The 55,773-nt window shown below is 37.1% G+C and overlaps 3 protein-coding genes across 3 annotated transcripts in view; 1 reads left to right on the forward strand and 2 right to left on the reverse strand.

Moving 5' to 3' along the window:
• Positions 1 to 9,507, reverse strand: part of LOC139119221 (carbohydrate sulfotransferase 11-like) — a 233,798-nt gene extending 224,291 nt beyond the window's left edge. The window contains exon 1 of the mRNA XM_070682929.1: positions 9,431 to 9,507. The gene's annotated coding sequence lies outside the window, so the exon portion shown is untranslated. The remainder of the gene's footprint in view (positions 1 to 9,430) is intronic.
• LOC139149819 (uncharacterized) lies at positions 5,542 to 6,357 on the forward strand. Its single transcript, XM_070721814.1, has one exon. The coding sequence runs from the start codon at positions 5,542 to 5,544 to the stop codon at positions 6,355 to 6,357; it is 816 nt and encodes a 271-aa protein (XP_070577915.1).
• Positions 9,508 to 17,217: 7,710 nt separating the features above from the next.
• Positions 17,218 to 54,817, reverse strand: LOC139119173 (spondin-1-like). Its single transcript, XM_070682840.1, has 11 exons — positions 54,531 to 54,817; positions 39,276 to 39,370; positions 35,855 to 35,988; positions 26,115 to 26,188; positions 25,364 to 25,492; positions 24,709 to 24,857; positions 23,673 to 23,921; positions 22,912 to 23,116; positions 21,953 to 22,186; positions 20,506 to 20,688; positions 17,218 to 19,776 (listed from the first exon to the last, which is right to left on the reverse strand). Exons 1-11 carry the CDS (start codon positions 54,721 to 54,723, stop codon positions 19,604 to 19,606), a joined length of 1,818 nt encoding a protein of 605 aa, XP_070538941.1. The 5' UTR covers positions 54,724 to 54,817; the 3' UTR covers positions 17,218 to 19,603.
• Between the last annotated feature and the right edge of the window lie 956 nt (positions 54,818 to 55,773).

The raw sequence follows: 55,773 nt of genomic DNA on the forward strand, positions 1-55,773 counted from the left end.
ATGCTGCGTCAAATTTAATGAAACATTATACAGATGTTTATCTTCCAGTTGTGTAATGGCGAGCAAGCATATGTAACAGTTTAATGTCAATTATAATTTTTATATTTAATGAATTTTCGTAATTTCGCTGATGTGTCAAGAAATGGCTAATCAAATTTCGTGAAACTTGGTATAAATGTTGAGCTCACATTTTTAACAATGAATAAAGAAGTTCATCAGTGTCATATTAATTGATTTTTAACTTGCATATTTAAAGAACTTTCCTAATTTGAGTAATATGTCCAGAACTACTGCAACAAATTTGATGAAACTTTTTACATATGTTATTCTCACAGTTCTGTAATACAATTCAATGATAATTAGCAGTACTGTTTAAAATATTGCTAATTTGCATACATAATTAATTTTTTAGGGTGAGGTGATAATATGTCAGTGTTATAATAGGAGTAAAAATGTTTGGAAACATCCTGTCCATTAATTACTAATTGACTTATTTAATGACCTTTTGTATATAGGGTGGCAGTCAAGATTGGATTTAAGTTTTCACCACCATGGAACTCATTCTCAGCCATTAAGCCCTATCTGTATCTCAGTACTTCAATCATACACCCAATTAATGAACAGGACTCTATCCTCTCCGAGGACTTCTAATCAAAGTGCCAGTTAACAAGTGCGGACTGAATAACACTTGCCATCACAGATAGAGATGTTGTTTGGACACTGTGAACAGTATGCATTTCTGCACGATTTGAAAGATTGATACGAAAACCGACCACACGAAATTGAATATCAACCACCGAAAAAAGAACCGTTATCGTTTAAGGCATTTTAAAGGCACTGCATGGTACTATGTATGTTATTCCTTTGTTCTGAAGCATGTGCTATCTTAAAATGATAACGGGTTCATTAAACACTGGATTTTAACTTCAAACCATATCTATTTAATGGATACTGAACATTTCAATGCACACAGATTGGAGGACTAATAGGGGCGTATATTAATATATCTTCATCTAATCATGCCGTTTGAGGGATACTTGATGAATCTGTGGCGATATTTCATGAGTCTAACAGTCATTTTCAATCTTCAATCGTATGTCGTTTGTATTTCGTTGATATGTTACCATTTGCATAACCGATATTAAGGCGGCATCTTGAGACTGACTAAGCCAGAGTTTCACTTCTCTTCTCACACGTACAGTCAGCCACAAAAAAATTGTTTCGTTGTTCAAAGTGTCCGAAAGTTACACGGAGAACAAATACTCCTTAAGAGTTGAAAGTTCCACCCGTGATAACATGACACATGTTTTCAGAGAATTAGAACAATGGAATCACGTGCACATTGTTATCTAATGCCTAAAAGCTCCACGGACAGACCATATTTGGTCATCACATCATACACGATTATGCTCTGACAGGTCTCGAGTCTTGCAGTCATTTTCAGGATATGCGATCAAAAGGAGAATTACGATACAATAAGAAATGTAACAACTTTGTTCCTTTACAAATACGCGTGCGGAAAATGTAGATTATGTAATTTCTACAATCTCTCTGCTGGAATGACGTTATACCACTTTAAATTGTTAAAGTATTTTTAAGAACCACTACGAATGGTTTGAAGTTCGTAAACTTTAACAAAGGGTAACGCCCAGAATACAAACAATGACGTCATTCATTGTAAAATATATGCTAATTAATAATTGGTACTGGATTGGGCTTCCATTCTAGAATATAAAAGACTCAACATTCAAAGGTACCCACTTTAAAATTATTTTAAAGTAAGCATATCAAGCCATGGATGCTTACGAAAGGGGGTAAGTAAAATCCCTTAAACATTTTTGGTTTCCATATCCGTCAAGAATGCAACCTTAAGCCATGGTTTTGCCAAATTTTGCTATAACATCTTCAAGTTGTCAAAGTGGCTTACAGATACAATAAAGGATATCACGTATGAAATGACGTTATGTCATCTTAAGTAATCTTTATCGTTAGGAAAACCGTTACATATAAAAGCCGAAAGCTGTAGACTATAGCAAACTATAATTGCAAATGGTAACCCTACGAAGGTATACACACGTCTTTCTAGGTAAACGCTATGCTATTTGTATTGGTACTGGGCGGAGCATCGAATAAAATAGCATTGTCTCGACATGCAAACATAACTCTTCTTAAAAATTCTTTCGGCAAGCCATCATGTCATAAATGGTTGCAAAGATGTGGAAGTTTAAAACTTATTATTTTTGTTTTCTGTATCGCATGACTGGAACAACCCTAGTTACAAAAACCGCAGTTTTCGAAGTACTGTTGGTTTTACAACACAGAGTCCTCACCTTACGATGAAACTCACGTCCGCGGGTACACGTAAACGCGTAAACTGTTGACCCAATGCGAAAATTCACCCTAACCTAAGTGGTCTTTCGTCGAAGTGCAGTGAATAATTGAAATGGCCAGATAGTTCTTAGCAAACACTCGTCAGAATAACAACATCATTTTGGCCTGTTACGTCGTTACCTAGCCCACTAACTTGTTCTACTTAGTTCAACCGACGACGTCGTTCCAAGGTATTTTCATAAATTTTGGCTTTCAAACTAGCTTCAAGCCATATTTTTGAAATCATATTAATGAACATAATAAGAGTTTTGTGGCTACCCTTCCATTCACCAACTATATTCCAATGTCTAAATTATTTTGGTCACAAATATACAGTATACAACCTCACGAAAATTATGACACTGTAATATACTATGTGGAAATGAAACAAAGGACAAAGGTCATATGAAAATAATACTTCTCTTCTCTTCGTTAATGGCCAACTTCTGCATTCATCACTGAACTCTATAATAAGATTTTTTGTTCGAAGAAGCTGTAACAGGTGTGACGATCGAATATAGGATATTAAAAGGTTTCTACGAACGCCTAACAATATAACCGATGTTCTCGAGTTGAATTCAATACTACATAGAAATGACCACACTAGTAGGACTACCAGCTACTCAAGTGGAAAATGCAAACACTGACAAGGCTCTTTATAATAGCAAGGTAGTCCAAATGAAGCTAAGATAGAGTAAGGTTAAAACCTAAAATTTCGTTAAGACTACGAGAAATATCAAAAAACGGTCATCGTTAATGACTTAGTCCCCGGCTGCTTTATCAAATGCTGTTTTTTAGGACCTTTGACCCCTGTTCAATTCGTGTCTGATTTAGGTGCAATCATTGCTAGGTCGGTTGTCACTGTGCAGACATGTCGTTGTTCACTTTGAAAAAATTGTAAAGAAAAATAAATCGTTTAAATGGTCAGATTAGTACATTTATTTGTTAGTAAACACAAGTATTTCAGTCATCGAATGTTATTATCACATGCAGTATAATATTAATAATCGAAACAGCATGTGTTCAGTATGGAATTGGTATAGAAACGGTCGAAAAATAGCTGAGAACAGGAAAAAATCGTAACAAAATGGCCGCTTACCGCCTGGCATCTACAGTGGAGTTTAGATGTGGTGGTCATCAGAGATTGGATCGCATCAGGACACAAGTTGTACGCATATGGTGTATGTAATTGTAAATTGTCCCCCTACCTATGAGATTTGTTCAGAAGTGTCTTTGGTGGTTGTGGACATTACAAGAGAAAATTGTACCAAAATGACCACCTGGCAGGTAAATTAGATGGTATTTCTACGCAACTTGAAATGCATATGTTTGTCATCATTCACATTATTTTCGAACTAAGTTTGAATAAATCGATGAAAGTGCCATGTGTCTGCAAAATGACTCTAGACGTGAAAAAAACTGTAACAAATGGCAAAAGAGATGCCATATTAGATCGTTTCATAAAACAAATTGACGAGCATATGTGTACATCATGAAATGACAGATCCCCATCGCAAGACTGTGCGAGCCCGCCGTACCCGGATACGGCTTGTGATGCATTCTGCAGCCAACCCCGCACGGACATCTAGCAAGTGCGAGGACAGCAAAATACGCTGCCCGAGTGCAAATACCCCAAATACAGTGCACTTGCAGTCTCGCCATGAGGGTTCTGTTATAATTACATACAAATAATGATGCCTAGAACACCGCATTCGTTGTCTGAAGGTTGGCGGAATGATATATATCAAGCATTGATTTTGTTATCAGATTTGATGGTTTCATTTAATTCTCATTTACTAATTGCGACAAGCTACTGGCTCTATGGTTATTGTGCTGTTTACTTTTTCATTGGTTAAAGGCTTCTGTACCTGCATTAGAGTTATCATCGTCTTTAGCCGATTCACGATAGAAATTTTTCCATGCCAAAAAGTTATTTCTCGAGCTTGCAGATGGCCATTTTTGGTTTGTTTACAAAATAGTAGTTACGTACAAACAAAAATCGTCCTGGTTTTACATGCTCGTTAACATCAGGTTATGGCATAATGTTTCCTATTTTTGCACTAGAGTACAAATACCAGTAGTAAGCGCGCTACAGGTACTGTGGTGCTCAGCTTAAATTGCTGTTGACGGGCGGGCGGACGGACAGAGCCCAATTCAATAGTCCCTACACTCCGTCCGCCGGGGACTACAATACGCTTTTACCGAGGCTTTTTTGCTATGCATATTGAATTACTCTTTTGTAAATGCAAAATGTCAATGTCTGGAACCGTAAGTTGACAGTTTCCAGTATTTGTCTTTATTGAGGCAAGAGACATTCCAGAAGTGTTATTCGATAAAACACAAGGCACCATAGAATGTCTTACAAACTAGCCCTAAACTTATACCCAGTGATAACTCCTTTCAGGAGTTGTTTGTCTTGTATTTGGTCACTTATATGGGAGATTCGCCTATTTTGTTTGTGGTTTTTTTCTGCTGTTTTGTTTTGAGAGAAATTACCGATACCCCAACACTCTCCAGGCAAGAACATGCAAACAAGCTATCCATGAGGTAAATAGTATAACAAGTTGCGGATCGAATTGAAATGTATATTTTTCCGATTACAACCCCGTTTGCTTGTGCTTTGCTGATCTCTTAGGCTGATAGTCTGGTCACCAACTGCAGTTGGAGATTCCATTTGAATCGCACACATCGGCCACAACTGTTGACCAATCGGAAATACGTTTACAACCTCCACTGCATGGACAGTGGGATGACTATCAGCTAACGACGAGAGCAAAAGACTGGCAAAGATGGAAACGCTTGAAAAATAACAGGATGTGTTTATTTTATACAACAAAACAAGAAAGAAGCAACTAATGTGCTTATGTTGTCTCTAAATATCGTAAGACAGGGTAGCAAATGCCAATCGGCGTTGAGATAAGCATTATCACTTCACATGACCCTCAATTACGTCAGTTTTCGTGTCAACATGTTGACCCTTTCTTTTTTTCTCATCTTATCTAGTACGTGTAAACGAACATACATACATACATACATACATACATACACACACACATACATACATACATACATACATACATACATACATACATACATACATACATACATACGTAGTATGACTTTTTCTCTGTATGCAGCGACTATTTCAAAGTCATTTTCTGCTTTTCTTCTATGTGTTACGTCATTAACAATAGGAAAAGGAAGAGTCGGGACGCCAGCGGAATTCCCAAAGTAATTCTGTGGTCGGCTCCACGATGTGTGTCCACGGCATTTGAAAGGTCGATGAGGGAGCATGGGGGAATCAAAGCGTACCATGAATTGTACACCAGCGCTGCCTACGAGGGCGAGGAACGGTTCTATCCCCGCTACGGTGACAAACCTCCCACACCAAACAGTAAGTACAGCGATGTTAGGCAGCAGCTTGAGTCTTCCGTAGAAGGATTTCAGGGCGTTTTTGCCAAGGAACACGCCTACGCTCTGCCGAAAACCAGGAGGGAAGATGCTCTTCCGGATGGATACAGCCACACCTTCCTGATACGCATGCCCAGAAAGAGTGTCGCCTCCCTGTGGAGAGCAGCTATTAAAAACGAAGGTTCTGAATCGCCAACTATCTACGATGGGGAAATTGGTATTTGCGAATTGTTGGAGTTATTCAAATTTATTAGAGACTCAACAGGCGAAACACCTTTGGTAATTGATGCTGATGACCTGTTGAACGACCCCGCTCCTATGATGAAGAAATACTGTGATTATGTTGGGTTTGAATTCAAGGAAAGCATGCTACACTGGAAGGCTGGTTCCGTGGATGATTGGGACTTTGAAGGAGATTGGTATGATACAGTTATGAAAAGTACAGGTTTTCTGAAGCCGGATCAACTTCGAGACGTAGACCCGGATGTGTCCACTTTACCACAACACGTTCAACAGTTTATCCAGGAAGCAGAACCAGGCTACCAAGAGATGTACAAACTGCGAATGAAACCATGAGCACGTGCACATTGAACAGTGGGGCGCCCTCATGCGATTGCGTAAATGAAACCTGAACAATCGTACTCTTATCACGGTGGACAATCCCAAACACCAGTTTCACAATAATCTTATGCCGTCAGTATCGCATTGATTTAATGTAGTGGCTATTTGTATTATTTCTAGTTTGACAACGCAATAATTTCTTTGTGAATTACAATTCTACAGTCTAATCCATATTGTCTGAAAATAAAAATGTCAATTTTACATCGTAGGGCTACCGACAGAGCTTTTGAAAAAATGCCACTCGCTTCTTCTGTCAAGATGGTATAATGATGAATATCCACTGAAGGTGAAAAATAAAACTGAGTTTTCTCAAATTTCTTTGTTGAGTTTGTCATTTTGTATTTTCGAGACAAGATGTATTATCTGTTGATTTATCATAGTGGTTCCTCCTATCGTACAGCCCATCAATAATCTATCGTCCTGGGCTCAGTAAGTACACTGTGACCATGATGTTCTGGCGGAAGTACTGCAAAGCGTGCACGAGCCTTAGGACAAGAGCAGTGTGTAGAGTAGCGCGACGCAAATGCACTGATGATCACGATCTGCGAAAGGGATGGCGCTCATGGCGGTAATATTAATGAAGCCCAATAGTAGGCGAAGATATCATATGCTATTTGTTTGTCGGATTCTTTGCTTACTATCAGAGAGTTAGAAGTGCTGCGTTCACAGCAGAGTGAAAAGTCACACTTAACACGATTGGAACTTATTTGGGATAATTCGATCTTCATATTTTTCAAATTTCTCAAACTGTCAGGTTTCCTTTGGCTGAATGTAACAATATTACAAATTACTCATAAAAACGATTGTATAACTTAAAAAGAAAGCAGATGCGCTTACATTTGTAGATGAAACATACATTACTTCACTACCCAATTATCCCAAATTAGTTCCAATCGTGTTACTTGGAGACCGCTATACCTAATCGCCATCATACCCTAAGTCGACGGGTAAGTAATTATATCATAAACAGAGAAAGTGTTGTTTCTAGACATTCTTATACTAGTATACTTACTGTACCATCACGTGTCGTCAAATTCAGCTGAAGTTATACCTGGTGGGCGAGCTGGGCAACTGCTACGCGCTACCAGTCAGTGCACGACGTGTATGTCGCTCGCAGAAACGACGCGCCATACAAAAACTCTGTAGCGGGCTTTTCTCTCCTCAGCAATCTTACATCACTATCATATAACGTGAGCGAGTTTCAGTCTATCACTATTAATGAGTAATACATGAGGGGTGACCACAAAAGTGTAGAAAAGGCGTTCTGTATGACGTTTTTTTATCGCACATACAATTCCGTTCTCACAGTCATCGATGACAGACGCGTAGTGGCGATGACACGTATCCATCTGGTAGTTTTGTTTGACTAAATATAAAAACGCGCACGCGGCATCTGCTGCTACCAACAGAAATTCAGACAAATCCTGTCTTTTTAAGCCCGGCGCCTATTGCTATTGCTTGTGATCAGCTCTGCGACATGTTATCTTGCTAAAAAGTAGTGACTTTCCCATTTCTTTACAGGTGAGGTAAATTACTAAAGTCGGGTGATAAATTACAACAGATAATTTTACATTTGGTTCGGCCATTATGGAACTTTTAAAGCCATTCTGCTTGCATGGGTGATAAGTAAAGGCAAGAGGCAGCATATCAGTCCCTGCAAATGACGTTGACGGACAATTAACACGATTTGAACTAATTTAGGATAATTTGACAGTGAACTAATGTCAGTTTAGTATGCACATTTAGGCTCGTCTGCTCGTCGTCTTTTTAAACAATGCACTTGTTTTTATGAACAATTTGTAATATTACAACATTCAGCTATGGGGAACCCAACACTTTTGAGAAATTTGAAAAATATAAAGATCCAATTCTCCCAAATTAGTTCCATTCGTGTTAATTTGCACTACCAACGATCAAATCGATTCATTAATACGGCAGGAGAATAACATTGCTGAAGACTGCATTGTACATCCGAAGTAAGCCGAACACAGTAAACTTTGCGTCCCATACACTCCTCTGTGCATGCAGTGGCGTAACTGTTTGCGCCATTCTATACGTAATAGCTTGTCAAAAGGCATTCTGAATGGCAGTGCTATGAGAATCTCAATTGATGGTAACCTTCAACCATTCATTCGTTTGAATATGCTAATTAATGATCATTGCGCGCATGCAAAGGGTACTTGAAACATTGCAGATGGCGAACGCAGGGCCGGTAAGCTTGCTCAAGCTTTTCGTTATACTACAATTATGAAATATAAGCATCTGTATTTTCAAACCGACGCGCGATATGAATTTATATTGTAGCAGTTTTTTATCATAAGCAAAGAACCCACTCGCCAATTCACTGCCTGTACCGCAAGGTTCAACGTATTATGACGCACTGTTAGATTCTGTATAAACTTGCTCCAAGTCCGCGGGCACGTCAATATCAAAACGGAATGAATTGAAGAGGTAAACCCTTAGCAGGCTGTCGCGTTGATAATAGGCTGTTGCTTAGAACATGGGGTGAATACGTTGGCCAGCCTGTATCTGCTGTCGAGAAAAGCTAAGCGCTTAGGGTTAGTGTTGATCGTGTGCATCCTCAGTCATTAGTGATGGCTAATTAGATTCCCTATTAATTGTAGACTGGTGAGCGGCAGTATTATACTACAATACTGCCGCTCACCAATCTACAATTAATAGGGAATCATCCAATCTTTAGTTAATACTGTATGCTTTCTCTGAGAAATGTACATAGTACAAAAATATTTTCCTTTACATGTATATCTGAATTTAAACTGAATGCTCGCCTTGGTCCTTGTGATGTCGGAGAGGGCGTTCGTCCGACCTACTTACGTGTCGGGAAGGTAGCATATGTTCATTGATATCAATCATGGAGGTAGGGAGAGACCCCCATGTTCATACAATGATACAAAGGCAGTGTTTGGGCTGGACAAAAGCGTACATGCACTGTACGTTATATTGAAGGGGTTTGAAATTCCAGGTCTCTTGTGATGGTTGCTGAATATATAAAGTGCTCTTTACTTACCTTGTAAAGTATGATCTATCGAAAACGTCGGGTTACATCTGAATCCCTTGTCTCGTATGATTGTTTACATCCGTACTGCTGTTAGTACGCATGCGCTGGTTTAATAAAAGGGCATGCTCTCAAGGGGGCTTCCAGAGGTAATGCTATACTGTATGTGTATTTACACGGCTAGAGTAGCCGTGGTATTTATTTCATTTGCGGCCTTGCCAACCAAACTTTGAGGACTGTGACAGGACACGTATACAGCAAGCAGTGATTCTCTCTGTCTCTCTCACATTATAAATGAGAGAGAGAGAGAGAGAGAGAGAGAGAGAGAGAGAGAGAGAGAGAGAGAGAGAGGAGAGAGAGAGAGAGAGAGAGAGAGAGAGAGAGAATGAATGTGTGTATTTCCAGAAGTAAAGAGACGGAAAGAAAGTAAAGAAATAAATGTATGGAGAAGATGGAATACACAGAAAAAGAGGAAACATCGAAAGTGGATTTAAGGTAATATGAGCCTCGACTTGAACTTTTGCTCAAACTTTCCTCCGTGGATTTTTCGACCATTCTCTTACCAAAGCAAGATATAAAACTTAGGGGTCATCGTGCAAAATTTTGTTCTAGATAGACTAATAACCTAAGATTTCCCGATATTTGACATTCAAAATGGCCGCCATCCCTGTGTTAGCTCTATAATCAAAAATAAAATTTTCTATTTTCGAAAAACTAGGACGATGACAACCTTTCTTTCACCAAGAGCCTTAAAATAAGTCCCAACAAGTGGTAGATCAGAAGAGAATTACTAAAATTTGAAAGCCCGAATTTCAGTCCCCGAGACGCATTCTACCTTAAACTAGCAGGGCATGTTGATAAACTATCACCCTATCACTTTGTGTTGGTTCCCATTCACAAAATTGAGAGCTTTCTGTAGTGTGAGTTGATCCTCGCCTGAGAACATATCATATGAGAACATACTCTTTAGTGACAAGTGGTCACATGCTCTGAGTACAGAAAGAAAACACAGTCGACCTCAATTGACTACGTTGACATCATTCATTGTCATGAAATGTGAAACTCTGCAGACTATTAAATAGAAAGGGCCATTCAAAGTTTACAGAGCGCGATCTTTTTTCATTTTCAGAATGTAGGACAAATTTTCGAGAGCAAGGAAAGCTAGTGGTCTGGCCTGTGGTACACCATAGACACTGAGAAGCTTTACTGTTGGCGAAACTTTAAGTCTTTCGCTCGATTCAGTGACCTGCAGTAGGCCTCTGTCACTAAGGCTTGACGAGAATTAATGGTTAAAAATTTGCTGAATTTTGTTTGAAATGTAGCTGAACGCAAGGATTGTGCGGGTTGGGAAATCAACAGGTGGTTGGCTTTGTGATAGCGCCCTCTGACGGTTAACTGTAGCAATATCGATCGCCGGAATAGTCTCTGTCTGTCTGTCTGTCTGTCTGTCTCCCTCCCTCCCTCCCTCCCTCTCTCTCTCTCCTCTCTCTCTCTCTCTCTCTCTCTCTCTGCGGCCCCCAAACAAACAAAAGAACATGTGACAGACTCTCTCCCGGATACTGTATTGGACATTTTTAGTAGTCACTTACATACACTTTATTACGGTACATAAATAATACAATGAGCAACTACACCTCCCGCTGAAGTTAATCACATTTAAATGTCTTTAGAGCTAAAATACTTTCGCTCACGAAATAGGTACATTGAACTCTTCAGCTAATGATAAGGGAATTGTGAAGTAATTTGGAAAGAGTGGAACACAGCTCAAATACAGAATCAATAATGCAATTTTTTTTATCCTTACTATGGAAAATCGTAAAATGGGTTTGATGCTAAAATCATGAGCTAGTATAAGATGATGTGCGATTCAACCTTTGTCGATATTATAGAAACACGTCCAGTCTGGTCCAGTCTCGTTCACCGAAGACTCGTCATCAGTTCAAAGTTCAACCACTGTATACCTGAGAATACCGTTTGCTTACACGATCAAATATAATAATTTTCTGACACAGTAATGACCATGTTTCAAATGTATGTAAAAGTTAAAAGTTTGAACTTCAAAAGAATGAGAATTTTCGTGTCTTCATTCTTCGGCTTGGAACTTCAAGTCTGCTCGGGCTCCGTTTTGGTGATAAATGTTTACAATATTCATATCGCGAGTAATCATCTTTTTAGCCTAGTAGTCTCAAAGCTCATTTAACATTTGGTATCGGAGAAGACCTTTGTACGAGAAAACATAACAACATTCCACTTATTGCGCATCTTGGCTGACCATCAAATACAAATGTTGAAATAATGTTTCCAGACATATGTTAGAGCGGCATTGATGTGGTGACGTGGCGAGCCGGTATGCAATCCCTTCCTTCCGAGCGAGCGGAGTGTTTGTCCGTCGACACCGAGCTATAGATACCCGACAGAGTAGAGAGAAAATAAAACGGCGAAAAGACCACTCATCATCGACTGAAAATTGTCGTCGCTGTTGGACCTCTCCTTTCGCAAAGCTCCGATGAAAACCACGTAGGCGAAATTATAGAAACCCAATATCGGCGACAGCAGGTTGGCGAGTTGAAGCCAGCCACGTGCAAACCACGAAATCAAGCCCAAGGCGATCAGTCCAGCGCCGCAGAGCTGTGCAAGTCTCTCCGCCTGCCCTGTGTAAATCTTCGGCGGTGTACCTACATACATCATTCCGATCATGCACATATAGATTGCGTTCATCGTGAACAGGTAAAGCCCGTTCCGGCTGATCTCAATAGCCTCCTGATCCATCGCCATTTTAAATATCTTTGCTCTAATATTTATTTTTTCCAAAATATCTGATTCTGTAATTTATCATTAACTTCTGTAAGATGCTATCGGAAACAGTGTCGAAGGTATGTACGTAGAAGGTGAGAAGACCAAAGTGCTAGCTATAGAGGGCGCACACACACGCAATGAGGAAGGTGCAGAAGGATGAGGTGGCCACCATCAAAATTATGGTACCTGGCATCATTTGATCACGTACCTAAGGAAATTATTAATGAAGCAAATAGTAAATTATGGAAATTTATTTGGAGAGGTAAACGAGAAGTTATAAAAAGGGGTATTTTCATTCAAAGATATGACGACTGTGGCAAAAAAGTTGTCGACATTGAAGAAAAAATTAATGCACTCCAATTAAAGTGGCTTATGAAACTATTTGAGAAAAATCCAGATAAGGGGACCCCTAAATGGGCCAGCTTATCAAAATATTTCATAGCGAGTTATGACAATAAACTTAATAGTGATTATCACTACCTCCATCTCAATTTCAAAGTCAACAACAAACGAGCCCCAATGGTGTATGGGGATATGTTAAATACCTGGAAGTCACTTAGACTTACAAGAGTGAATCTGCCAACATCAAAACAGAATCTTCTTAGAGAAGTTCTGTGGTATAACGACAATATTAAGAATGAAGGAAGTATCCTCTTTTATGACAAATGGTCAAAGAGTGGAATTTTAAGGCTTAGGGACATCTGGAATGATGACAGAAATGACTGGCTTTAACAATGGGAAATAATTGCAAAAATTAGAGGAGGTACATATAGACATGTGCAAGAGGAAATCAAAACAGAGTATGAAACACTCCTCAATGCTATTCCAGATTCCTGGAAACAAATCATCTCTTCAAACATCCAAAATGAAGAAAACTATGATATTTTAGACTTAGAGAATTATGGTCTGACAAAAAGTGAGGTCAAATCCAAGTCACTTTATTGGAAATTAGTTGATAAGAAATGGCATGCAGTCAGAGGTCAGATTGGTCAAAAATGGGCTGAGAATCTAAGTCTTACTGACAGTTACAAAGCTACTCTATTCAGCCGTCTTAATTCAACAGAAACTGTCAGCAATTCAGTAAATGATTTAAATTGGAAGATTTTCCATCGAGGCCTAGTCACAGGAAGCTTGGCCAAAACTTTCAATTTAAGTGATGGGAAATATGAAGGATGGGATCTCACTCGGTGATGCAGATTTTCATGTGACCGTCTCGGCAGCTGGAATATTTAGGAGATTACAGATAGAAAGAGTAAAAACTGCAAATCGGTTTATCTTTCTCCCATTTCTCTGTAAACGGACACGTTCCAGCAACACAGAACGATCACACTCTCAAAAGTTTGCAAGATATTATTTAAAAAAACCTGAAAGATGGTTGATCTTGATTAATTCTGGTAAAATATGGAGCTGATGTCCGATTATTTCGTAGCTAAATGTCTTCTAAAAGAATGTATAAACACACTTAGTTTTTTATACTGGATGAAAGTCATCCAAAAATTGACCTGATAGGTGACTGTATGTTAAGAAAGGTCAACTATATGCTTGAATATAAGCTAGATCTGCGAAGCAAATCTATTAATTTGAATTTCAAGAGAAAATTCGACCAATTCAGTAAATTTGTGCGCTCCAGCGGCGGACCTATTGTACAGTTTGTGTTGCCCACTGGCAAGAACGCCCTCACACGGCCCGGCAGAGTGCTCGACTTTGCTTCCTTGATAGGGGCTTTTTCTGACTGTAACTCCTCATCTCACGTTACACAATCGTAGGAGTATAAACTGCTTTGCAACGTGTACGCGTGTAAAATTCCGTAGTTCGAACTATGAATTGAAAACAATTGTTTTATCAACTGCATCTCTGAACTTCAATCCATTGAAAGTGAACTGTTGTCAATGCATTCTATTTACAAGTTTTGTCCTTGACTTTCAAACGTCTAAAAATATTCTCAATTATTTTCTGGGTGCACCTGAGGAAATCTTGACCGACATTTCCTCATGAGGCCAAGGAAAAAAATCATGCTGTTCCGATAATCCGACCTACTCTATTTTTTTGCCTGCCGACCCTAAACTTTTTTGAGCTACGTAAACACGGAAGTAAAAAAAAGAAAGAAAAAAACAGTAAAATCACGTGTTCGTTACCTGGCATTTGATTTTTGATTGAACGAGAACGTCTTTTATGTTTTTTATTCCTTTTGTATGTATGATACGTTTTTCTGGAAATGTTTTGGCCAATGTTTGATCGCCCTGAACTCCTGAAAAGTGCATATTTAAAAATAAAAATATTTTGGAAAAAAAAAATCCCTGCCGACCTACCTACCCTATTTTTGTAAACCATGTTATCGGAACAGCACAATTTATTTATTTATTTTGCCTGAGAGCGACTGCTTTCTCTTAGGGAGCCTCCCTAGCTTTCTGAAGCAGCTTGACCCCCTAGAAATAAGGTAATTTGTAGAACTGTTCAGTATGGAACCTGTATACTTCAGTCTTGCTGTGACACAGACTGTGACTTGTATGTACTTAGGGACAAGGATACCGTTAGAAATACTTCCCTGGCCCTATCACAAAAAACTGTGAACAATTGAGAGTTGATTAAAGGTCCGTCATCTACCGGTATAAGTTTTTACATGTAAACTTTCCTTCATTTTCCAGTATGTTGAAAACTTCTCCAAAAATTGTCAAAATCTCTTGTATGGGCGTAATGTAAAACTGCGTATCTTCACATGGTGCACTGCCCTCAATTCACTTCTCAACCACAACACAGCATTGTTGCCAAGGTTACTACTTTGTATAATGTAGGCCTACTCTGTGAGATGAATAAGATAAAACATAGGGCCAAAGTCCCTGAAGCTACTATAGACATGGATACAAATTAAGTATTCCTAACTGTATGAAATTATCTCACTAAGGTCATCCTAGGGACATGTAAACAAATATTAAAGCTGTCTGACCAGCGGTTTTGAAAAGACAAAGCGACTCAACAGTTGACAGAGCTCTGCTGTGTTATGTAGAGAATAACCTTTTGTGACACATGTATTGATGAAGAAGGTGGATATCTTTGATAGCTCATTTCAGGATGGCCTGACCAAAAATGGAAAAAAATTCCGTAAAAATACAGATTTGCATATTTCATCAGACTATATTAGTCTATAATAGCAAATAAACGAGAGTTAATTACATTCTAATTAAAGTAAACAAGACTTGTTTAAATCAAGATTTACGTCATAAAAAAACAGCATATCTGTCAGGTTATAAAAAATCTTGAGCTGGTTATCTTTCAATATCAGTATTTTCATCCTATTAACCAAGCACATTTTAACTTTCAAATTAACATTGTAAGTAAGTTCTGTGAATAAGTTGAGACTGTACGTACTCAGAGAAAGCACACTGAAGAGACAAATGTTTGAAACTTAAGAAGTTCAAGGTCATCAAAAGCATTATAAGGAATCATGTTACACTTTCATTGCACTGTTTACACAGATTGCATAATTGCTGTAAATAGCACATGAGGAATCTTACAGCAGAGCTTTACCATAAAAACCCTATCATTTGACCACTCTTATAATTGACCACTCTATTTTTTTCCTCAAAAAGTAATCTTATTTTATCCTTACCAAGTCAACCATAAATGGAAATTAGAACTTTCTCTATCTCTATTTATTGACCACCCTATCATGACAAACTATTGTGAGCAAATTCTTTAAGATAACATAAATGGTGGTTCAGAATATATCAAAGTTGGGATTCAGGAAAGTTGCTTTACATGTTTTAATCCTCAATTCACTATGAACTGTCAAAAACAGTTGAACTTTCTGATAATTCCACACTAAATTTATTTTGGCTTTGATGATTTCCTAATTAATTCAATTATTTAAAATCATATTATTTTTTTCTGGGTGAATTGATAGGGTTTATACAGTACAAGAATTACATACAATGTAAGTCAAACTTTGACCAAAAATGACAAAAAAATTCCTTAAAAATACACATTTGCATATTTCATCACAATTTGAACAAATCTAAGTTGGGTTATCCCTAGGGACCTGTATACCAAATAACAAAGCTGTCTGACCAGCTGTTATGAAGAAGAAGATTTTTTACCAAAAACACCTTTTTTGGCATTAATTTGCCTATTTTCAACAATATCAAAAAATTAAAAAAAAACAGTTTCTCAAAATCATATTTTTCATCTACACAACAAATATCAAATCAGTAAGTACTGCGGTTCTCAAGATATTTGAGTGGACGGACGCCTCACAAACGGACATACATACATACATACATACATACATACATACAGACTGACGCCGGACGGATACCCATCCCAATAGCTTCTATAGACTATAGTCTATAGTAGCTAAAAATAGTTGGTTTATAGATCAAGAACAAAGAAAATATGATCAAAGAGCCAATAGCTCAACTTTTGATTTTCTAGTACTTTTATTTTTAGTTTCACCTGGGTTTATCGTTCTTCTCCCAACAGCATGCTGATATAGACAATAGTCAGCTTGCCAACTCAGTCTGTACATGTGTAGACTGCATTATTAGGTAAATTCTGGCCTAGAATTCAGATGTACATAATAACAGTGTATTTTACACATGTAGACACTTCACAATCTCAATATTAGGTGTTGTAACATGCCCTCTAGCCTTGCTCCAAGTCTATGGGCATACAAATCAAAACATATAATAAATTGAAGGACTGAACATCAACAGGCCATCATGCTAATGGTAGGCTGTTGCCCAGATAGTGGGGTGAACGCCTTGGCCAGAGAGAAGTCAGGAGACTAAAGGGTCAGTCTACATGCTTTGGGAAGTAGAACAAGAACTTGTGATTGACAAGTGAAACAAACATAGTGAAAAAAAAAATCAAAAGCTATTATTACTGACCTTGTAAAAGTTAAGGAAAAAACAATGTGTTTGGATTTGCGCATCAAATGTTACAGATGAGAAGGTTATTTGCGGAATGCAAAAGTTAAATTACTTGAAAAATACACATGACAAAGTTCATATTTTTTCACAGTTCTTTTATTCAATGTATAACATTACGTTTGGTATAAAATATTTCTGAAAATCTGTCGCTAGTTCGGGAATTCAGAGCCAGATTAAAGGATTGAATAAGATGGTGACATCTCCAATCACTTGTTTCCTAGCAACCACAGAGAGATAATTGAGTTATCTTTGATTGTATATGCCAGAGATAGCTGTGATTGCACTAAAATCCACTAGACAAATAGCATCAGTAGGGAACAAAATAACATTATGCTAATAATTCTCGGAACATACCATTTTATGATGGCAGGGGGGTTACTCAGAATGGTAACATCGAATTTGGTTTTCTACTTGAAAACATTGACATAGTTTCAGAGTTTGCACGGAATGCATACCATTTTGAACACCTCCAAATTTCAAAATTTATTTCTTCCGATTGATGCGGCATTTATTTTCAAAGCCTAGAATGGCTGAAAATTCGTTTTGGGTAATTTATGCAGATATTTTCAATGCTTGCTATCCCTTCCCAAGATTTGATGGTTGACTATTTTAAGAATTGAAACCCAGAGGTTTATCAGCCTACCAAGGCCATGTGATGTTCAAAGACTGATTACAGATTACATAATGAATTATACCCTTGATTGTCAGAAATCAACAAACTACCATACCAAGAGAAGTTGCAGCCACCATGAAAGCCTTCTACATACAATTGAATTATTGATACTCATCATCTCTTTGTTATGACACGAACTGAGGCATACTTCAGTCACTGAGTGGGTGACATTCTTGAGCTGTGAATAAAAACCTGAAACCCTTTCATGACAAAACTATGGCTTGGCTCATTTGTTTTCTGTGGTAGTTTTGGACAAGTCCATTTTGAGATGGGGATGAGAAGGTTGCACAACCATATCAACCATTGATACATCTAGTCTGTTTTTTTTTTTCAAATGATTCAGAGCTGCAATAGATCTGGGAAGTACATAACTATGAATTGTTCTGTGTCAAGTTTTTTCTCACAGGAAATCACCAGAATTCTGCGCTGTGATTGGTTGTAAGAAAATAAGCAGCATATAGGTTATGTCACATGATAAAAGCTTAAGTAAAGGCAACTTTGACCTATCACTTTGTATCAAAACGTGTGTATGTGCATTCAAACTGATAAAAATTTACATCTATTAGCATATGAATAGCAATTTAAATAATTTTAATACACCAGGCTTAATTGGTCTTATATTGACATGTAAAAAACATATATTTCCAAACACAATTAACATAATTCTTTCAAATACAACTGATTTTGTTTTAATATTCTACATTCTCTTAGAATTCATTTTAATATAATCAGGAGACTATAGTGCATAAAAATAAATGCATAATGGAAAGCTTAACCCTTGGGCGCCACAGTCAATTTTTGTCACCTTTGTAAAGTATACCCCTGTCATTTTTTTCAGATTTTTGGCCAAAATTTTGGTAAAAAACTGCAGCCAATGAAATGTGATGTCCATTTGGTCCAAAATTATCAAAAAAATTGCAGAAAAATTTCATAAATTGGTAAAATGTTGCAGTAAAATTTTGGCGGGAAAAATTACAGCACTCAGAGGGTTAAAAACTGTAAATTGACTGAAGGAAAACACAAGAGGTTTGCTTTTCCTGATAAACTGGTACATGTATTTGTCAAATACTAGTATGCAAAGATAACGTGTAATTCCTTCATCTAGAATTTCTGTAGCTACTTTTGTGGAATGCATCTTTTTTATTCTGTAGTTATTGCAAGTTAACAAGTTTCTTAAGTGTGAAAAAAATGCGAAACATCCAAAAAGCGACCAAGCTGGCATGATGTTTTCCAACACAATTGAGTATGGTGAAATTTACGTTTTGATAAGAAATATTTTAATACTCTACTACAACCATATAGGCCAGACTTGTGAAACTGGGCAATGCTGGGACCTGTGTAACTTTGGGAATTTAGGAAGCAAGAATGCTGTACCAAAATGAAAATTCAATTATTAAAATGTTCCTTTTCCGGCAAAATAGATATTCTGTGACCTAATCTTGGAATAGCTCCTTATGAACGTGATCAACTTATTCTATTTGGAATTAAAAATATTCGAATAAGAGAAGAATAACTATCATTTTTTGACAAATAAAGTGTAAAAGTGTCATGAAGAGCAACACTGTAGTAAATGTTTCTTACATACAAAGGTATACTGATAGTAAGAATTAATCTCGGTGTAAAATTGTAACTGATTAAAAAATATTCACGAGTTTTTGGTTTTAAAAATATGATTAAATTATAAGGCATGAATTGGTTGTGATATAAGGGATGTCAGATTTATCATGTTAGGGCCTCATAGGATTAACTTTTTGTCATTTTCTCTTGGAGGATTAAAATTTTGTCATTTTATTAGCATCTTGGCAGGCTGGTACAGCGATTAATCTCTTTTGTTTCTCCACACTGGGCACCACCGTGTTTCGGCATCTTCAACACTGGTCTTGTTCTCATCTTGACGGCGTCATTGCCACAAGTCTTTGAACACTCAGACCAATAACTCCACGAACCGAGTTTGCAGTCGATGGCTGGAACAGAAACACAGTCCGAGAAAAAGGTTATTTTTACCTTTGTTACATTATTCAGCAGAAATAGTCAAGACTCAAAGAAACACAATTTAATCTTTTCAAACATGTCCCTTTCAAAATTATCAATATACTATTAATACTATATGAAGCAGCCTTTCCTTGTTTGAAGATATTCAAGAATTTTGCTACAACTAAGTGATCAAATTGTCTTGCCAAGCCAGAACTTTAAGTGACTGAAACCTATTATTTAATGTAGAGAATAAATGGCTTCATAAAAACATTAGACACAAATATTTGTACACACAGTTTAGAAAAATTCAGATGGTCATCAATTTTGGTTTGAATGTTTAGTTATTTTTGTCTATATCTGTGGTCCATGTTAATTTAAATTTGATAAAAGTTGTGTTTTAATTTGAACTATGTTGACAAAAATCTCTTTCAGATTTGGCTCAAGTCGCTGATGTGATATGGCATCTGTGATATGGTCAGTCAATGAATTTGCAGGTGTCAGACACAAATAATGCAGAACAAATGTATATCATACAAGCAAAGAGTGACACAAGTTGCAGGCCATTTTTGATTATGGATATTAGTACACCATCGACATAAGAAATGTTTAATTGCAGATTTGGCTAATTTGGAGATGGGTCATCTTGCAAAATTTAATTTTTCATCCGATTCACAAACTTTGCAAACAGGGAGCAAAAAAGCTGAACGAGTGATACTTACGGCATCGTATATGTGTGTTGCATTTCTGCTTTTCTTTCCTTTTACCACAACGCTGTCCACCTCTCTTTGGTCGGACTTTGACCATCCTCTGTCGAACTTTCTTCCCATGCTTGCCACAAGTCTTAGTGCACTCTGACCAGGGCCCCCACTCACTCAGCATGCAATCAACTGGCATCTTTTTGTCTGCAAAATAATCACAGCACAGTTTAAAGGTATACAGTCACCTGTAATCTAAATATGCCCATATATGGTCAAAGGGGTGTTCCTTGGTATTCAAAATGCCCATGTGAGGGCGCTGTTTTTTAAAAAGTGGCCACCCGCTTAAAATCTGTGATTGGTTAGATTTTCTCTTTCCATGGTTAACTGTGGCAAAGTTGGAACAGGTGACAGTATACCTTTAATTTGCCATTTCGGACAAACTGCTCATTTCCTAAGTTTTACACAACAATGCTTTAGCGGCAAACATTTACAAATTCTGCAGTTTAATGAAATTTTAAAGTTTTAGAGGGAATTAATAGTGTTTTATCTAGGCTAGCTGCTGCATCACATGATTTCTGAAATTTCACAAGCCATATATCTCACCTGTCAAACACTGAAGAAAGCTGCGAGTTGCATGATGGGAAAACACTCAATCGTGCAACTTGTTGATCTTATACGCTTACCAACCACTTCAATAATTCTACTGTGTTTTGCATTGAACCGTTGGCAATACCGAAGTTAGACATACTGTTTTTAATTGAGTTGCCAACACTGTCAGATTTAACTATTACCCAGTGGAAATATCAGTCGATCACAAGAAATAAACTCAGTGAAAACAGAAACATTGTGTGGACGGAGGTCAGGCATAGTCAAAACAACAACAACACCAGATCCTCACAAACAAAGCTCACAAATGATGCGTTCTGAGCTGGATGTGTGTGGATTTGATGTGTTGTTTTGACTACGTCTGACCTCCTTCCAGACAATATTTCAACTTTCACAGAGTTGATTTCTTTGTTATTGGCTGATATTACTGTCTAGACGATCATTACACCTGACAGTGTTGGCAACTCCTCTATTTAGACTGTATGTCTGGTTCCCGAATTGCCAATGGTTCAATTCAAACCACTGTAAATCCCCGTCTCTTTGAGGCAAAGGTCACACAGCAGCATCCATGACGAATCATACAACATTGAGTTATAGACATCTTCTCCAGATACTGTGCGGATATTAGCCCTTTGAGCGCCGAAGTCAAATTTTGTGGCCTGAGTATAAAATTTAGCCTGGTCAATTTTTTTCAGATTTTTGCCAAAATTTTGATAAAAAACTGTAGCCATTGAAAAGTGATGTTCATTTGGTCCAAAATTATTACAAAAATTACAGAAAAATTCATAGAAATTGTAAAATGTTGCACTAAAATTTTGGTGGGAAAGATTACAGCACTCAAAGGGTTAAGGTATTTCTTTACCTGGCATCACTGGTGGTCTTGTCTTGACCATCATTGGCCCCTTCTCTTCCATATCTTTGGGCGGCATCGTAGGATCAATATTCATTTCTTTCTTGGGCATCATGGTGGGCCTATCCATTTCCTTAGGGGGCATGGTCTTTTCCATCCCTTCCTTGGGGGGCATAGGTCCTCCACCTCCCCCTCTTGAAGGAGGAGGGTTGTCGCCGTCACTATTGGTAAATTGCAAGTTGTAATCTGGGTTGGACATGAGAAATAAAAATCAAAATGACGAACTAAAATAATGCTACAGAAGTGTACAAATTTGAAACAATCTGATTTTTCAAAGTTTAACACTCTTATCTACAGACTTGGCATTTTTTCATCACTATTCTGTGGCACATTTGTGTGCAAAATCAGTCAGTCCGGAGTATGAATCCCAGCAGGTTGTCTGCAAACCCAATTTACTTCAAATTTCATCATTCCACACACATTAAATCAAGATTAATAGAATGACATACTTGAACTATAATTTGAATACAAAGGAAGGTCTTTAAATTCCATAGAAGTATAATGATAATTACTAGTAAGGCTGTTTGGATGGCATTGTTCTCATTAATATGCAAAAATAAATATTTGTCTGCAAATTCAGATTACAGTTTTGGGAATTATGCATCTTCACAGGTGACTGCCAGTGTTGCGATGAACATGAGAAAAGACAAATTATGGCTCAGACTACAAGCTACAACAACAACCTTACGAGCCACACTGACAAAATTTGTCTGAATTTCAAGCAGCAGTGTTTAATGTCCAATGCATGCAGCTGTTTTTATAAACAGACCTGGACATACTTGATACGCTAACCTATGGGAGTACACAAAATCTTGTCAAATTTAAAAAATGTTGTACATAAATTTCCAACAAAATCAAGAAATTGAACAGAGATTGCATTCTGAATGAATTTCTAGACCACAGGGTGTTACCTTCTTTAACTTTAATTTCCATTTCTTCTGCACTTGGATCGATAAAGCACTGGTCACCTTTGACATCTAACCTTTCAATTACGAGTTTACCGACATGTTTGATTGGCTGACCGGTGGGGTCAAAGAAAGGTGACGCATCATTGGCTGGATAGGAGTTGGTGAAAGGTCGTATCTTCTCCTGTGGAACTGTGGGGGAATTTGTAGCCTGGAAGAGGTAACATAAAACTTCATCATTTATTTACAAAATATTCATTTTGAGTGAAATCCCAGGAATTTTATCGTGCCATAGGGGAGTATAACAAGACACATATTTAAAAAGTTGTCGAAAGTGATAGTTGAGGTAGAACACACCTCGCGGACAAATAGTCGAACTCTCCAATTTTTACAGTATTCCTTTAGCCTACTACTTGTTCAGGCTCACTGAAGCTTATAGGGTAAATAAAACTTTCACTGGCTTAGTTTTGTGAAAATCGAGAATTAAATTCCCAAACGGAGATAACATAGGAATGGCAGCCATTTTGAATTTCCAATATTGTTCAATATGAGGGTAGTTTGTTTCTCTAGTACCAACATTAACACAGTGACCCCCACCCCTTCTAATTTTTTCTTGATTTGGAGAGAGAAGGGTTGAAAATTTATACTTGAGGAAAATTTGAGCAGAAGTTAAGTCTCTGAATTTCGAGGCACAAACTACCTTATGGACCTTTAGTCAACATGAATTATTACTATTACTGCTCTAGACATGTAGACATAGGCATTACCATATAAGTGATTCCGCTATCCGTCCCAGCATCCCATGGGTATGTGTTCAGCTCGGCATATTTTGCCCATCCGCAGTTTTCCGTGCACAAGTCCAGGGCACTGACGCCTGTACACCAGTCAGGACTGGGCCCCAGCATTGTCAGCGCTGACAGCAGGTGTCTGTCGGAGTCTGTGCTGAACACTGCTGACATGTTGCCCACGGCTGGCCACAGGGGACGTGTTTTGATCACCGTTCTGATGTTGCTACCCTGTAAAGTGAATACAGGAGTCAGGGTGAGGGGAAGACACATAGGATTCAATGGTAATGATGACATGATAACGATGATGACATCGAAGCCCGCATACTTAATCATTTGACTGAAAGTGAAGCATAACTATTTTTCAACTTGACATCTTTGGATTTAAAAATGATAGAATTATGCATTTGTAAAGGAAATACTTTTTTTTAAAACATTACCCATAAAAAATTCTATAAACCGCCTATAACAGTAATATCAATGCACCATTCAATTATGAAAATCTTTATATTTTTTCAACAGATTTTCATCCAATAGAATAATGTGATTGTCATCTTGTAAACCTAAAATTTACAGTAGCAACTATGTAAGAGAGGTATGTCAAACATTATCATAACCCAAACAAGGGATTATGTACCCTCAAAGTAGGAGACTATTTGCCCTCCTTAGGTTGGGCAAATGGTCACCTACATGTACCCTCAGGCACGTAGTCCAATGTTTTTGGCTGTAAATTGTGTACTTGTATTTTCAAATAGAACGTATTCATCACAGATTAAGTCACTGACATGAATTTCTGTGAAAATTATCTTTCTCTCCAAACTTTTTGAACAAGATCTATACATCTTATAAAGGCATAATTGCATTTGCATCAATTTTGGTGAATATATACTGTTGTATAAAATGTATTAAGAAACAGAATGGATTTGCTGTTGGAACATCATGTTTACTTTGATCTTGATGTGATCATTGGATATTCAGTATGAAAAACAGAATTTCCGCTTTCATGGAAACAACTAACCTCATCCTTCATTTCAGATTCGAGCACTCTAGCAGATCCCCATTCTGCAATCCTTCTCACACCTTCTGTAGCGTAGCCACCGTACTCGAATACCATGTAGTCTTTGCTGTGAGAGGCACCACTCAGAGATGACCAGTGATTTTGGTAACCTTATTTGTCAGTTGAGAAATGAAATTATTCTCATTATGTGGAATAGATAATTTTCCACTCATATACATGTAATGCAAAGTGCTACACAAAATGGGAAAGAGAATATGTATGGGAGTGTTTAACCCTTTGAGTGCTGTAATTGTTCCAACCAAAATTTTAGTGCAACATTTTCACCAATTTTTATGAATTTTTCTGTAATTTTTTGATAATTTTGGACCAAATGGACATCACATTTCATTGGGTACAGTTTGTGACCAAATTTTGACAAAAATCTGAAAAAAAATTGACTGGACTATATTTTCTAAAGGTGACAAAAATTGACTTTGGTGCTCAAAGGGTTAATTAAGTGTGTTCATTGGAATGAAAAGCAAGTTATTTAATTTTCCAATCAGTTCTGTAAAAATTTAAGAGCGTCCACAGAAACTGTACAAATTTTATGGTATTTTTTACAGGGATCATCAATGAAGGATATTTCTTTGTCTGAAATCATGGATTATGTATTTACCTGAGGGATAATCTTTCGGATGGGTGTATCTTGTCCACATTCCCATGAAGGTCACCTTGTACTTGGCACTACCACATGCACAGCAGTCCTGTATCTCCCGCTGGTAGTTCTCTGTGACGCTTCCTTCAACTGAAACAAACAGGAAATTACAGCTCAATTTATTATAACTTTTGAATGTGTTTGCCAACTCTTTCTTGTTTGTGATCAATTTCTTGTCTAACTCCCTAAAAGTTAAAATCCAAATATTTGCCCATTCTTTCTTTTTAGGTTAAGTCTAATGAAAGACTGACACTATATAACATGTAATTAAAATTGGCCTAAGAGACAGATATCCAGACATTCAGATTCTCAAATCTTACAATATTATGTTGGCCTGCCCCTTGTGTGGACTTATTTTGAAGTGTGTGGAGTAAATAAAATTTTCACAGTCTTATTTATGTGAAAATCATAAATATTATTTCTCCTCATGGAATTAATGTGGGGATGGCAGCCATTTTAAATTTTAAGTTTTTGTACATTTTTAGATAAGCTGTTTCTCTGGTTCAAAAATTTACCTGATGATCTGTGATTTTATTCTTGATTTTGAAAGAGAATGGCTTTCAAGTTTGAAGTTTGGCAAAAACCTTAAGTTTCAATGTGCATATTGTCTTTCGACTGCATCTTTTTTGAATCAAGTACCATCCTATCCCTTAAAACCATCTTTATAATACTTTTTTCTAATGAATGCTAGTCTCTTGATAGAATCACTTACCAGCTTCACAAAGAGTCTTTGTAAGATCTCCATCGTCCTGAAACCATACTAATTTTTGCTGCACAACAGTAGCCCTGTAAACATGAAAGAATCATCACCTTTATAAACAGCGCCCTCTAACAACGCCGTACTGCTACACCCATTGAAACTATGCATGAGAATCAGACAATGACCTGACACTAACAGGAATGCAAACTTATTTGTCCTGCATTTTCTATGAAAATTATAAAATATCAATAATAACGTTCTCTTAGAGCCATTATCTAATAACATGCCCATGTTTGTAGATGAAAAGTATGTGTATTGTGTCTCTGGCTGCATGGGTATAAATTGTGTGGATCAATTAACCGGCACATACAAACTAAAAATTGCATAAGTGTAAAGTACATATAAATGATGTCATACTATTAATTTACATGATCAAATCATAAAGCCCCCTTTGGATATATCAAAACAACATTGTTATCAAGTTTGCTAACTTCCAGGCACCAATCTAAGTCTGGCTGTTGATAAACCATTATGTAAGTGAACATGTGAACTAAAAATTGACCAAGTATACAATCTACGGTATGCATATTACTGGTAATACTGTAGTATGAAGTCAAGACAACGAGTAAAATCATCAATATACTAACTTTCCGCAATAAACATTTTGAAAATAACGTGATCTAGGATGTCAAATTTTGGATAAGGCTGTGCATGCATTATTTGTAACTTTTAATACATTTACTGCAATTTTTGTACGGTACATGTCCTTGAAACGCAGTTTCTTGTTTTCAGATCAAAATTCCTGGGGTTTAATTTATCAATAGAGTCCATACAATAGGAATAAATTTCGCATATTGTTGTTCATGACTGCATTCTGATCTGGGCTACAATTCAATCATCAACAACAACACGTACTGCACATTGCACACAATGTGTCATGTGTGCATGTGCTTATAATTTGCAATTCAACACATCTCAGGAATAAGGAGACACAGGGATGTGATTTCCTGGGGCAAATATAACGATACTTTTCATGTACAGCGATTGTCCCTTCAAATAAATCTACGTTAGGGTAGTATTAAATATACAGCGTGTGAAGGAAGATCTCAAGAATGCACATACTTGTAACCTTAAGTTCACTGTTCAATAAATCAAAACTTTTTTTTAATCAAGCCTCTTAGCGTTTGAATTGGCCCGCATGGAAATGACTAACATTGTTTATGGTGATAATGTCATACGTCGTGAGATCATATGTCTTGTGACACATATTTGAGATGTGACCTCTGTATACTGCATGTGGTGTATGTGTGTGTGTTGTTGACTGCATGTCTGAATTTATTAGTTTAACGTAATCCTATAGTGAAAACAAAATCTCATTCTGTCATGCACAAGTGGATAGAGTAAGGCATTTCAAATTAATTTAAACTAATAAACTCAGATGCTGGAAACCAATTAAGCAGGTAACATGATGGTAACTCAAGTCTGCAGACATTAACCCTTTGAGTGCTGTGATGTTCCCACCAAAATTTTAATGCAACATTTTTACCAACTTTTATGAATTTTTCTGTAATTTTTTGATAATTTTGGACCAAATGGCCTTCAAATTTCATTGACTACATTTTGTTATCAAAATTTTGACAAAAATCTGAAAAAAATTGACTGAAGTATATTTTCTAAAGACAACAAAAATTGACTTTGGCGTTCACAAGGGATAAACTGTGTGACCAGACTTCTTGATACAAAACATACATGTAAACCACAGCTAGGGAATTTCAATGTTGCTGTATAAAGAGAATGGTATGTTTTGGATAAGTTTTTTTATTTCATTTGGAGTATCTGTCTGTCTGATATATGCGTTCATACTTTCTCCCTTCACTTTCATCTTGTTATTGTTAATATTACATTTGACAAAATCCAATCAGCAATCCATTAATTTTAACAGACCATTTTTCGACAAAAACTCTAATCCATCAAGGGGGATTATCACCTCTGCCTCTCACTTGCTGGCTGTCAATCAATAGCAATGCAGCACATCACCTATTTTAACCCTTTCCCCACAATGGTTTGGCCCTAACACATTGTCATCAATGGTGATTGTAGACCTGTGTACAGCTTATGGGGGTGAACAAGTTAAAATAATGAACACGCTGGTATTTCAGTATCTTTTGTTCATTCTAAGGACAATAGCTATGACCTTTGATAACGTTTTCATAATGGTATTTCCATAAAACTTTAATAGGGCCTTAATCTTCTCCCTACAAAGGTATGATAAAATACAAAATATTTGACCATATTAGCCTTGCCAACATAACGCAACCTTACATAATATGCAATCTTATTATTGTGGAATTCGAGTCTAAAATATACTTATTGTCAAAAATAACATTAGCAAATATGCATGCACAGTTTACATTGACAAGGTAAACTCTGGAGGTTCTTACATGATTTTGATAGGAGCACTCAAAAACTGCATTTTACCGACAGCTCCATCAAGATACTTAAAACACATCAAAAGTTACTAATGGAGCCATAATCAGAAGATTTATTAATATTAGAGCCGCAGTACAAGGAGATTTTCAAGTAATATATTGAGTCTGTTCTAGATTAATGGCCTTTGTTCGGCACAATGATTTACGGTACTGTGGGAATTACACTCATAGCAATCAGCGTATAAAATCCAGGGACACAATGGAACAATTTTGACAGCATTTAGTGACATTATAACATCATTAACCTCAACCTTAGCAAAAAATGCTGTACATTTTTCTCTTTGAAATATTCATGATAACTGGGTTTTCTTGATTCTCTCTGGGGCAGAATTTTATCATTTTTCTTTGCCGGCGGTATATCTATTATTAAATTTCCATCTACATTTTAGTTCACATGAACAGTATACTAACTTCAGATCTGACCCTTGTATGGTAGCAGGCAGCTAAAACCTTCAGGGAAAGTGTAACTAAGTTAAATGAGTTAGAAGAAAATGTTTTGAACACAGGCAGCTAAAACCTTCAGGGAAAGTGTAACTAAGTTAAATGAGTTAGAAGAAAATGTTTTGAACACAGAGGAATTGCATATTTTTATTATGCATGTTTACATATACAGTTATAATATGGTGGTTATAACCAAAAATAATTACGTTGTAGCAAAAGTCGAGGCTTGCACTGTGGAAATCTTTCTACAATTTCTAGTCTCCCAAGAGGCAACATTTAAAACCCATTGTGCCCTTTAAAACTGAATGCCGTAACTTTCATTCAAATCTTCCATGTTTGAGAAAACTTTAAAACCATTTTCTGTGAACAAGTACAAAGTTTGGGGCTAGAGAAACAAATCGCAAAAAATTTAAGGTGGTATACGCCTGAAGGACTAAAACTCTTGCTCAAAGTTTCCCGAATGGAATTTTCAACCATTCTCTTACCAAATTGACTATAAAATTCAGGAGTCACCTGGCAAAATTTTGTACTGAAGAAAGCGGTATCTAAATCTACCCTTATTTGAAACTCCAAATGGCCGCCATCCCTGCATATGTTTACTCTATGGGAAGAAATGTCCAGTTTTCCAAAAATTAAGACAGGAAATTTTTCTTGCTCCAACTTCCTAATGAGGTACCTCAAATTGTAGATCAGAAAATAATTGTAAAAAATTTCAGAGTCTGCGTATGTGTCCCTGAGGTACATTCTACCTTAACTATATTTGAAATTCAAAATGGCTGATATAGCCAGCATTATTTTCTGTAGTATGAAAAATTTACAAATTTCATTTTTCACAACCACAATGTACCTGAAACTTCGTTTATATCAAAGGTTTTAAAATAATTCTACACGAGCAACAGTATTGTAAAAATCTGAATCTCCAGCAGTCTGTTCCCGACACACACTCTATCACGTAGGTTCTGTATACACATGAGGAACAGGGACTGAGCGATATGACTTTTACGACCACATTAAGAAAGAGCACCTGGACACATAAATCATTAGCGTATACAGCTAGGACTCAACATTTATGGATACATGGCACAGATTCTGCGGTCCACATGAGAATTTGAAGTTAAAGTAATCAACAGCTTGATGAAGTTTCAAGCATTTCTGCTTCTTTTTACAAAAATAAAATTTGTAACAGTCAGCCTATTGCTGATTGTAATCCATAGAAGTTTCGAACACTCAGCATGTGTGTGGCAGATTGTAACTTTTGACATGTGCACTGTGTTCACAGATGTAAATCTAACAAAATCGTGATATTTCATTGCATATGTGCCAACAACTCACAATAATCAAACAGCAAAGTCTCAGCTATCTTAACCTGTTCACCCCTCGATTCCCTGTAAACAGGTCTGTTCTCCCATTCACAACAATAGGTTTGGGTCAAACCATTGTGATGAGAGGGTTAAGTATCATACAACTAAATGATTGCTGTAACCTGGTACATTAATTAAATTACTAAGATCGGAGAAAAGTATTGAAAAAAAATCCTCTTTATACTTTTAATTACAGAAGTATGTGTTCCACAGAGAAAATGGAATATGAGAGAAAGGAAATTTCAGCATTTTTTCCCAACATTGCTTTACTATTTTCATTTCTCATATCCAAAAAAATATTCCATTTGAAGTCACAAATGAATACTGAATAAGCATCAAAATATCTTTCCTCAAATCTATTATTTCTAAAATGCATTTTGTTTCAATTTTGAGAAAAAGTCATATTTTCATTTGCACAATTTTTTCTGGTAAGTTCGACCTTTTGCTCATTTATTTGTGAGATGCCCAGAAGAGGAAAATGTACGCTATTCAGAAGTATCTACATTGTACATGGCCCCTGGTGCTGCTGGATCGGGGCAACAAAATCGGCGGCGTTCTAATTTGAAGCTGTTGAAGTGACCCCTGCATGGAGGACATCAGAGCTGTATTGCCTAAGCTTGTTATGAGTGCTCTCTAATGCAATTTGACTTGATAAGCACAGTATGAGGTGGTTTTGCTGTAATTTTTCCTCGAGGACTAAGTCAATATAAACTGGCAGTACGATATCACTTCTCCTGATGCATTTAAGAGATAGCTCGCATATAAATGTAGTCTCTCATTTCCAAATCTGCTTGCAGACCAATTAATTTTTTTCTGAACTGAAATTACAGTACTATATGTATGCTTTCACCCTAGATTTTCGTTCCTCCTGCAATGCGTTTGTACTGAAAAACTAGACCACCGAAGAGAAACACTTGAAGAATTAAATATTCTGGTAGCATACAACATTCCCACATGCAGAAGCTGGGCATAGAGTGTTTCATCTCAGTTTGAAATAATTTTTCTGATGACCACTAGACAAAATTACCAAAAAAAAAAAAAAAATCCTCAATATGAAACTGCAATTCTCACACTACATATTTGGCAGTAACCAGCTAGTTAAAGGAATATATCTCTAATTTTTTTGTTTTTATGGCTTATAATTCTTCTGAAAGCTGGAAAATAAATTCAATTTCACATTAATGTTAAAGAGATACAGTTGCTGAAATAAAAGTATGGGTACTTTTTTCAAATCAACTATCAACACAAATGATTTTGAATGTACATTCAGTGTTCTCCACAGCTTGGAAATACAGAGAAGCAGCCAGTATTAGACATAATAATTTGCAAAATTGTTGTGAAAAAGTGTTCTCTTGTTTTGCTATTTACATATGAATAGACTGTTCCAAAAAAACATAGGTGTGGTCAGTTCACCCCTCAAAACACACTTGTACACAACCAGGGTTGAAAATGCCTCATCCATTCTATACATGTCATATGTACATGTTTATGTTTTAACTACATGTATCACTAGGATTACTGACTAACTCTCAAGTGATAAAAGTTGCCCAAAGTGATGCTCAGAGACAGTGGCTGTGTTTGTTCGGTGAAATGCAAAGCTATCAAAAGATACCCTTTACAGTAAACAGAAGTCTATACCTATACTTGACCTAAACTGAACACTGGATAAATTGTGTCTAAAAAGTATTGGAATGTGAGGGTCTCAAGAATTGCTCTCCTTCACGCCAAATTTTCTTCAAGTTCTTTTATCTCAGCATCTTTTCTGAGAGTGCTAATTGTACTCAAGGACTGAACGGAATTTGAAAGCCCTTCCAGAGTCCTTTTTCTCAAACATACAGCACTTCACTCCCCATATATTTACTTTAGACTTGTCCTTTCAGACTTGTAAAAGAATTCTGTCTGTAGCTTTACTTTCAACATATCAAAATTTGTTGGCTGGTTGATTTTTCGACTGTGCCAAAACTCTTGGTATTAAAGTCTTGCTGCTTTTACAGTCCTCTATCTTCTTTTACTCCTATTCCTTTATAAACAGGTCCATAATCATGATTGATAACTATGAGAGTTGGGCCAAACCATGGTGGTGTAAGGGTTAAACTGGAGCCAAAGGTGAGCAAATTCATTCAGTATGTGATCTCTACACAGGTTTTCAATAAAAATCCAACGTTCTTGCAGTCTAGTTTGGTCGTCCTGTCTACATTCTTTGCCGCATCAATGCATTAATGATTCACTACAATGGTGAATCTATGGAATGGTGAATTCTCTGGTCTGCACCAGAAAACGCGACAGTTCCAGATACGTATCGGATCACTGGATTTACTCACCCCTGACATGAGAGTATGTTAGACATGGCAGATAGAAATACAGTATCTCTATATCGGCACAGCTGATAGAAAGACAGTATCTCTATATCGGCACGGCGGTGCGGTTGTTTTTCTGGATCAAGGATTTTGTTCAGACATAAAACATGTCATATTTCCTTTTCCCCCACAGCCATTCTATTTCTGAAACACCAAATTCCAAATCTACTTTTCTCTATGGACAATTTCCAGATCATAATGCTTGCCATATAACAGTACATGTATAGGGTGATTTTACTTGTGTAACATATTGCTCCCTTATGAAGATTACAAAAATTGAACACTATGAAAATCAAATCAAAATGCTGGCCTTGCCATAGAGGTTGCATATATTCTTGCAAACAAGAGGGTGCTGTCAAGTAACACTGTGACAACGGAAAGATACTTTTTCATATGATGACACAGACACTCATCATCATGGATGCACATTTAGTCCAGACTGAAACTTGTTCCTATTTTCTTCTCTTTGAAACGGTTAGGAACAACTGTCTCTGTGCTTTAGCTGATAATTGTCTTTGGGTAACATGCCCCCTGCTGGGTAAAAACTTGCATCTGATTCTGATTATCCAATTATAGATAAACTAAACCCCTGACTGTGCAAAGAGGAGGGAGGGGGGAATTATTATCTCATGCTGAGAATTTACGAGCTGTAATGGATTTGACTATTTGCATTAATGTTTTGATGGATGCCGGTCTCAAATTTGGAAACTGGATGTTTCAATAGGACATATGTATGAATGTTTCAATGTGCAGCCTGTGGAAAAGTATCTAATAAGTGCTGGAATTTAAACTTCCAAATTCATGCTGAGGGAAGGGATGCCTAGATCATGGGAAGGGGTGGTCAGAAAGAGATATGCAGTCAAAGGTTTTAGACACAAAGTCAACAGTTGAAAAATATATGCAAGAATTTTTATTCTGCATTCTGGTGCTCTTTCCCTACTGTGGCTTCCCCGAACTCCAAGCTCTACAAGTACAATGAAATGAAGGAAAAAGCTGATTACAGGACTTAATGCTGTCTCAACATTTAAGTGTATTTACTTACAAGTATGGCTCTGTATGCAAAAATGAAGAAGATATTTAATTTCATGCCGGTACTGATGCACTTTGCAAATCGCTGAAATTTTTTTTGTAAATGTAGATAGTGAGAAAAAACACTGTTATGCGTACCAGCAGTACTGTAACATCCTTCAGCCTAGATTGGTTATGGCATAAAGTAAGTTTGTTTTATTATTCCGATTCTGTCAGAATTCACACGTCTATCAGACCTTTGGAATGGTTTAATTGACTGGTTGGCAAAGTGAATTAATGCTTGTCAATACCAGATTTGATAAGCCTATACATGTACGATACATGTATGACACCATAACCACAATTTTGGCCATGGTCAATATGGTTGCTGGATACTGAAGATTACAACCTGCCTTTTGTAAACTGTCAGTGCATGTACCAAAGGCATCAGAGCCATAACTTTGAAGCCTATGTTGTATTCAACGTGTACAATAAATCAATTTAAAATCAGTTTGGTGATAAATATCAATTTGAAGTAGATACGAGTAATCAATACTGCCGTTTTTTTGTTGGGAAAATGCCAACAGTGACTTCATAACTCATGTTATTGTCGTTCTACAGTCCTTGAGGGTTAAAGGTCACACCTATTTTTATTATAATGGTTATTTTTATGCGCACTTAACACTCAAAATATTTGGGTGTTACCATTACATCCCTGTGTACAAGTACTTTTCTTTTAAACTCCATAGATACCTCACCATGAACTCTTGGCCTTTGCTACTCCCCTTACACTCCATTGCAACCCGAGACAACTTGTTTCTTGTGAAGTCGATCCCTGTGGTCAGGAGGGGTTGGCTGCATAACGCCAGCTCAAATTTTAGCCGTCAGACGCTGGTTCACTTTGATAGCGACTAGTGTATTGTTACTTGATTCCTAATTGACTCACTTTGATATACACTATCAAGTTCCATCTTCAGAAAACAGTGATAATTCTATAATCACTATCCTTTAACTTCAATATTCACCCAAATTCCCTGTTAACTGGTCCACACTTCACCATTCAAAAAAGTGGTGGCGAAAGCGCTACAACAGCAGCAAGACACTTTGATATACATGTACCTTATTTTTTACAGCCCCTCCTCTTTTTGATGTACCTCTTTTACCAATACTTTTTCCCTTTACTCTTACAGCCCAGGTTTTCCAATAGAAAACAAAAGAACTAGGACTGTACCAAATTTGGAGAAGGGGGGATGAGGTTTGACTGGAATGGTGATACCCTGATGCAAAGTGATTGCAATTTTCCTATTGTCTCTGTAATTTTTGAAACGACCATGATTCTTTGAAATATGCATGCTGTACACTCAAAGCAACGTGAAAATAACAGAATCACATTCTCGCAAGCCAGTGTTTTATTTCAACTGTGTATGTTGCTACACAAAAATCTACTCCTTCAGGTAATACCTTTGTTGCTGCAAAGCAGCAAGTGGTTATACAACAATGTAGAATTAAAGACCGTATACCACACATCTATCACTGCTACCTTTTAACAAGAATGGTTTAGCCTAAAATCATCACTTGAACCCCTTAACCACCATGGTTTGGCCCAAACTCATCATTTTCAGTATTGAAAGTGACACTGTTCAAAGGGAAAATGGAGGTGAATTGGTTCAAGCTATTCAACAAGTAATTTCGGTATCTCAAGAGTATTAGGTGATGAGTATTTGCAAAGCACCTGTTGAAATATCAGGTTACACGCCTGCATGGTTCAGGTATTACGTTACTGTCTTCACTCTACCAGAATGCACCCTGGGGACAGATATCGGATCTAAAATACAGTCATGCTTTTCTAGTCTACCGCTTGTGGGGATTCCTTTTAAAGCTATTGGAGTAAGAAAAAGTTTCACCATCTTATTTTTTTTAAGGTAAAAGTTTATTCCCCCCCTCCCCTTTGAGTGCAGTTCCGACAACCCCTTGCCTTTAATTTGACAGGGTAAATGTAACAAACTTGAAGGTTGCTAGACTTCCATGGCTGTCACTGTACAGTCAAAGGGACAGGGAGTAAGTATCTGAAGATTGATGTGGAATTTGTAACTTACTTGAAACTGACACATCCAGTGCCAGCAGGTGGTGCTGTCCATATCACGGAAATCGACATCTTGGGAATATCACTGGTGTGGGTCACCGCTGTCGGGCAGAGATCAGTGAAGCGGGATATGCCAGGATCCACCAACTGTAGATAATAATATTGACAGTATATCAAAGTTGCACTAACTTTTGATGTATTTTCCAGTATTTTTTTTGCTCTGTGTGCGATGCAGTTTCTTGTTCTCCTCTCTTGTCAATGCGCCTAGTGTTTGACTTGACAACAAATTTGATTCTTATGTGCAATACTTCCCATCTGTTAATATTGACAACTCATTTTTTTTTCAGACTACCGGTATAATTCAATACATTATACATAATGTTAACACATAATATATTATTTGCAAATGTGTTAGCAATGGTGTAATTGACACTTCATATAAATTTTAACATGCTTAAGGGAGAACAGTAAGAAAATGTATTTGTTTTACTTTGACTACTAAAATAGCTAAAATAGTAAAAAATCAGAAAATATGAGATAATGTCACTTTAAACAAAAATAATTTAAAAATTGTCAATGTTACTTCACGGACTGTTCACCGGACCATGGATTTCACTTCCAGCTATATGTATCTGATGATATGTATTATGGGAACACTTGTCAAAAACATTATTTTTTCACACAAACTGTTCTTGTGTACATAAAAAATATGCAAGAGCTATGCAGACAAATTTCAGTCACATAGTGATACTGGGCGATAGATCCAGGGCAATATCATAAGTTGTTCAAAGTTAGGTAGGGGATAACCATTTGAGTGCTGTAATCTTTCCAACCAAAATTTTAGTGCAACATTTTTACCAAATTTTATGAATTTTTCTGTCATTCTTTTGAAAATTTTGGACCAAATGTGTAGCTCTTTACACAGACTCCAGTTTTGTGTCAAAATTTTGGGAAAAATGTGAAAAAATGTTTGGACCTGAAAAAATATTGTCTGGATTATACGGTGTTTTATAAACGTGACAAAAATTGACTGGCACTCAAAGGGTTATCAAAACAATGCAATACACTTTTTGATGTAATCATTGATGCATTTAAGATCCTATACCTAGTGAATGAAACCTAAAACAACACAAATGATGAAAGAAAACAGCAGTTCTCATTATAAAGCTGTCAGCCGTAAATATCACTGAGTCTGCATGACTGTGAAGTAAACGTTGCCTAAAGCCAAATGTCTCATAGTTAGAGTCAGGGTATTAAATTTACTCATCCACTTGAAAGATATAAAGACAGAATGGAATTACATTAGTTCTTGAGTCGGAATAGCACTGATCGCAAATGACATCATGTTTTTATCTTATTAATATGCATAAATAAATATTTGTCTGCATTTTCCTCATGAACGACAAACATAAAACCTGCTAGCGTTACAATGGTTACTAAAAGTCACACTAGTTCGTGGTATTTTATGGCTCAGACTACAAGCTGCAACAACAGCCCCCGGGGGGGTACCTGTTCAGAGAAGTGGTAGGGGTGTGCGGCCGCAGGTATAAAACCCAGGGCCCATTTTAGACCTAAAATCCCGTTATTTTAGGACCCCATTTTAGACCTTTATGACCTTTGACCCAGGTCAAAAGTCAAAGCGTCAAAATTTTTAAAACGGAAAAAGCAAGTATTTGCCCCGGCAAAGCCTACCACTGTACCGCGTTTAGGGCTATGTTGTTGCTGGCCAAGCCATGATTTCCAAAAGGAAATACCAAAAAAATTTGATTAAAGAAAATTTTGTCTTTCACCCTCACCGAATTTTGGTCCAGCTTCTACAAATTATCAACTATCTGCAGTTACAGTCTGACTGGTGTTTTTTTTGGAAATTGCAATTCACAACAAACCTCGCTGTTCATCTGTAAAGCAACACTACTTCATGTAGCCATGGTTGACCTGTCTGTCATGATCAATACTAGGAGCCACTTTGTTTTGGTATTTTCTATTGGGCAAAAATCTTCCATATATGGAGTTCTGACCAATCAGTGACGGTGTTTTACAACCAAGTCGATCTTTACTTTGGCGTAAGCCAGGGGGTCTCTTTAATGGTTCCCCTGCCACAGAAAAAGATATTGATGCTTATAAAGTGCAGCTCAGAACCCTGCGAGCGAGACGGGAACAGACGGTTGAAATTTGTTCTTATGTGGCACTCAAAAATCAACCCCATTTTAGACCTTGGTTTACAGTGGAATTGATACCCCCATTTTAGACAAAGTTGCTGAAATACCCACCCCATTGGGCGGCACGTATACATATAGGCAAGTAATGGAAGTACCCCCCCCCCCCCGGGCAACAGCCACGCATGCAACAGTAAAGTTTGTCTGAATTTTAGGCAGCGTTGTCCGAAAAGCACGCATGTGCAGCTATATTTAGTAACAAACCTGAAATCGCGATCAATGCTATTCAGTCTTTCAAAGCTGGGGCAACTGGGACACATTGGGTATAACGAAAACAATTACTGTGCTTCAATGACGTGCAAAACTCTCTACTGCAACATCAATGGTTATGAATAAATTTTAAATTTATTGACCAATTTGATTTATTTGTGTGGGTTGTTTTTATAGACATGGTGTCAGTGTACGAGTTTCAGCATCAGAGAAACTGGTTGGCATAAGTCAGAATATGCATGGAGAAAACTACTGGTGTTTTGCTTCTGTGTCTTATAATCAATCTGTACAGGTCTTGAACTGCATAAATATGTGTGGCATATTACAAGAAATATCACCTCTAACTCAAATCACGTCTGAAATCTTTGATTGGATTTCAGAATTTCTGGAAATTTATTAGACTTGCTTCAAGTCTGTGGGCATATAAATATCAAAACAGAGTAAATTGAAGGGATAAACCTTAGCAGACTGTCATGATGATGGTGAGATGTGTGATTGCGAAACTGAAGCAATCACACTGTGGTAGACTGTTGTATAGACTGGGGTGAACGCGACGGCCCACACAACCAGTATACTGCATCCGCTTGAAATGCCAAGTGACTTGTGGATAACTATGCATTTATTTTTAAGTCATTGTCAAGTGTATCCCACTTCATGCAATACATGTATATTCAATTTTCACAGATCAAAGAGAACTTTTGTAAGTCAGTAAAATTTTGATCACAAATTTTGATTTCTTAAATGTTGCAATACATGGCTTGTTATAGTCAGTGGAATGTTAATTTTGCCGAGAGCTAGCTAATTTGCTCCTCTCATATCATTTGCTATTTCTACTGTGACAAATCACAATAAATTTGGTTGGTCAGAGTGACACAAAAGATTGTTAATTCCCGTAGACTTTTGTAAACGTTGAACTGTAAATCTCAACCTGCATGGTTCATACAGGTCACCAGGAGGTCAGAGTTCAAAGGTTAGCAGGGTGCCAACACTATCCTGATTGATTCTCACCTCAAAAGTACCAGCTGGTTCATAGTCATAGGCAGCCTTAGTAGCAGTTAAGATAAATCCCAAATACGCCGTTGGATTAATACTGGTCAGTGACACTGTGGATGAAACAAAGATAAAGATAAATTATCATTATGTTCAAGTCATAACCTATGTGAGGTTGTCATGGTAATATGTAATCCACAATTATCCAGGGCTAATAAATCTATTTCATGGCATTAGACGGGACTATGCTTTTATTTGAAGCCAATAATTATGTCTTGGTCGTTGGAATGTATCGCATCAAGTAAGATCCACATGATTTCTGTACCATCATTTACACACTATCTTTTGACCTAGGGTTTGCATTCACACTGATAGAGAGTTCAGTTTTGCAATGAAGAGAGTTGAGAAATGTGTTTGCCAGACATTGCGCTTTGACAACATTTAGCAAACACAGTATAAGACAAATGAATGCACAATTTAACCTTTTGGAGGTGACGTTTTGTACTGTATCAGTCTGATGTGACCAACTCCACCATTTTCAGAGGGATGAGAGGGGTAGGAGAGAGCGGAGGTGGAGGAATTCAGTGCAGTCTTTTCAGACAAGAAAATACCAGTGCCTACATTACAGAACAAAAATTCTGAATAACAGCCTGACCTCCCTTGAAAGTTCTGGCACAGGATCACAAATTTAATTTGACACTAGCATCATCACAATAGGAATTTGCTTTAACCCATTTCTGGCTGGAAAATTCCAAATCAACTGTAATTAAGATTTCAGGCTTGCCGCTCTCAAACAACTTGAAGCACTATGGAATTTGAAATCTGGTGATTTGCTCAAACGATTGTTTGGCTCCTCAGAACTGAAATGTGTATTTACATCGTTATCACATGTCATTTCTAATTCCTTTCTGAGATTCATCATTCTACATGAGTTGAGCAACACTTCAAAGGGAAGCTTCAAGTGCTTTATGGAGCAAAATATTCGGTAAAAGTCACAAAATATAATCCTTTTGACATACAGTAGAATGAGTGCTTGCACATGATCTATGCACATTAAACATGAATGGAAGAAACATAAAGTGACAGGTACTGCAATTTAACTGTTACATGTAATAAAATTGATTCTGTTTGCATAGTGTTAATTCTCACAGAACTGAAGTATGGTACATAAATTATACAGTGATATGAAAGCGTGACAAATCGTTTTCTACATCATCAGAAATATTTCTGAGCTTGTACAATAACACTTCAATGTGTTCTCCTTGTGAAAATCTCTCCAGTCCAGGCAAACATACAAAGGTTTGAAAGCCATTGATATAATTCAGAACGTGTATTTATCTGTGACAAGTACTTGGACCAGTCTCCTGAAGCACTTTATGCCACCATTAGCACAATCTTCAACACTTTCATGGTACATTAACTCCAAGGATAAACAAACAGTAATTCAACTTGAAGAGAGTGCAGATGAGGACAATCGCCAGCTGGCCTGTAATGAAGACATTATTATGTTGACCAACAGGGACACATCAAACTCCAGAGATAAACTCAAATTCCATTCATAAGTAATGGTGTATTTGTGCATAAATATTTTAGCTTTTACCCTCTTGTTTCTATTGACTTAGATTTTTATTCCTTGCACTTTCCCCACTTAGATATCGGTATGTTATGTAGACAGTGATTATCAACAGCAAAAAGAGCAATTCATTTTACACCATACAAAGTGAAAGAACTCGAAAAAGACTGTTTAAAGTATTCTGACTGAAATTACATATATATAATAGATTTAGATCTTGGCAAATCAGACCGTAAACAAGAGGGATGGCCGATTTACATAACAATGCATAATTTGAATATTCCATTGTTGTCAAAATGTCAAAACTTTTCCTGTGCAAATCAACAGAATCCTTTCCGGAACACTTCTACCAAAATAGTTAACCACTGTATAAGATGTAAAAATTAAATTAAAAAACCTACAATTTTGAATTTATTTTCAAATAAATGATATTTGTAAAGCCCAGTTTGCCAGTGTGAAGAAAAAGTCAAAGAGTAACACAGTTCCCACTATTAAAATACTCGATTTGGTCTTAAATGTAATCTTGACCAGACTTTCTTAATTTCTCTAATTTGATTTTCCTTTGGAAGAGAAGTCTTCATCAAAGTTGATCGCTTGACTTTAATTGAAATTACAGCAAGCCACAGAACAAAGACATTCCAAATCCACATGCCATTACGCAGGTCTGAATGAAAGTTGGTAATTTTGCATCCAATCAGTATAACAGAATTAGTATAAGCTTACAATGAAATAATCCACATGGTGGTATATATTCTCAGGGACAAAGAACTATTACTCCGTCATAAATCTGATTTCTAAGAGCATTATGGCATATATGATAATTTGATTAAAATAGAACTGCAGGTCTGTGAGCTTTCATAATTGTCTGGAAAAGAAATTTCGCGTCATTTGTATAATATTAGGTCAAGATGGGAGTAATAAAGTTTATTAATTTACTATATCAAAATTTGTATGATCTCAAAGGTGTTCCTGAAGAGTTAGTCATAGTATATCATGATTGCACTATTGTTGATTGATTTCTCTGACTGAAAATTCTGAGTCAACCAATTTGATTGAAGATCAGGAAAATCCGCCCAGCATCAGTAAATGAGTTTACCTGTGAATTTACACACCCAGGCCCCTTGGTCTCAGCACTTTTTCAACAGGTTCTTTTTTCTATCTGAGATACACAAGACAATACATATTAATGAACTGACTGGACAACATTTAGACATTTGCCACTGTCTCTTTTTATCACCATGGTAACAAACAAATACTTGGACGATGTAATCTTTGGTACTGCAAACTGCATTTTCTCCATGAAATGTGTTGTAGCTATACATTTTTCAGAATTCCAGTAGATATTTGATAGTTCTGACTGCCTGATACCAGTATTTTAAAAAAGTCAGCATGCCTCGATCCTGACATGCTCTAGCTGTTCACTGGTAATTTTACCATGGTACTGGGTACGGGACTGTCCTTGATTTGCATTTGTTGGTGAGTTGTTGTGTCTGTGTCCAAATTTAGAGATGCTTAACGGCCACGCGCACGTGCCATCAATGACTTAAATTTACACTGCAGTGGCGAATAAACACAGCTGTGATACTAGTGGCTGACATGTGTTTTTAGAGCAAGTCTCACAGCTATTGACATGTTAAGATATCAAATGACTATACTGTACTGGTACATGTAGGTGCTGCAGTATATGGGACATAATATCTGGTAAATGTATTTATCTAAATAAATCATCATTGTCCTGTGTGCCACATTGCCCATGCAACAACTGTTTTGTTAGAAACAAATATGTTGGTAACACCCAAGTTGACACATGTGGCATCTGTACATTCAGTCAATGTTTACATGACAATATCGTCTATGTAAAATCTTGATTGAAAGGACTAAATTCAGCTGGCAAATGCCCTTTTGCCATGGCGTTCTCAATTGTCATATAGTTTGCATACCTCTTTGTATCAACTTGAGTGAATCACACTGATTTCAGGAGAACTTGCTAACACAAAATACTGGGTCAACTGTTGGGGCAGCAAACATACAAGACTGTTTGTGTGGGAGTTTCCATAACTTGGTTTCTCAAGTGCCAGTCATTTTTTTTGCATATTGCAAGGCAAGGCAGGCAAGCAAATTTTTTCATTATCAGTTGGGTGAGAAGTTGTATTCTATTTAGTTCGGAGGGTAACTTGGGTCTCAAGGGTGGGCAACGGGAACTAGAAAATGCTACTGTTTTAAGGGAATTTCCTGATGGACGGGGCAAAAGAATGCAGAGGGTGGAGGGGCATTGGGAAGCTTTGTTAATGGGTAGAGAGCCAGCCGTGAGTTTTCCTTGTTGGAAATGGGGAGAGCGTAATACTTATATTGGGGAAGGGGGAAGCAAACCTTTTTGTGTCATAGCAGGACTGATCAGTTCTGTATAGCTTTCACTGGTATCTCCACATACAGATTGTGGTTAGAACACCTTAGATGGTATTTACAAGAAAAAATACATGTAGACCTCTGGATAAAATTTCTTGAAATGACAAATAAGTGGCCTGTGTATGTGCACGATCATTATATAGTTACTGGTACACGTACTGCGCTAGTGCTGGTAAAATGGAATACCTTACTGGCAGTCAACAAGTTTATTATTGCATTCCAACAAGTAACACTTGTGCATTATACACATGTACTTGTGTACCACACACATGTACACAATGTACAGTATACATCTCGGCTATTTAGATGTACATGTACTATGTAGTCAGTTTGTGATTCATAATACTCAGATTACACAAATTTCAAAACATCTTAAGTTCAAAATACCGAGACGTAATAGATAACAGAAGTATCCTCTAAAGTCACTGCACTTCTCGCTGACTGGTACTTTTTGTTTTCTTTCAAAGATTTTATCAAATGAATAAATTTCGTTTGAGAATATGCTACACTTTTAATTAAGAACTGCAGGAACTTATGATGAGCTGGGAAGCTTTAAGCTCTGTAATTTTGACATCCTGAGAAATCAGGTTACAACCAAGAATCTGACATGAAATGCAACATGAAATGTCAGTTATTTCATTCAGTAATGTTGGAAACCCTTCCTTGCTGACAGTAAAAGTATATGCGCTACTCATGCTCTGTAAATATTTGCTCTTCTTAATGGCTTTATAGATGGTGTGCATTTAAGTCATCAAATACATTTGTGTAGGGCAGCATTTCAGTTGAGTTGAAAACAATATGGGACTCAAAAACATTGAAGGACATGTAGCTATTTTCAAGGCAAACAAACACCAATCTGCCATCCTACAAGTACTGTAGTGAGGGTTTAGGCTTCCATTAGATCTAAATTGATGTATTTTTTATGGATCTTTGTTCTGCTTCTGTCTGTAAAATAAAGTTTCTAAAAAGAAAGTTCTGTTCAACTGAAGAAGTTCTGTTGACCGGGTAAAAGATGAAAGTTGTCAATGCAATCTGCATGTATACTGATATGATATCTAGTGTATCCCCAGTACAACACAATTTGACGTTCGTTTGTCAACAAAAACATTACACTCAGAGTCAATGTTGTGTTGGCAGGATTATATATACTTCATATTTCAACATACTTTATAGAAAGAATACAAAAACATTTTATGGAACCAAAATTATGAAAATATTCTTGAAGATTACAGATATTGTCTTGTTAAAGATCCCCTTACCTCGTGATAAAATTGTTTCTTATATTTCCAATAAAATAATCGTTCAGTCATTACGGCTTTCAAAGTTTGTACATCGGAAATCCTGAATATTGATGAGTGACCTGCCTGATTTTCACAAGGTGTATTTTAAAGAAAATTAATCATACTCTCTAATTTAGTAAATTAATTAATAAATCAATACACTGTGTACTTTTGTTATTTTCCATTCCCAGCATACAACACTTCCCATTTTGAGACATTAACCTTTGTAGAACGCCATATGTATCAGTGAACCCTTACGGATAAAGATCATCTGAAAGAACCCGATTGTATCTAGTCTTCCAAATATTAGAGTTACATAATTCCACGTGCATTAGTCAAGTCTGTGCCAGAAATACTTATCTTTCACTGAGTAGGACTATACCAGCCATTATGGTAGTGCTCAGTGGAATCTCAGATGTTGATATGAGATGCTGTAAGCCAGAGAGAATGATTAATGTTTCCAGGGAAGAGGATTTGGCTTTTTACCTCAGATTTCCAGAATACAGGGAAAGTAACGTTTGTCATATTTGACACACATGAGAGGCTGTCTGGCTGGGGTTTTTGGCTCTTTGAGATTCCTCATAGTACATATCTGTGTTGTCTGCTTTTTATCAATGTTGTTTCAATTTTGTTTCACCATTTTTTCAAGTCTGTTTTTAATATTTTTTATTTTAACTGAACCTAGCTCAGTAAAACCTATTTCCTAAATACATCACAGGTCTATCTATGATGATCTGCCGTTACAATAATAAAAACAAATAACCAAAACATGCCAGATAATATTTTGATACACTTCGTTGAAGTTTCAATAGAATCTGAGCCATAAATGTTTTAAGGCCCAAAATTGGGGTTACGTAGAGTAAGGCAAATCGTCTAAGTTATCACCATTAAAGTCCCCTCTGTATGTGGGTTTTTTATGGCAAATGATTAACCATTTAAATAAACGTGGACAACCTTGAGGAGTAATTTGGAGTGACAGGTATGCGTACAGATTAATGTGTGTCAATGTGTGCAATCACCTTAGATACAGTACTGAACTGTGTGGAATGCCAGGCCACATGTGATTGAGAAGCTAGGGCACTGGTCATTAGCTTGTCAGTATAAATACATATGTAGGCCCATTGCTGACCTGAAGTGAAATTCTACAGTGGCTGTACATATTAAGAGAAAGAGTTCACAATGGAATGATGAGCAAATTCAAAAGCTTGAATATTGTTTATTGCTTTGGTCAGTTCATCCTTCACCAAGCAAATTACAGGCAACAGAGATGCACTGAAAACCTGTCCGTGATGCAATACATTGAGCCACAGTCCCTCTATCCACAGAGGGACTGTGATTGAGCTGTATTGTGTTCAGGTCATTGAACCTTCAAACTTTGTGTCAACCACTTTGTGCCTAAAAGTGCATAACAAGACAAGACAGGCAACCTGTTTACCTGTACCAGAATTCCACATCATCACTCGGGATCCAAGAAGGGGTTCGACCATATCAATTAAATCTCAAGGCAGAAAATTGTTAAAATACCTTATTCTGCATAAAGTCTCTCTGGTTAAATACTTCAATAGCATTCATGACTGACTGAACATTCTGATCATGAAACACACTACAATATACAAGCTTTGAGAAAGGTCTCCTAAGGTCACAATCTACTCACCAGAGTGAAGCCATGCATGAACAGATTTTCATGATAGATTATTGAGAATTTATAGTGCTGAAAATATGTATGGGCAGTCTGTTGACTGTAGACATGTCAGTTATTGATGTATCCGACTTTGAAAACAGGACAGATTTCACGATCGAGTAAATTTTTTAGGCAGGGTACATATGTTCACATCAGCTTAGCTGTCAAACGTTAGACTGAAATATCTTGGCGGTATCACCAAGGTTTCTTTAGCAGTGGTGGCTGGGGTCAAAGGTCAGATGTTAGACACTGCAAATGACCTTTATAGGGGTGGCATGAAAAGCCTGTGCAGCAGCTGATCAGCTTACTTGTTGAGGTCAAAGGTTAATCTTTTGTTATTCAATTTCAAAACATTGGCGCATCCTATTGTCACTTAGGTGATAAAGACCTATAATGTACTTCCTATACATGTAAACATGCATACACTTAAGACTTGACACTACCACGAAACAAATAAGTCAAAACGCTAGCCATGACACAAAGATGCTTATATGTTATTTTTAAAATGATGCAAGAAAAGTTAGTGGCTTATTTTTAATCAGTCAGTTCCACTTTTATCATTATCTCCACATGGCACATAAATGTTACTGACCTTATAAATGTCACCCCCTATAAACATGTATATTGGTTTAACCTAAAGAATTGAGTAAACAATAGAATGGGTTATTAAATATAGTGGTGGTGAGTAGACAAACTTAGGGACAATCGATGCAACAGCCTACAGGGCTTGACATTTCCTATCGCCCGACGCCCGGGACAAGTGAAATTTACGTTCGGGCAAGTCAAAAATAAAATCTGGTTGCCCGCCGGACAAGTTGTTTCAAGTTGTTTATACAACTTCTGGCGCAATCAACGCGAACCTAAGTTGCGGTTTGTGCACTTGTCACTCGATTTGCGTTGTCGTTCACACAAAATAAATGTCAATCATTGACTTTTTTAAGATACAATTGTGACATTCTTCTGAGATTCACTGCCGACTCACACAGTGTTGCAATTTTCGATGATCGACATGAAATTGTTTCATCGTCCAATTAAAAAAGTCGCTTAAAATTTGGAGTAAACAGCATTTTATTGTTGTATGCTGACTGCTCCGCCCAAACAAATTTTGGAAAAAATTGCAAAACCCAATCATATTGCTTATTGGCGATCGACCGTGCAGTACTTCAAAATCATTTATGCAGCCTCGCGAGGTAGACGAACATTGATGGCAGATAGTTTGTGGAGTGATCGCTGTAAATATGAGTATTTTACGGTAATATTTCCACTAACGCAAACAAGGCATTGTGCATTTTCGCGAGCCAGAGCATAATTTCCGCTCAGCCGACCAACGCAAAAACCAAGCAAAGCTGTTGCCGTAAAGAGGCGCGTAGTTTATGACGATGGGCATTGTGTAACTCTGAGAAATGACGTTGTGATGATTTGTGACGGCACCACGAGGGCCAGCGTGAGTGGGATCCTGGATTGTCTGAGAATCGACGACTCGATGTGATAATTAGAACGATGTTTCTGACAAAAGATCTAAACATAAGCGTTGTGATGAGGAAAAACGTCGTAGATGTTATCTCCCGAAATGGAAAGCACAGTGACTTTGGTTGAAATATTATGGTTCCAAAATGTTCTGTACGTCGTGTCTCAAATACCCCACCATTGCAAAACCATGCGAAATGCTTTTCTTGACGGATGCGACATGTTTCGCGTTGAATCGATAAGGTCTAACGAGTTCAGTCAACCGCATTTGGACTGTTTAGCGCATCAGAGATGAGATCGTAACGGGGACAATGATTGTGGAAATTTTGATGGTCCCACTCAGCCCGATACAGTTTCACTTGCCAACACCCCGATCACATGCACTCGCAATGCGTAAACCAAATGACGACGACCAGTGACAGAAACTGACCAATCTTTTTACGACGGCATTTATGCTTGCCAAACACGGGAAGCCGATGTATTATATGTACCTTCAATGTTAGCCCTGCGTACAGGTCTGTGTGTTCCCGGCGTTATACGTCCTCTTGTGGTGGAGGCCATATAAACGCCGGGAACACACAGACCGTACGAAGGGCTACTTCAATGACTCAATGTGAACTTTTGAGAAAAATCGGCGTCAACATCGGCGAAAATTACCAAAATAAGAAAACCCTGAAAGCCGCTACGGAATTCGTCTAAAGTATTTTGGTCTTGATTATTACAAATGGAGGACAAGTAAATTTTTTGAGAGGGCAAGTGAAATTGAAAATCGACTTGTCCGACGGACAAGTGAACTGGAAAAAAAATTGTCAAGCCCTGCAGCCTAGCACCAATGCGACAGTCTGATGAAGTTTATTCCTTCCATTTACTGTTTTGATATTTACTTGGGTTAATTCCACAAGCCTTACAATTTTGACGTTTTAATGTGATGACAGCATGACTCATATGCTATGTTAGAGAAATTCATTGAACAAAAGCAGATTTCTCTGCTCAGATTCATTACTTGAGTTTTAAAAATTCAGATTTGACAAGCCTGCCTTGGGTAAAGTATGCTAAGTTAAGACTTTTGTCAGAAAAAGTTGTTGATACACAGAACAAATTCAAAAATTGTGTAATGTAACAGATATTCTACAGCAATGCAAAGACATCTTTTCAACAAATGAGGTTTATCCTATCTTCTGTTACCATGCAATATTAGACTTCTTTCATTTTTTTCTTGGAATTTTGACCAGTTTGAAATATTTTTTCCTTTGAATTTGCTCACCAATGAGATGAATATCAGATGTTTACAAGTCCATCCACTGAGTCAAAAGCTCTGTAGCCAACTAATGAAAACAGCGACTGGAAGTGACAAAACTTTAATGGATTCAAGTGTCAAGTAAATAACTGGTATTCCACACATGCTTAGAATAGTACACTGACACTTCTCATGTTTGTCATTTGTAAAGAAAACAAACTGCTGTAAGTTTGATACAAAGACTTGCACTTTTGTCTTTAAATGTAAACAATGTTAGTTCACACTGCATCCTTTGGCTCCTGAAATTCAAACACTTCACAAAATAAATTACTTCTGGGGCAGATACCGAACAATTACCAGACAGCTGAGAATTCCTTCTTGAAAAGGCCCGCTCCTGGGTTACACCGATTTAACAAAAAACAGATTTAACTTGGTAACCTAGTACAAACACATCTAGATTTACCTGTATTTTGTTGTCAATGATGTGAACTGCAACAATGCCGAAATGATTTGAAAGTTTCATCAACATTTGGTGCTTTCCTGAACTTTGCTATTCTAAGACTTAACCCTATCCTTTGAACTGATGTTCCCTATACATTAATTCTAGGGCACAGCACATTGAAAACAGACAGACCTATTTCCAATGCCAGCTGTTGAGTGTACAGTACCTGTTACTAACAGCATACGTTTCCGTCCTTGACAAGATGTGTACTTTTTGATCATTTGGTAAAAGAACTGAGAAATTGTCCTTCATAAACTTCATTCTTATCAAAATTTTCAACAAAAGGGTATGACAAGAATTGAATACCTTCACAAATAGTTGCCCCTTCCTCCCAAAGTTCATAAAAGGTGACCCTCCCCCACGCTGGTTTTCTAAAAAGAACTCCCCAACAAAGTTCCCCAACTCTTCTTTTCCTACATGTATGTGTATGTGCTGATGGCTGCCTCAATGAGTTAAACCAACCCAAAGCAAAGAACGGGTCAGAAATACTTGTCTTTGATAGAAGCAGATCAGTGAGTCAGTGTTACCATAGACCCCTCTGGTGAGGGTATACTAATTGCCAAACAACCAATGAAAAGATGGTACAAGAAAACTTGCAGGTCTGAAATAGATTTAAGAATCACTCTTTTAACAATAAACAGAACCATAATACTATAGTATTTACATACATGTTGAAGAAGAGTTTAATCAACTGTGACATAAAGTACTAAAGAAATCTGGATAAAATAGCACACAGGATACCAGTAGCTTTCTCACAGAAAGACTGTGTTACAATGAAGGATACACATGTACCTTCAGTATAGGACTGTGTTACAATGAAGGATACACATGTACCTTCAGTATAAATAAGCGGTACAGCAAACAGACTGCATATGTGACCATACACACATATACACATCTTTACTTTAACCTCATGCACTCAAAAGGAGGTGTGATATCTGCCCAACAACCTTGCTATTCTCATTGTTTGACAGGTCAAAGATCATCGCAAATATACAGATAGCTTTATTCTTAGCTTTTCTAAAGATAACTGCAAACACTGATTTAGATGGTAAGTATCTTGATATACTGCACCAACCCATTAACTTTTTACAGAAGAAATGTTTTTATAGACGAGATTGGTATAAAAGTGAAGAAGTTCACATGAGAAAAGTTAGAGCAGAAGAAATGAAAGTCTCTCATTTTTGCAGCCTGTACTACTTTAACCCCCTGAGTGCCAAAGTCAACTTTTGCCGCCTTTATAAAATATAGTGTAGTCAATTTTTTTCAGATTTCTGCTAAAAATTTGATAAAAAACTGTAGACAATGATATGTAATGTCCATTTGGTCCAAAATTTAAAAAGTTACAAAGAAAATTCATATAAATTGGCAAAATGTTGCACTAAAATTTTGAAGGGAAAAAATTACAGCACTCAGTGAAAAATGAAAAATATTATACATTATACTTTCTCTAAGTTCTATGGTTAAACTACAGTATACCTAATTTGACCAAAGACGCCACAATACAATAGACACTCGAAGAAACTCAACACAGTTTAAATCTTTGCCTTGGGCAGCTTGTTTGAAGTATGTCATGTTAGCCGGAAGATAGGATTTCAGTCAGACGAAGATCAACAGCAATTCACCTGTGATCAAATTCGGTGTTCTATAACTGAACCACAGAAGAACCTAGTAATTGTGGCCAAGCCTTTTTGTTAAATTGCTACTTAACTGGTTTTAAAAACTTGTGTCTGGACCATTTCCCATGAACAGGGTTCTATTTTTTTTATTCTATACAGGTACATTTCACACACTGGGGCAATGATGTCTCACCGAATCCTGAGAACACAGTCATTGTTGCTTCTCAGGTGTATTTGGTGTACTGGGTGTCATGTCACGCAACATTTCTATAGTTTCATGGTTCAGAAGAAGCGGCCGTTTCATTGAATAGATTCTGGATCTCTCACAGGCATAGGCACCTGATTGAGTTGAATTGAGTGAATTTCCCCAAAGAAGTTGGACTTTATATTTCTGTACAATAATTTATATTTTATAAAAATTTACATTTCCTGGATAAATTCAATGTGCTTCTGTGGCAATTTGACGATGACTTTATGAGGTTTTGCATCAAATTCACAAATAACACAATGTTGTTGTTTAGGCTGGTACCCCAGTAAAATGGGTTTCCCAGCCATGTTATCAGGGTTCTACCTGTTTTTACTAGCAATCATATCCGTCTGTTATCTAAAAATCATGAGTCAAAAGTAGAATTACACAATTATATAGTCATGTATGACAAACACAGTAAAGCAGAGCAAGACTATGAACTAATTACACGTACACACACTGTAACACACAGTCCTGGAAGAAAGATTTACTGCCCAAGATTTATGGACCTCTGTTAAGGTAGAACGCGCCTCAGGGACAGAAATTCGAGCTTTCAAATTTAATCAATTCTCTTTTGATCTACCACTTGTGGGGGCTCATTTTAAACTAAAGTTTTTGGTGAAAGAAAAGTTTTTATCATCGTAGTTTTTTAAAGTTCGGACATTTTTTAATTTTCCACCATAGAGTTAACACAGGGATGGTGGCCATTTTGAATTTAAATATCGCAAAATCTTGGATATGTCTCGCTAGACCCAAATGTTGCAGGTGACCTGTGAGTTTTGTTCTTGCTTTGGTAAGAGAAGGGTCAAAAGTTTCATTGAGGAAAGTTTGAGCAAAAGTTTAAGGCTTTGTCTTGGCATAAAGCCTAGAACGCACCTCGGGGACAGATATTCAGACTCTCAAACTTTTACAATTCTCTTCTGATATACCACTTGTAGGGGTTCATTTTAAAGCTCTTGGTATAAGAAAACTTTTCACCGGCTTTGTTTTTTGAAATTCAAAAAATTTTATTTTTCTCCATAGAGTTGACACAGGGGTGGCGGCCATTTTGAATTTGAAATGTCGGTAAATCTCGGGTTATTTGTTTCTCTAGTACCAAAATTTGCACGGTGACCCCCAATTTTTATTCTTGATTTAGTAAGAGAATGGCTGAACGTTTCATTATAAAGGAAAGTTTGAGCAAAAGTTTAAGTCGTTCACTGTCGAGGTGCATACTACCTTAACCCAAAAGTGGTGTCAGGTGTTTTGAATGCAATCCTATGAGAGTACATGTACAACAGAAATGGTTGAGGGTACCGCACACCATTTATCCCATTTACCTATCTTCCCAAACCTTACCAAAAATACTGTATGTCAAATCAAAGGATTACAATACTTTTTTTCCTTTTATTTTGTTGCCCATTATCAACTATCAAATAGACTATCAACTAGACTGTAAATTTACTTATGATAACTTGTACAAAATAACATTTTGGGAAAAAATAACAGCTCAAATATGATTTAGTGAGAGAATTTGACAACTCAGTTGCCTTTACTGCTACAAAATAATGTTGTAAGTCTAACCACCCTTCAACTCTGTGTACTTTGCAAGATGAAGCTGGCTGTCACTCAACAACTTGGCATTGCTACTGTAGCCTCAAGGTTTCAAATGCTGCTTTTGTTCACAGCCCATGGAGGAACGCTGTTTTGTCTTAGTTGGAAAAGTAGCTATAGACAAACAAATCTAAAATGACAGAAAAGATTACCTTTTCTATTTTTGCAAATAACCCTGACATCCACTTGACTTGATCAAAACACTTTTCACCCCCTTCTGGAGAAAATACACAATGCGGTGCAATGAGGCCTGTGATATGATTAAAAGCTAAACCTTTCCCTTCGAGACAATTGCCTGGAATATTTCCTGTACAACCTGTACTACAGTGACTCTATGTATTTATTCTCTACAAAAATACCAGTTGTGCCTGGCGGTTTGCTGTGAACTGCGTGGTAAGGCACACCTTCTCAGAAAGGAAATAAAATATATCATACGACCGATTCCTGCAACGCCTCCATGATTTTTAAACATTGCATAGTTGGGTAAAAACACAGGAACTGGTCTATCTCCCCGACAGCCTCGTTGTTTGCATCACAAAGAAATACTTTCTTCCTTCAAATCAAAGATCTCTCCTTGAAACCAGATTTATTATTGTAAGGTCTAGGCTGACTTCGATGTTGGGGATTATCCGTTTGTTATTTCAGAGATCAAAAAGCTTAACTTTTGTTTGTGCACAAACTTTTAAGAAGATTGTACACTTGTACAAAAAGGGGGATTTTAAAATAAAGCTAATAAAAAAAGAAACAAAAAAAAAAAACATCGCAAAGAATACAGAATGTACGAAAGCACCCTAACTCTGGCTGAGAGATAAAATCGCATTTTTTGTTCGTCTTTGAAGTCTGGGTGAACACAATTTATACAGCGCCTCTGAAACACGCTAAAACATGGAAATGAAATCATGTTTCCTGCCAGAGAATGTGGACGGGAGATGTGAAGTTACGTGTAGCACAGGATGCGATAGCCAAACAATAGAACCACTATTTTGTAAACAGCGGAGATAGCTACACACCTGCAACTAATACACGGGCACGGACGTTCTCTTTCTCGTCCATGGGCATAAGATAGAGGTATAAATTTGCTATTCAGCATCAACTGAGAATTTTGTAGGGTAAAGCTACTGATTCAAAAAGGCAATTAGATAACACACAATTTTTTGTGTGTCACCGAGACCATTTTTTACATCCATGACGAGACGAAAGCAGTTTTTTTGTGTGTGTGTGTGTGGTTTTTTTTCCATGGCGGAGAAGACAAGGGTCACCCGACCAAGCTATTATTGTATATCAAGTCCAAAATAAAGAGCTTCTGTCGTCGCTCTGTGACACTTTACGTGATCATCCAGGCGTTTCGGGGTTACAATCCGGCGTACAGTGGCCTTGAAGGTGATTCAGTGAAATTTCAAAGAGCTTTTCAATTTTTTTAATTTGTGAAAGGAGAAAGCGGACTACATAGATGAACAAGGGATACACCCCATAGCATTGCCATTGTCCGATGTCCCAAAACCTGCAACTTCAAGTTCACAAATTTGAGTTCCATTTCGTCACTACATTTGCTTGTCTACATCTACATGCTTCCGATGTTGGTGACTGGGATAATTCTCCTAAAAGTAAATGTTACTGAACTTGGGGAAACTTTTTTCATACACTTCAGGGTAAACATTCCTGGCTCACCTGTGTAAACTTCGTTGGGGACGTACGTCTCCGGGTCGCCGCCTATCCTAATGCGATATCCATTGTCGCCAGCTTTCTTCAGAACTCCATGCTGTGGATCACGGTTACAGTAGGTACCGGGAGCACCGTGTGGATAGCTGAACACAGTATAAAGTGTACATGAAAGAATAGCCACTAAAACGTACAACTCCATAACGATATTCACCGCCGAGTAGCGGCTCGGACTCTGGCAACACACTCGTCGTTTGCGATATTGCGCATCCAACCGTGTTGAGTGAGTGCAATGATCTATGGTAATCAAACTTTCAGCTGTTCCAGATATCTACCATCCCCACAGCGATTAGCGGAACTTTCAGAAGAAGTTCGCGAAGTTCAGCGGCGCTGAAAACTGTTTCATATTAATAAAATGAGTTTTTATCTCTGCGAGATTTATAATTTAGACATGCTTGCTAAAGTAGATGCATGACCCAAAGGGCATGCCTGATGACAAATCATGCACGATTGCGACCATCCGTTATTCAGGGAGGCATCCTAATAAAAAGAACAGCATAAGTTCGGACTTTACCATTTCAGCTTGAAGGTAGTTTTCCGTGTACAGGTTGTGGGTATTCACTGTCCCTCTGGTGAGCACCGTGGGCAATCGAGTTCAATAGATTGTAAATAAATAAATACACAGATTGTGATTCCACACCAAATAATGCTAATTGCAACATATGCGTAAATAAAGACCAAGTGATCATATCTTTTTACGATAATTTTTTTTCAGGTTTTGTTGCATATATCATTATCAGCAAGAGTTCTCGGTTGATGCACTAGAAACGTAATTTTCTTCATTTAGCGTGCGTGAAAATCGCAGCAATGAGAATTGCTGTAAAAAAACTAAAATGATAAAACAATGTCAGACCGCGATCGTTTGTTGTATCTGTATTTATTAACAGATTTTTTTTTTTGATTGATATTCTCAACACATAACAAACAACAGAGTTTTCCTTAAACTATGTTTGAGTTAAGTTTCGGTTTGTCTTTTTTGTTTTGTTTTGTTTTTGTTTTTGTTTTGAAGGGAGGGGGTAACACCAAAACTAAGGAATTACGTTTCTGGTGCGTTAGCTTGTTTGATCGACAACCACAATGCACGTGACACACTGAAAATTTGCATTGACGTACAAATACTGGATATATATCAAAATGTTATGAGGAGTACTGAGCCAAGAAATTACAAAAAATTACCAAAAAATAAAAAAAT

Source organism: Ptychodera flava, chromosome 2 (assembly GCF_041260155.1).
Source record: "Ptychodera flava strain L36383 chromosome 2, AS_Pfla_20210202, whole genome shotgun sequence".
Lineage (NCBI taxonomy): Eukaryota > Metazoa > Hemichordata > Enteropneusta > Ptychoderidae > Ptychodera > Ptychodera flava.

Coding starts and splice junctions, on each gene's coding strand:
- LOC139119173 (XM_070682840.1), bottom strand. CDS start 54,723: ATGGAGTTGTACGTTTTAGTGGCTATTCTTTCATGTACACTTTATACT. Junction 25,493..26,114: donor AAAGACTCTTTGTGAAGCTG/GTAAGTGATTCT, acceptor TGTTTGTTTCAG/TTGAAGGAAGCGTCACAGAG. Junction 22,187..22,911: donor GGAAATTAAAGTTAAAGAAG/GTAACACCCTGT, acceptor TGTCCAACCCAG/ATTACAACTTGCAATTTACC.
- LOC139149819 (XM_070721814.1), top strand. CDS start 5,542: ATGTGTTACGTCATTAACAATAGGAAAAGGAAGAGTCGGGACGCCAGC.